The sequence below is a fragment of the Odontesthes bonariensis genome, chromosome 6 (genome assembly GCF_027942865.1).
Source record: "Odontesthes bonariensis isolate fOdoBon6 chromosome 6, fOdoBon6.hap1, whole genome shotgun sequence".
NCBI lineage: Eukaryota > Metazoa > Chordata > Actinopteri > Atheriniformes > Atherinopsidae > Odontesthes > Odontesthes bonariensis.
In genome coordinates this window covers 25,739,082-25,804,985 of record NC_134511.1, presented here as the reverse complement: position 1 = coordinate 25,804,985, position 65,904 = coordinate 25,739,082, and the positions used below count along the sequence as shown (strand labels likewise).

The window sequence follows — 65,904 nt, the reverse complement described above, 5'->3', positions numbered from 1 at the left end:
TGTTCTTACAGTCTCAAATAAACCTTACCTCGAATTTAGGGGCACCACCAACCTAGGTTTTGACTTAATTTTAAGTCACAGTCCGGTCGGAAAACTGTTCGAAATCTTACGATCCTGGTGTTAAATTAATATTCAATTAATATTCAGTCTCATATCTCGCTACTTTCGTGAAGTTCTCGTTTCCGGGGTCTCACTGGGTTCTGGAGGGTCTCCTCCGGTCGTCCGCTGCATCGTTATCCACACGTCCTTCCGCTCTCTCCTGAGATTATGGGAAAACTCCCAAACTCCGGCGAGCTCTTCTCTTCTGCTTAAACCATTTCTAAAAGTCTATGAGCAGCTGTTTTCTGCTCAAATTTCCTTCTGAAACTCTGGGTTGGAACTCTTCTGGAACAAGATACAGAGCACCAGAGGGCAAGCGCAGACGCCTGAAGCGAGCCAGAGCACACGAGCCGCAAAAAGGGGAGAAGGCAAGAGAGCAAAAAGAGACTGTGTTTTCCGCTGTTCCGGGTTTTGACTCTCGGAGGCGGGGCTTACACTACTTTTTCAGCCAATGACATGCTTGAACTGTGTGCATGTCTGTGTAAGGTGATCTGTGCTAGGGGGATTTCTGGATTTAGACAAAGAACTTTGTGTTTCTCCATTACTCCCATCTCATAGAACATTTGTCTCGGTGATTCTGAAAACACCACATCTTGTTAAGATATGCAGATTAAAGATATAACATAGACTTGTAATATAAAGACATCAAAATAACACACATGATAAAGACAATTATGACTTTCAAAATTCAGATGAATATCTATGAAATCGTGACAAATGAATAGTGAATTACACGATGCAAATTTCTGTGTTAACAATGGGGACACTAAACAAATACCAAATAGATACCGAAGGGACATCGTTAGAAGTTACTAGTTGCATATATTGTCCATTTTACTGAGTCCTCTCAACTAATCAACACTGCAGACCACTAGGGGGCAATGTGGTTCCATCAGGCAGGTTGGGCATTTTCCACCAAAATCAGTTCTTTGTCAATATTTAAGCCAGAATGTACAAATTGTCTCTATATGCGTCTTGTGATCAAGCGGGAAACCTGAAAGAAATTGTACACGGTTATCAAACACATTTAATATAGTTTTAAGATTTACTAAAAGTGAGTCTTCTCAGTTCGTATGTATAGCCATCTGGTCGGTCTGATGGTGAAGAGGGGTGTTAAAGTGTCAACTTTCGAGTTATGGTCTAGATAAGATAGTAAGTGTCCCACTTTTCCAAGAGTGAGTTCTTTGTTCATTCGAGTTTTCCAATTTTAATGGCAAGTGTCTGTTGGAGTTCGACTCCCCAAAAGCTCTTAAGGGTGTTGTAAATTAGGCAGTTTCTGTCTCTTTTTCCTATGTGGAAAGAAAATGAAGATCTGGTTTATATCCACATACGTAAACATCCCCCACAGGAATGTTGGTTTTGTCAAAGTTTGAAAAACTCTTAATCCACACGGCACTGTGACTGCTACAGTGTAATAAATTCCAATTTTTCCTGATTATGTTTTTGATGTGATTTGCTTCCGTGCTGAACCTTGTGGAAAAGACAACTCTCCCAGAACTTTGTTTGGATTTCCCACTTGTTAACAGAGATTGTCGGTCTAGGTTCTTAGCTCTGTCTTTGGCACTCTGAATGGTTTTCTTTTTGTAACCTCTTTTAATAAATCTATTTTCCATTTCATTTGCCTTTACCTCAAAAGAATACGTTTCATCACAAATTCTTTTCAATCTCTGGAATTGACCATAGGGTATGTTATCCTTTAAATGTCTGGGGTGGAAGCTTTTTGCATGTAAAATAGTGTTGCGAGAGGTAGGTTTTCTATAGATGGTGGAATGCAAGAAACTTTCCTTGTCTTTGTATATTTCCAAATCTAGAAAGCAAATGCTTTGTTTGTCAAACTCCAGAGACAGTTTGATGTTTTTGTTGATGCCATTGAGATAAGCATGGAAAGCCAATAATTCAGTTTCAGATCCATCCCACAGTAGAAGTATATCATCAATATATCTCCCATAATAGATTATTTTATTCAAATAAGAATTTTTAGTAGAGTTTAACACAAAATCGTGTTCCCATTTACCCATGTGTAACCCTGCATATGAGGGACTATAGCAAGCTCCCATAGCACATCCTTTAGCTTGCTTGAAAAGGCGATCTTGAAAAATAAAGATATTATTATTTAATGTCCATTTTGTTAAATTTATAAGAAAATGCGCAGGGGGAGTTTCTGTTTGTAGCTGCTCCTGTAGAAAAAACTCAAGCGCTGCTAGTCCTTCTTCATGTACAATTGAAGTGTAAAGTGACTCCACATCCATAGTTGCTAATAAAGTATCTTGTCCAATATTCCCTAGTTCCTGGATCTTATTAAGGACAGCTGTGGTGTCTTGTATATATGCTGGGAGCAGAGGTAAAATGGGCTTAATGAAATAATCTATGTATTTAGAAATAGGTTCAGTAAGGCTGTCATTCCCAGAAATGACTGGTCTTCCTGGGAGATTTTCTAAGTTTTTGTGTATCTTAGGGAGAAGGTAAAAAGATGCTAGTTTAGGATGCTCATTGAAAAGAAATTTACATTCACCATCAGAAATCCAGTCTTTTTCTTTAGCTTCAGTCAGTATGTTTTTCAATTCCATTTTCAAGACCTCTGTAGGGTTGTATTTCAAAACCTCATAGTATTCAGGATCATTCAGTTGTCTATTTGCCTCTTTTATGTATTTATCTTTTCCCCAAACAACCACAGCTCCTCCCTTATCAGCTCTTTTAATTATCAAATCATCATCTTTCATCATCTGTTCAAGTGCACAACGCTCCTGCTTTGTTAAATTATAGTACTTAGATATATTTTGTCTTTGTCGGTACATTTTATCTACTTCAAAATCCACTTTTTTAGTAAAAGTACTCAGAGTAGCATTTACAATGACAGGGCAAAAGGTAGATTTAGGTTTAAAGGAGAAAACTGAAATTGAATTGAAAATTAATCCAACTCAAGGTCACAGGGGGCTGGAGCCTATCCCAGCGGTCAATGAGCAAGAGGCGGGGTACACCCTGGACAGGCCGCCAGTCCATCACAGGGCCACACAGAGACAAACCAGACAAACAACCATGCACACGCTCACACTCACTCCTAAGGACAATTTTAGAGACATCAAGTAACCTAACATGCATGTTTTTGGACAGTGGGAGGAAGCCGGAGTATCGGAGAGAACCCACGCATACACGGGGAGAACATGCAAACTCCACACAGAAAGGCCCCGGCCGGGAGTCAAACCAGGAAGTGCTAACCACCACCCAGCAGCCCAAAGTTGAACGTGTTAACTGTAAAAATTTAGCATCTCAAACACAAAGCGATAACAGTGCTTTTCTCTTTTCCTTATAACCCCGACCACCTACGACTGCACACCTGTACATGGCTCTCTAACACCATTGTCAAGTTTGCAGACGACACAACAGTGATTGGCCTCATCAGCAACAACGATTAGTCGGCCTATAGGAAAAAGGTTCAGCACCTAGCTGACAACACTAAGAAGACAAAGGAGCTCATGGTCCACATCAGGAGAACCAAAGGGGACACACACACCCATCCGGAGGTTGAGCGTGTCGCCAGCTTTCAGTTCCTGGGTGTCCACATCTCTGAGGACCTCTCTTGGACCCTCAACACCTCAACCCTGATCAAGAAGGCTCATCAGTGCCTCTTCTTCCTGAGGAGACCGAAGAAGGGCCATCTGTCCCCTCAGATTCTGGTGAACTTCTCCCGCTGCACCATCCAGACGCATCGTCACCAGCTGCATCTCGGTGTGGTATGGTTGCTCCGCCGCTGACCGTAGACCACTCCAGAGGGTGGTGAAAAGTGCCCAACGCATCACTGGTTCCTCACTCCCCACCATCGAGGCTGTCCAGCACAGAAGATGTCTGTGGAAGGTGAGCAGCATCATGAAGGACAGCTCTCACCCCAGCCACAGACTGTTTGCCCTCCTCCCCTCTGGGAGGCGCTACAGGGCCCTCCGTTCCCGGACCAGTAGGTTTAGAAACAGCTTCTTCCCTGGGGCTGTCCCCCTGCTGAACTCTGCACCACCACGATAGCCCACCTGACCCCCCCCCGCACACCTACCTCCAGTGACTGTACTTCATCCCTCCACCCTGGCCTTGATGGTCACACACCACCAGCCACTGAACATTAGCACTACACTGTTTACTCTGTACTTTCATCTATAGTTTACTCATTTTGACATCCATTGTACATCCATTGTACTTATCACATCATGCCTCTTACCTAATTCTGCAACTTTTACTGTTATATGTTCAGAGAATATAAACCCAGCAGAGCTCTTAGATCCAAGGACTCAGGTCAGCTTGTCCAGTCCAGAGTCCAGACTAAACATGGAGAAGCAGCGTTTAGCTGTAATGCTACAAACAAGTGGAACAAACTGCCAGTGGAGATTAAACTTTCACCAAATGGAGACATTTTTAAATCCAGGTTAAAAACATTTCTTTTCTCATGTGTCTATGCATGAAATCTGCACGATATCTTTTAATTTATCTAGACTGTTGCTTCTTTTTAATCATTTTAATTATTTTATTTGTTTCTCTTTATATTCTTTTATGTATTTTTAATGCTTCTTCCACTCCCCGCTGCAATGCTTTTATTTTATGTGAAGCACTTTGAGCTGTTTTGTACATGACATGTGCTACAAATAAATTTGACTTTGATTTGATTATGTATATATTTACATATATATACTGTACATACTGTATATATTCATACTTGTGTTTATAGGTAGTCCCAGTTCATTACCATTCTACCCTTACTGCACAGGCACAAACTCAACACTTTCTGCTTCTTTGCACTAGTGGTTCGTTGTCTCAGTAGTTGTACTCTGTGCAATGACATTAAAGTTGAATCTAATCTAAAGAAGAGTATGTCTGTAGGGATGATGAGCTCTCACTAGCCCTGATGAATGAGTATTTGGGTTTTTCCTGTCTTGGCCTGTGACTGGCTCACAGTGCAGGGGATATGGTTGAAAACCTTTTTCAGAACCCTGATATTCAATGTTGATGTCAGTCAGTAATAATGGATTTGTTAACGGTGGGGTCCAAGCTAACAATGTAATTACTCCCAGCAAAGGTTTCAGAAAGAGTTAGAGGCCATGTGACAGTTTTTACAAAAGGAAAGACAGAAATGTTCCTGATGGTTCTCTATTTGATTTTAGAGACTAAGAGATTAGTCTTGTAACATCAGAATTAAGCATTTTTAGTAAGCACTGTAGACATTGTAGACAGCTACTATTGGGACTGGCCTGGACGGGCTGTGATCTCCTTGGAATTTTATGAACAATTCGCATCCATCTTTGTAGGGCTACTGTTAATGTATACTAGTTTGTTATCTCTGTTTATGAACTGGACTCTGCCAAACAAACCTGGTTAAGCGCCCATCTACAGGGCATGAGGCGCTTTGCCATTCCTGTGCAGTCTCTGTGCTCCATACTGTACTGCCCTGTTGTCTGACTTAAGTGTTACTTTGAAAGAGTTGGTGAACAAAAAAAATGACAAGTGTGACTAGGGAGTAGTGGGTAATTAAATCCAGGTGTGTCTGATTCCCAGGACACAGAATAGTAGGAGCTCTGCTGTACAGACAGCAAGGTGTGGGGTTGTCCTTTGTTCTCTGGTGAGCAGAAAAGCCACGAGCCGGGGTATGTACAGCAGGAACCTTCAATTTTTTTTAAATAACTTGTGCCCAGAGATTTAAACATTATCTTATGAATGCTCACACAGGTGACAGAGGCGTATTGTACCGTCGGACAGAGGCGACAGCAGGAGTTGGCCACAAACATTTGGGAGACGGGTGCATGGTGCCGTTGTTTTAGTAGTATTTTCTTTTGGTTTTATTGATTTTATTTAGCAACTGTAGCCCTGAGCCAAAGCACCTGGTAGCCGTGGTAGTAGTATCGGGAGAAAGAGGCTGGACTTTTATTTGCATGGTTTTGCTGACAGTGTTTTAATTGCATGAAGTGTGTCATCTAGTGTTTTTTATTGTCCTACTGCTCAGTAGTCTGCTTTAGGTTCTGCCAACCACCTACAGAACAGCCGGGGCTATTCAGAGACAACACGGGAAGCCGGACAGCCTCTCCCATTCTCTGGCGAAATTGCTACATCTTCAAGGTTAAATTGACGATAAAACAGTTATTCACAAAACACAAGATATGCCCAATACTGCATTTACTTTCATAACTACAACATGTTGTCCTGTAGCTTAATGAAGTGATTTGTTCTGAAATCACCGCCGTTCACTGAGGAAATCATGTTATGAAGCCGCCGCTAACAGCCAGGCTTCCGAGCCGAGGGCTGCCCGGCTTCGAGGAGGGGGCGGGAGAGTTTTCTACAATTCGAGGTCATCATTGGCTAAATCGACAAAAACTCATCACTTCCGAGGCTGCCCGGCTTCTCTGGGGGTAGATTAGACGTGGGTGTGTCAATATGAGGGGCTGCGTTGTGATGATTGGAGTCAGTGTTTGTCCATCATGAGAGATGTTGTGGCAGCCGAATTTTTAAGCGGGGAGAAGCACGCTGGAACTTCAGTCCCAAAGCGGATACGAAAGAGACTGGTTGTCTGTGAAAGTGCTGTCGGAGTTTCACTCATACTTTTAGTTGTTTCTTTCCAGAATTCATGCTGCCCATTCACAGATGTTACCTTTTTTAAGAATACTTACCACCACCATCAAACTCTAAGTATTCATTATGACAGGGAAAAATGCTCCACAGATTCTGATCCAGCCACAGATCCAGCCATTTACAGGCCTTAGATTCGATCATACTTGATTTTGGCCTTGCTGTGTGAATTTTCAAAGTCTATACCTTCTTTCTGTGTATTTGCTGGGCATACTAGACACAGCTATGTTACAACTAATTCTTTTTAACTTTGCTATCTTCTGCTTTGGGATGGCACGAGCCACTACAACCCTGAACGAGTAATATGGGCTTCCCCTGTTTTAAAAGTCAGCAGCCGCCACTGCTACAGAATGTTAATGCTGTTGTAAATAAAACAGAAACGTTTTACTCTCTAACTGTCGTCTTTATGGTTATGGGCCTTACCAGGGGGTTTAGCTATGCCTGGTTATTAATACATATTGACTGTAGCATAGACATAATATACGTAGACGTCTCATGGCGTGCTGGAACGTAACAGCGTCGCCGCCATATTGGCTGGGTCTCCCTTACTCTAGGCTAGCACCAGAATCAATTGGAGTCCACGGAGAGTGAGCAACTATGCCCGTATTTAGTGCAGTTTACGGTTGCAATAACCGGCGCAGTATTGATACCAGATCACGTGGGGTTTATTTTACCATATATAATATTGTGTCATCCTAACTAACATTACTTACGTGTAACATTATTACAGCGGGGACTGGTACTCTCTCTCATTGTCTCTTGCTGTTTTTTTTTTCTTATTCGTAATTTGAAGGTTTCCCAGTGATACAGGCTTGAGGAGGCAATGGGAAGTTGCGATAAGACGGGAGGGTTTTGTTGCGACTGAGTCGTCAAAGCTCTGTAGTGAGCACTTTAAGCCTGGCGATTTTGACAGGACGGGTGAGATTGTCAGGCTTAGAGATGATGCTTATGTCATTTCGTGGTGTCTGTATTTCACAAAGTAAGGCTGCACCACATCGCAAAATGAACTACCCTGGAGTTACAGAGTGCTAGCATATGTGAGAAGCTGTGCAAAACAGTTCTTTTTCAAGGGCTTCAGCTCCCCAGCCCCAGTTGCAAGCCTAACAGGGTAGAGTTACGCTGGAATGACCTGGAATTATAACACTTATTTTTCTAGGCCTTTAAAATATCTATCTATAATTTATATTACATATAGCCTACATATAGCGAAAATGGTTACTTCCACCATATTTATAATTCCACCATTTAGAACTGTATATATCTTTTCTAATATATTTATAACTGTTTTTACTACTCGACACTTTAAAAAATAAAAAAACGTTTTATTTTTCATTTTCTTCATTGTTGTTGTTTTGTCTGTTTTTCTTGAGTGCCAACAAAATTTTGTTGTAGGAATACAATGACAAAAAAAAAAGAATCCTATATGGGAGCTTGTATGTATATGTGTTACAGAAGGGTCGTCTGTGTGTGTGTGAGAGAGAGAAATAAATTGAAATGAACAATCAAACTTGTTTCTTTATTAAAATATAAAATTTATATTTAATTAATTTGTACATTTATCAACATGCCATAGCCTACCATATGTCTTTGTTAAAGAGCATAATACAAAGTCTTTCAGCATGAAAGCACGTATTTTTAATGTGTGACTGCGTCCTGTATCCTAACTAAATATCTTTCGTTTGTAACAAAGCAAACCGTGTGAAAATCCGGTAAACATTCGGGGAGGTCTGATTATTGTAGTTGGGGATATACACCTTCCTCAGTCGAAATAAATGCAATGTGGGGGCATTGGAGACCCATCCAAGATGGCGCCCGCGCTGATACGTCGGCTCCACTAGGCAACGTCAGTCTATGAGGCGTCCACGTATATTATGTCTCTGGACTGTAGACCAGAGCTGTAGAGAAATGATTACTATTATCTATTATACTATTATGATTAGTATTACTAGAGCTATTACTCTATAGCTCTGCTGTGGGCCAGACTGTGACCGAATGACCACGCCTTACCTTCTCATCGCACGCTTAAGCGCATGCGCCCAAACGGCATTTCCGAGTACGACATGTAATATACTCAGCTTAGCGTATTATTCAGGCATCGATACAACGTTAGAAACCAATGATTCCCATATGCCCAGTGGTCTCCTTCACCTATGGTGAGTATTATTAATGTCGCAGAGATGATTTAACTTTCAGTCGCTAAACCTTGAGTATATTTCAAAACGTAGATGCAACATCAGTACTTAAGCTAATGAGCAGTCCTTGACTCTCTCTTATGCGCTAACGGTTAGCTTAGCATTATCCTATGTGTCTGTCCTCCGCAGTGCCCAGCCGGCTTGGTGAAGATGCCAAAATGGCTACCGGCAATTACTTTGGATTTACCCATGGCGCCGCCGCTCAGTACAGGTAAAGGAACCCGAAATATCCTGGATGCTGCATTATAGTTTTGATCTTAAACGTATAAGTTTGTCATTTGTGGAGGGAAGTATAGGCCGTATGCTACCCAGGCTGGGGGGAGGGGGCTGTTATCCCTCTGCTTCTGCAGTGGGATCTGAGCCGAAGTTCTGTCTGAAATTTGCACTGCGTCAATAAACGCAAAAGGGGATACGGTGAGATGTAAGACAAGCGACAGTATCACCATTTTGGCTCTACGAATCTTTGGACTTCAAACACAACACAGCAATCTGTTGTAAAACAGGAATTGCAACGAGGTGTACCATAAGGTGCTATGTGACAGTGTGTGAAGCCATTATGTGTTCGGATTAAAGACAACATCCTTTTAAATTGGAGCTAAGTGGACGATGATTAGTCCTATCTGACAGATGTTGCTGTTGTGAGTTCCAGCTGTTAGTCAGCAGACCTGGTGGGGCTGAAAGATGCTCAGCTAGTCAAACTGTTTTTGTCATGCTAAACAGTTCTGTTTAGATACTGCACACCTGATGCCCAACTAACCGAATACTGAGGAAACACAACACCCATGTACAGATACTGGAGTAAGATATATACAGTTTGTTTTAGTCAGACTTTTAAAATGTATGTAAACATGTTAGTCTGACCCAAATTGTACGAAATGGAGCGTGTAAAAACTGAACTAACACACCCAGATATTTATGTGTAAATGTTCAAGACATTTAGCTGCCTCCAACTTTCTCTGTGGGATATCATCACATGTAAGTATAGTCAGGGTTGCCAACTCTCACGCATCTGCCGTGACACTCACTCTTTCAGACTTAGTGTCACGCTCTCACACTTAACAAAGAAATCTCACGCTAGATCATCTTTTCTTTCTGTGTTGATTTTTTTTCACTCTCGTTCTATAATTTCCGAATGCTTAAACTCATGATTGGACCACAGCAGAGTGTCTAATCCCTCTCTGATTGTTGATTCGCTGGAAACCAAGAGACCAATCAAGTTGTCATTGCGTGACGTCAGTCTGCCAAGGCGAAATCTGATTGGTAACGCAGCGCTGTCTCACTACAGTAATGTAGTGTTATTCGATTCAAGTGAATTTAGGATTTGCCATGTCTAACTAGTCACCCTAAAATCGACTAGAATGGAAGAAATTGCATTTAAGAAATGCAAGGCCCCACACTCTGCACTATTAGATATTCATAAAATGTATACATGTATCTACATCATATCTACACAGATATATATACATATACATCTGTACTGTGGAACAACTTCTGAGATGCGTGTCGCGAACTGACCCGCTGAAAGCTCAAGGTTTTTGGAAAAGTTGGCAACCCTGGTATAGTTGTATTAACTGCCCAGAAGTGACCTGAAGTTATCTGATTGGTGATTTTGTCTGATGATGCAGCAGATGCAATCAGGGTGGCATTCTGGAAATGCTTAAGTTGACTGCGAGTTGACACGAGCTGATTTTCCTTCACAATTTCTGAGTTCAAAAGAAAGAGCCAAGTATTTAGCAAGTTTATGCTTTACTGTTTTTATGAAGAGTGGCCAAAAGATGGAGGTGTACACAGTGCCTTAACTGTTTTGAGTCAAGTGCAGCTGATAAATAAATGGGTGAATGTAGTTACAACCATATTATCATCTGGTTTGGGGAGGTCCACTTATTAGTTGGCCAAACAATTTTTTTTTCCTCAAATGCCACATTATTGTGCTTAGTGTCATAAGTATGCGGGTAAGCACAATTAAAATTTATTAAAACGGTTGATATCCCAGAAGGTTTTTAATCAACATCGATGAGACATTTTTCACATGGCTATGATTTAGACACCAGCATAGATTCAGATATTCTGCCTAAGAATATCTTGTTAAAGGTTGTTTCAGTCTATTTTTGCTGTACGGGCTATAATCAGGCTATAATCGGGCTATAATCGGAATCAGTGAAAGGATAAAGATTATTACGGAAAAAGTAAAACTCAGACTAATCTGAAACTCTGAACATTAGCTGTACTGGAGTAGGTTATTATTTGGGCATCACTCACAGTTGTGATTTTTGCTTAAAATGGAGCCAAGTTGGTGCCACAGGACATTCCAACTCTTAGCCCAGCAGAGTTATGTAAGTCATAAAATCCTATAAATCATAGTCATGTAAGTCATTAATCTTTCACCTTTGTCGGTGAGTGATAAAAGAAGCTGAAAGTTGATATAATGCAATATTCTGGCGTTCAGTGTAGAACAGACTCGGCTCATGTGAAAGAGAAGCATGCATGTCTGTGTGTGACCACATGGCATACATCGTTTGCCAACCAAAAACTATCAACTCAACTGCTTGGCATCTACGGTCACAATTGGCAACAAAAAACACCTAAAAACATCTTTAGTTTTCTTAATGCACACGATGAAGAAAATAATGCAGCGTATGTGTATTCATCATGATGACCAAATGAGTTCAGCACTGCTTTGGATGCCGAGCCTACTTTTTCAGCGCGATCATCCGCCCTGTGTGCTTTTATTTTGAAAATGGAACAACCAAATGTTGAACTTATTCCCCCGGTTTGGTACGCACACTTTCACCAGTTTTTGAGCACAGTAAAGCCACCAGCAAAAAGATAATCTTTTAGTTTTTGATGAGAACGAGGAGACGAAGAAGAAACAAAAACAGCAAATATGATGTGGCCCGACATGCTGTTGGGTGCTCTGGTCTTCATTTAAACTGCAAGCAGCAGTAACTGCAGGTCATATTGGGGAGGGGGCAGACTCTGGCTCAGGAGCAACAGATCACATCCTGTGTCTACCCATGGTGCTTTGGAGAAGGCTCATTAAAACTCCAACTCGCTCCCTGTCATTGGTAAAGCAAACACTGTAACTCTAATGTAAACCGGATGATGTTTGTCTAATTTGGTGGCCTTGGTGTTACCACAGTTGAATATTGACCCTGAGATGTCTTCAGACTGGTATTTTTTTCTTATAATTTGTGAAGTCTGAGGAAAATTGCATTCATATCTTTGCGAATGTTCTTTGCAATGCTGACCGAACACTGACTAAAGTTTCTAAAGGCGAGAAAGTGAAGGATTTTCTACACACGTTTTTGTGTGCCATCTCCAAATGCCAGCCCGTGTTGTGAAAGAGAGAAAAACCTGACAATGCTCAGAAACAAAGTTGCAAACATTTCTTGTAAATGCAACTGAACACGGCGACTGTGACGGCTGCAAACACAATGAATAAAATAGAATACGAAACATATTTAAAAGGGCTCAATCTCCCCAAACTGTTTGTTCCACCACGTGGAAAAACGGGTCTAAAATGAAAGCTTTGTGGTCACAATCAGAACATTTCAAAACTGCCATCAGGCTCTGAAAAAAATCTGTTTCTCAGAATCATCCGGGAAAAAAAAGATCATTTAAATGAGTTCATTCCAGTTCAGATCTACTTTATCCCCAAAGGGGCAACTAAAAGGCACTGAGAGAAGTCGTGTAAAGCAAGGCAGAGAGGACGCAGCTCTGTGTGGAGCCAGTGGAGGTGAACAGCCAGCGAGTGGAGCTGAGCTGCTGCCATCAGCCTGCATGGGCCAGCTGGTTCGACTCCTGGCTTCCCTGGGCCACATGTCCAAGCGTCCTTAGGCAAGGCACTCAAGCCCACTCTGCATGAACATGTGTGAAAGTAGAAGGACTATATGGACTAGGACGTGCTGTGTGAGTGAATGCAGCATTAAAGCACTTTCAGAGGTCAACTAGACTGGAGAAGCCCCTGTATATCAGTGCAACAAACATATTTCTTTAGTATTAAACAGGTCCAAAAAATGAAACTTTCACAGCAGAATAATCCGAGGGACGAAGAAGAAAAGCTGGCTCATTGATTCTTCAGCTGGCTTGTTCACAACAAGCAGCATCCCCAGCCAGAAGCACCTGTGCCTCCTCACTACTCCCTTTTACTTCCAACTTTTGTTTACCTCTGCTCCTTGGCTTTCACGCTGTGGGCTTTGGTTTTCTTCTCTCCAGAACACACTGCGCTTTACGTCACTTCCTCTCTTTGGTTTGCTGGGGGTTCATTTGCAAGTGAAGCAGATTTTGGACTATCTGAGGAAACAAACTCTGGCCCAGACCAAGCAGCACTGGTGTGAAAGCACCCTCGCTGCCTAAAAATCAACTGGTCACACAAACTGTATTACAAAATGATGCTACTTTCAATGCTTCCATAAAAGTTGGAGCAAGAGATGGAAAGTTAATCAATGGAGGGAACTACTAAATAAAGCACATCTGTAATTAGTTTAGGAACTAATCTTGTGACATTCTCTCTTTGTGTTGCCCGAGCAGCCAGCAGCCAGCTGCCGGGCTGGCATACACGCATCCTACCACAGTGGCCAGTTATACAGTCCATCAGGCACCTGTGGCAGCGCACAGTGTGGCAGCAGCCTATGCACCCACTGCAGGCACAGTAGCTGTGGCTAGGCCCGCGCCTGTTTCTGTGGCGGCTGCCACTGCTGCAGCTTATGGAGGATACCAGCCAACCCATCCCACCACTGATTACGGATACCCGCAGCGCCAGGCAGAGATCCCTCCTCCACCACCTCCGGTCACCTCACAGAACTACCAGGTACTCCATTCCACTCACTCACTCACTCATTTCTTTGTATCATTAATGGATCAGAAATCTACCCTGATTTGCACTGAATGTCTGAAGATGTGGTGGAGAATGTCCCAAAGACATGTAAATAGGGATGTCCCGATCCGATCACGGTTTCAGACTCGATTGGAATCGGACGTTTCATCCCGATCAGGGATCGGATATGTAGCCTATCTATATATGTATATTTATTCTCATTGTTCTTTTTTTATCAGAACTATAATATTTCAAAACAAATGGGGAAAAATAACAGCTTAGTATTTACTGTGATGTGGTGGTACAGAGTCAGACCGTCTCAACCATAGACATAATATACGCAGACGCCTCATAGACTGACGTTGCCTATTTGAGCTGACGTATCAGCGCGGCCGCCATCTTGGATGGGTCTCCAATGCCCCCACATTGCATTTATTTCCACTGAGGAAGGTGTATATCCCCAACTACAATAATCAGAACTCCCCAAATTTTTATATCTACGGTCTTAACTCCACACAGAAACATGCGGCATGACGTCACTTTGCTGCCGTAAAGCGGAGCAGAACACGGCAGCAGCTTGAAGCTGGGGGCTGAATGTCCGCAGTGTGGAGGTATTTTAAAGGGGATGACAAAAACGTTGCGATTGCAGACTGTGAGATATGCAAACTTGGGATTTCAAGAGGTGGAAGGACATGGCTAACATCCTTGTTAGAGAACAGGATCAAACCTGACAAGGAAGAGATGTTGGTTTTTATCAAGAAAAACGTACATTTCCTTCTGTGAAGCCAGAGGAGGAGAGTAAGAATTAGGAGTGCAGCTCCCAAAAGCACATTACTGCCTTACTTTATAACACTGTGGCACTTTTATTTGCTTATTTGTTTACATGCCAACAGGTATTTCAAGTTGAGCTGCTGCTGGTTTTTATTTTAGACGTTGCACTAAGCTACAATGTGAAGAATTTGTTTATTACTTGATTACTTTTTTGTTCAAGCTACCTCACAGAAGTGCTCTGTTTATAAGTGTTAAATGATAAAATAAGGTGAATAAAATAAAGAATCGGGGACATCCTGGATCTGTTTCTTCCCCGTTCTTCATTTTTCTAATGGACTGTAGAAGTATCGGATCGGGACTCGGTATCGGCAGATTCTCAAAATCAAATCACTCGGACTCGGGGACAAAAAAACCTGATCGGGACATCCCTACATGTAAATGCTTTGACTTAGTCCATTTTTAACAAGGTGAGCCTAAAACTTATTACAAATTAGTTACTGAACCAAACTTATGAATAAAGAAATTTCCAAAATAACTTTTTTTTTTTTTTTAAGTTTCAAAGCAGAAATAATCCAATAATTCAGTTTTTAATTTCAGTTAAAGGTATCTGTGAATGTACTTGTAAAAAGTTCTGCCTTTAAAATTTGCAGCAATGTTCATTCAGAAGTGTTTGTCATTTTGCTCTCACTGGATGGACTCGATCACCATGATTGCAAAGATAACATTTTTATGGATATAACGATCATATTTGCACCTGCGTTGAAGCAGAGCAGTGAGGGACGGAGCTTTGGGCTGATGTCTGGTGTGTGCTATAATAGATGCATTTACAAGAGTATTTAGAGTTTTGAAGTGGGTTCCACCCACCCATCCAGGGGCCTCCTCCCAGTAGGATGTGGGGACTTCATTGCTTTTGTGTGGGAGGCGCAGTGATTGTGTTCAAAGTTTAATTCTAGTGCCAAATTTGAATTCCATTCTCTTGTCTTAAAATGGATTTTCCTATACGGAGTCTGAAAAATACATTAGTGATATGAAAAAGTATGCAATCGAAACCGATGAGGAGAGACCATCTTAAACTACATGGACAATTCTGTTTGTAGAGAAGCTGTAAAGCAAGGTCTCAGGTGTTAGGAAATGCACTAAATGCCCCAAAATAAACTGAAATGGTTCCAGTTACTGATTTCTGTAAATTTTCTTTTTCAATGCCTGAGTGCCTGTAAATGTATTTATATGAACAAAGAGAAGTGCATGTTATCATTCACTGTGTTCACACACAGAAATGCACATAATGGCATAAAAGAGGATGATAAATGAGTTGAAGTTACCATTTAGATGTCTTGTTAATTCCTCATTAGTTTAGGCTAATTACTCTGTGAAAATGACCACTAGATGGCAGTGTGGCTCCTTGGAAAAATTACCCATTTTCTTAACTTCAGGAATAGACATTGTACAATCATGTAAGTTATGTCTAAATGAAGCTCTAGAGCTCAATAAGGATCATAGGTGACTCCTATTACATTTAGTTAACTTAGTTTAAGAAACCAAGATGAAAATGGCACACACACACAACTCCTCAGTAGGTTTAGCAAGAGTCATTCAATCTGAAGACTCAGGCCAGGAATTTGGAGTCATATTTGATTCAGAACTAAAATTTGACAGACCCAAAAATCAGTTGGTTGAGAAGTGTTTTCCCCATTGAGAAACATTGCTGAAACTGAAATGAATCCTTTTCGGTAATGACTTGAAGACAGTTGTAACAGCGTGTTTGTCACTGCTTGTACCTGCTTTTCAGTTACCCGTTAAGCCAAAATCTCTCAGGACTATCAGAGAAAGTAAAGTGAGACAAAGCATTAACCCTGTTCTTGCACCTCTCCACTAGCCCCTGATTTAAATAATGAATGCTTTTTAAATTCTTTGTGTGGAGTGAGTTTAAAGCTCTTCATGGGTTGGGACCAGGGGTCTGTTTTTCAAAGCGGGTTTAGTGAAAACTCTGAGTTTATTAACCCTGATATGAGGGGAAACTCTGGGTTTTCCGTTTCACAAAGAGAGGTAACTCAAACCAGAGAAAGAGGGGTAACTCCAGCCTGTTTCAAAAGGTAAGAGTTGAGTGCAGCTCAACTTAAGCTCTGAGGAAGTCAAATCAGCGTTTCTGGAACCAAAAACTCAGAGTTTTCTATCTCAGAGTAGATCAACTCAGAGTTCAAGATTAGACTCAGAGTTTGTTGAACCTGCTTTGTGAAACGGACCCCTGATCGGAACTCCTCTGCCCTCACTCAGACATTTTTATTATTTTCATGCAGCGAAAATGTTTTTTTATTTTACGTGGTCCCTCTCGTTGGTTTGAAGTGCTTTTAATCTTTTTCTGCGTACCTCCTATAGTTTTCTATTGTTATTGTTCATTATGTTGTGTAAAGCACTTTGGTCAACTGCGGTTGTTTTAGATGTGTTTTAGAAATAACATTAGCTTGGATTTAATTGCTACGTACTTCCGAGTCAAACATGTCACCTCCCTCATTACCCGAGTACACACGTCCATGCTTTGTGCACGAGGTATTGAGGAAGACTGTCAAATTTTTCTCTTGAGGAAAACTTATCGCAGCAATTATCTTGAGAGTATCGACTTCTATTTATTGTAAGGCTAACTTGAAACAATCTGAATTTGCTGCCAACTTCCAGTTGGTTGATATTTAGATTGAGGAGAGACATGAAGACTGAAGCTGTGTTTCTTTGGTCTGCTCTGCAGGAGTCTTACTCCTATGTGCGGTCCACTGCTCCAGCTGTGGCGTATGACAGTAAACAGTACTACCAGCAGCCCACTGCTACAGCAGCTGTTGCTGCTGCACAGCCTCAACCCAGCGTCGCAGATTCCTACTACCAGACAGGTACGTTAAATGCACCCACAATTCATTTTCATTTACTGCAACACTAGGGGTGTAACGGTAGGAAAATTTAACCTCACGGTTATAGTGACCAAAATGATCACGGTTTTCGGTATTATCGCGGTATTTTTAAAAGTGTGTTCAATCTGTTCAGAAAGCACTGATAGGCCTACACAAGCTGAAAAAAGTGCAACAGTGTTTATTATATTGCAAAATCTCATCAAAAACATCGGCTTTTGAACTATTCCCGAATCTGATATTACTGTGGTCTGCCCCGAGTCTGCTATCATGCGTTTTGGCCGCGGCAAGTCTGCACAGTTTCAGACTGCGAATGTTGTTGTGTTTATTTTAAAACGAAATGCAGTGTTACAGAGCGAAATACAGGCTAACGGGGTGAAATTCAATCTTACAGGGCGAAACACAGGTGAATTCGGGCGATTTTGAATTATTTTTCCGTCTGAAAGTTACAATTCCGTTTCAAAGGGTACATTCCGCGATTTCCGTCCGTTTTCCGTTATCGCGGAAAATCATTGGCTCTACGCATGCAAAGAGATACTGTAGCCTACAACTGTATGATAAACGCAACTCAAATGTGCACCCGTCTAGCTCTGAGGCTAACGTTAAAGATGTGTCCCGATTAGCTCCACACTAACACCACTGAACGAACATGTGCACGTGCCGTAGGCATCTGTTTAGATGATTGACACGTTATTAAAAAGTTAGACTGACGGATCATTGCATTCTGCTTCAACCCGATGTCCCCACACCATGCATTTATTTATGCATTTGAGCTGAAACGTTAACTTACATTGCATTGGCTATACAGTTGTGGGTGATGATCACGGAGATGAGCAAGGAGATTTGACGTATTGCCACCTTTAGCGGAAACTTTTTTCCTGCATGTTCTGCAGACAGGATAACCATCTTCTATCAACTGTCCCCCGGCATTCTTATAAAAACCAAAATATGCCCATACTTCGGATTTAGTCCTCTTAGAGGGCTAATAAATGTCCTGACTCTGAGTGCTGTCATCTACACCTTCGGCCATGATTCCAACTTCAAGAAATGCACGTTGTAGGCTGCGCAGTGAGCATGCGCGTCAAATTAAGAACTCAGATGAGGCTGGGAAGGATTAAACTCACGGTTTTCATACCTTGTTATTAACCGTGATATTAATGATATTTGAAATGAACGCGGTAATTGTTATCGTCAACACTTTTTATCGTGGTTTACCGTTACATCCCTACACGACACTGACTCTTAATAGTTGGTTTTCTATGGTTCAAAAGCCTTACAAAGACCCATAACAATGGTTATGCTTATTGTTTAAAGCTTCTGCATAAACATTTCTTCCATTTAAGGCCACTGTAGTTGTACAGTGCGCTTCTCTAAAACCAGACCTAAAGTCTTAAAAAGTTTGGAGATGAGTTCTTTACAAGCTTTAGAGGAAAGAGTGCCAAATTTAGTTTGTGTCCAAACGATGTGTCAGTTACTCCAGATAAGGCAGCAGCTAGTTACAGAAAACAAGACTCCAAACGATACGGAGCCCCTGATTTTCTGCTGCTAAAGGTGTTGGAGCTTTATGCACCTCTGAGACTGTGACTGGTTAAAAACTCAAAGAATAATGTGTCACATGAAGGGAGTCCCCATCACAGAGCACTGATATATCCAGCTAAAGACTTTATGGTTGTCGATAATTTCAAAGGATTATTCAGTAATTTGAGTTTTTTAAAAGAAAATGATTGCTTTTAGCTGTTTTATATGTGCATCCGTGTGAAAAGAAGCCAGTCTGGGTCAGCTGACAGCAGATCGCACTCATGGATGAAGTTAGAAAGATCAGGGGTGAACCAGGCATTGGAACCACCGCAAACTTGATATTCTCTGTGGGAGAACATGCTTGAATTAATCTTTCATGGAATAATTTCACCACAGAGCTTCAATATATACAGCTAGAAACTACCAACCAGGACAGAAATCTGGGTGTAGTGATGGACTCAGACCTAAATTTGGAAAAACACATTAAGGCAGTAACAAAGTCAGCCTACTATCACCTTAAGAATATATCAAGGTTCAAAGATAATAATACATTTATTTGTATAGCACCTTTCACAGAAAATAAAATTCACAAAGTGCTTCACAATACGATGCAAGTCAACATTTCATACACACAGTAATTGCAGAAAAGCATGAGGCTACAGAGCATATGGGCACTTTAAGAACAGATAAAAGCTATTTTAAATAGGTGGGTCTTCAGGTTCTTTTTGATCTGTGTCAGCAGGACCTGGAAAAACTAGTCCATGCATTCATCTTTAGTAGGCTTGATTACTGTAACAGCATCTTTACAGGTCTACGTAAAAAGTCAGTTAGACAACTGCAGCTTATTCAGAACTCTGCTGCTCGAGTCCTCACTAAGACCAAAGAAGTGGACCACATCAGTCCAGCTCTGAGGTCTTTACGCTGGCTGCCTGTCCATCAGAGAATAAACTTTAAAGTTTTGATGCTGGTCTATAAAGCTCTGAATGGTCTAGGACCTCCTGACCCAGTATGAACCTTCCTGACCCCTCAGGTCATCTGGATCCGGTCTTTTATCAGTTCCCAGAGTCAGAACCAGACATGGAGAAGCTGCATTCAGCTTCTATGCTCCACATGTCTGGAACAAACTCCCAGAAAGCCTCAGATCAGCTGAAACACTCAGTGTGTTTAAGTCCAGGTTGAAGACACACCTATTTTCAGCTGCATTTGAATAAAGCTCCAAATCTGAAGCTTGAGTTTCAAAACTTAATCACATGTTAACTCCTGATTCTATCTATTGTTCTTATTTCTTTCTTTTTTGTTTAAAATTTAAATCGTGCTTTTTATTTCTACTGTCTTAAAGGATAAGACCGGTTTTTTGACATTGGGCCCTTGATTTCACATTATAGCATGATGTTCTACTCACCCCTGCTTGTTGTTTGTCATTTGGAGCTGTTCCGAAGATATTCGCGAGGCGTCTGGCTGCTCTCTTGAGATATTCGGCCATGAAACGGTTTCCTATGGGCAAGCTCATACAGGCACAAACTATGCTGTTTATAATTTATTAATTACTCTACACTAGCACTGATAACGTGGAGGTGCGTCGCTTACTTAAAAAAATCCGGGTTATTGTAATTTTGATTTTTTTGTCGTAAAGTGGGTGTTACTGACGTCATCGTCGTGCTACTGCCACAGGCAGCCCACAGACCTGCTGCCTATTTATTCATTCGGCTAAAATTCAAAATTAGTAACCCGGATTTTTTTAAGTAAGCGACGCACCTCCACGTTATCAGTGCTGGTGTAGAGTAATTAATAAATTATAAACAGCATAGTTTGTACCTGTATAAGCTTGCCCATAGGAAACCGTTTCATGGCCGAATATCTCAAGAGAGCAGCCGGACGCCTCGCGAATATCTTCGGAACAGCTCCAAATGACCAACAACAAGCAGGGGTGAGTAGAACATCATGTTATAATGTGAAATCAAGGGCCCAATGTCAAAAAACCGGTCTTATCCTTTAATGCATCTGTAAAGCACTTTGAATCACTTGTAGTTGAATTGTGCTATACAAATAAATAAACTTGCCTTGCCTTAAGTTTGCCAATTTTTTTTCGTGTCAGTAGAAGACACGGCAGTTTTTTTTCCTCAACATGTCTGTATGTGTGTGTTTTAGCTCCCAAAACAGGATATAGCCAGGGCATAACATCATACACAACGAGCCAACAGACTCGACAGGTGACTGTGATAAAGCCAGCTGCTGCCAGCCCTGCGTCATCCACTTTTTCCATCTATCCTGTGAGCTCAACTGTCCAGCCTGTGGCTGCTGCAGCCTCCGTTGTCCCATCTTACTCCCAAAGCCCAACATACAGCACAAATGCCGTCACCTACTCTGGTAAGCTTCCATTCTGAATTGGTTGATGTTTCCAATTTTATGAGAGGTTGTTTCTGAAAACTAAGAACTGTCTTTGTATCCGATTTTCATTCTTAAAGGGGATATTTTATTGAAAACAACAACTGTCTGCTTGAGACCATGTATTTATGTGTCTGAAGTCACTGCCAACTCAAAAACTCAAACCTGGGACTTTGTTTTCCCTCCTCAGGTTTGAAAAGATGTCATTCAGCGAGCAGTTAAGATTTTCTGGAGATTGGTACCCAACAAAACTACCTCTGAGTTGAATTATCCAGCTTCCCATAAAAACTGTTAAGCTCTTTTTTTTCTTGTTTCTTTCTGCACTGCTGGTAAACTCATCGGGTATATTCCTCTAAATCAGAAGCCTCAGCTCCTCCATGTGTCGTAGTGACGTTGAACAAGACACTGAACACCGAATTATCCCAGATGTGCTCATCTGTGGTGTCAGCTCGCTTTGCTTTGTTGGGATGGGAATTGTAAAGAATTGAGCAATTCTGGTTCCATTATCGATATCGCTTATCGATTCGGTTCCTTATCGGTTCTCTTATCAATTTTCATCCAGTTTTATAGTACAATATATAACTCTATACATCTAACTCGTGCAGTCCTCGTCAACTAAATGTTAACATCAGATGGAAATTATTCATACAGTATGTCGCTAACATTACTCAGACTGATGGGGGACGTGCTTGTTTCCTGACGTTCCCATAGCGATAGCAGCGCTACCAGAGAAATTTATATTATAATTTTTTTCTTAGCGTGGGAAATACAAAGCGTGGCATGAGCATGTGACAAAAGACCGAAAAGCGTGACTGTCACGCTCAGTGGGTGAGACTTAAGAGCCCTGCGTTACTTTTGATGCGGAAGACGCTGCGCCACAAGCTCCCCCGCAAGAGTCGCCGCCATCGCTTAGCAGCGTGTCAAAGACTTTCCATTCGTGCAAAGTAACTGCATGCTGTGTGGTCAGCATGTTGGAGGTATTTTCCCCCCTTTGATGTGATCAAAGCTCTGCACGTGTTGCAACTGGCCCTAGCATTGTCCTTTTTGCTGAAATATAACTAAACTTGTGAGCGCTTCTGCCTCGACACCATGTTGGTAACATTCTGAGCCAAAATACGAAGCGTGCACATGACGTCATCGCGCAAATGTGTCAGACGTTAGCAGAACCTATAAACGGAATCGTTAGGCAGGCGGATTAATGATTCCACGGAATCTAACTACTCTTCGAGAACCGGTTCTCGATTCCCATCCCTATGTGCAAGTGTAAACTCTTGGGCTCGGCACCAAGTCATTGTCATGAAGTCATTGTGGCGTCATCATTAAACTAACAATCATCAAAGCAGTTATTTGTTCCAGTTGTTCGCTGTCACACGAGTGTTTAGCTCCAACAAAAGCAGTCATTTTTCATTGTCTTTCCATCTGGTCTTTATCTTCCTGAAGCGCAACATTTTTGTGACAGTTTAGTGAGTTAGTTCTCATCACACTGGTAGAACAATGGTAAGCTAGTTTCATCCTGCATAATGTGCATTCTGCTCTGTTGTCCGTCTGCTCCGGTCTGTTGCTTGTGCTATAGGAGCACACTCCTTCTGCCCCGACCAAAAATTAGTCGATTCTTTGAAAAAGTAGTCAACCGTGTGCCGTTCCAACTAATCAAGTAAATTGATTAGTTGCGCACATCCCTAAAATTTACATTTACATTTGCATGAAAACTGAAAGCCTTAAGCAGATCTCAAATAAGGCCCATCCCTTGGAACACAGGGGTAGAGTGGAGTCAAGTGCCAAGTGGGCATTTTGACAGTGTTTGTGGAGAGCTCAATGCCATTGATATTTACAACGGAGTATTGTGGATTATGTAGTGGAGACAGTTTGCAGTATTGTCAATGTTCAGGTTTCTTTTCTTTTCCACTTAACCTTTTAAAAACAGTCGAGTGAGTAGTATTTGGTTTACTTTTCAGGACCTTCATACTCTGGCTATGAAGCAGCAGTGTACTCGGCAGCCTCCAGTTACTACCACCACCAGCAGCAGCAGCAGCAGCAGCAACAGCAGCAGCAGCAGCAGAAACAAGCTGTGGCAGCCGTTGCTGCAACAGCCGCCTGGGCAGGGAACACCTTCCCTAAGAAACCACCCTTCCAGAATAAGCCGCTTCGACCCAAGCAACCACCCAAACCTCCTCAGATACATTATTGTGATGTCTGTAAGATCAGCTGTGCTGGCCCACAGGTAAGCTAAGTTTAGTTCTCAGCCTCATAATATTTTACATCGAAAGTCCACCTACTTTTGATACTGACACATTACCAGCTATGGGCTCCCAGGCTAGCCCTTCGAATTGAGGATGCGGGATGATGAGGATGTTTTGTGATGGCTGATAAATCAAACCAAATTGGTCAAATGTTTTCTTCCAAACTGATTTCTGATCCTCACACAACATTAGGAATTTCATTTCATTAATTCAGATGACAGAGACCACTGCCCTGCGGTATTATTTTGTTAACTGGTGCAATTGATGCTTTTTAGACATCAGTGTAAGCAAAACTTAGGGATGATTATTGATTTCAGGAAAAAATTAAACACTGTCATAAATGTCAAAGCTGTTGAAGTTGTACATCGGTTGAGTTGGGTTTGGGGGTATGTTTGGGGGTACGGTTGGGTTTGGAGGTATGTTTGGGGGTACGGTTGGGTTTGGGTAATGGTTGGTTTGGGGTTATGGTTGGGTTCGGGGTTATGTTTGGGTTATGGTTATAGTTGGGTTTGTGGTATGGTTGGGTTCGGGTTATGGTTGGTTTGGGGTTATGGTTGGGTTTGGGTTATAGTTATGTTTGGGTTATGGTTGGGTTTGGGTTATGGTTATGGTTGGGTTTGGGTTATGGTTATAGTTGGGGTTGGGGTATGGTTGGGTTTAGGGTTATGGTTGGGTTTGGGTTATGGTTATGGTTGGGTTTGGGTTATGGTTATAGTTGGGTTTGGGGTATGGTTGGGTTTAGGGTTATGGTTGGGTTTGGGTTATGGTTATAGTTGGGTTTGGGGTATGGTTGGGTTTAGGGTTATGGTTGGGTTTGGGGTATGGTTGAGTTTAGGGTTATGGTTGGGTTTGGGTTATGGTTATAGTTGGGTTTGGGGTATGGTTGGGTTTAGGGTTTTGGTTGGGTTCGGGATTATGGTTGGGTTTGGGTTTGGGGGTACGGTTAGAGTTGTGTATTCAGTTGTGATGGTTAGGTAAGGGGCTAGGAGAATGCATTATTGCATAAAAATATCATGGTAACTAAATCTACTAAATCATGAAAAGAAAAAAAAAAAATTGTCAACAACTCCTTCTAATTATATATATATTTTTTCAAACATTGAATTCTTAAGACTTACAAAGAGCACCTGGAAGGTCAGAAGCACAAGAAGAAGGAAGCAGCACTCAAGGTTTCTCAGAGCAGCAGCAGCAACAGTGGTGGTGGAGGTGTGTTGGCCCGCAATGCCCAGAACCAACTCCGCTGTGAACTTTGTGATGTTTCATGCACTGGTGCTGATGCATATGCTGCCCATATCCGTGGAGCCAAGCACCAAAAGGTATGACTTTTAGAGGGACATTGTTAGGGGTTTGATAACGAGACAGTCCCCCGTTGTGTCTTAACATATTTTTGACTAGATGAACACAAATTTTAGATCTGTGAAAAAGGATGAAAGTTGCACCTACCTTAAATCAGATAAATGAGGGCAGGACTAAAGTAATTATAGTTACTTGTTCCTTTCTCAAGTAAGCATTCCATCACAGTTGAAACTGTACCATATGTGCCTGTTGTTTGTTTTCTTCTTTAGTTTTTGTACATCTTAGTTTACATTCTTAGCTTAGTCAGCTGGCGAGGTGTTGGACTGGACAGTTTATGTTGTGGAACTTGCACTATATTGAAATTGCTTTGTGAAAATGACAAGAACCACATTACAGCAAACTAAAATGATGCCTGAGTGATGAGTTTTGTGTCAGCTGCAAAGAACTTCATGCTTTTAATAAGCGCCTCCAGGCACAGCTCCTAAATACTGCTGCTGCTGGTGCTGGTTGAGTTTCAAATCAACAACAGCTAGCTTTTAGCTTGGCTGAAGCTTCTACTCTGCTATGTGGAGGATATTGATTAACATTGTTGATATTTCTAAGATTAGTAGCACCGGTTGTGCTATGTTTATATATATATATACATATATATATATATATATATATATATTCAGTTATGTAAAACCATAACTGAAATAAACATTTTAACAGGGGATGTTGCCTTCTTTTATTAGCCTGCAGACTTTCAGACCACTAAATACACAAACTCCTGAGGAAGAGTGTGTAGGTTTAAAGATGGATGTACTAGGAATTCTTATCTTGTAACGCTGAAGTCTTTTAAAGGGTCACTTTTCCAAATGGATAACTACCGTAGTTACTTTATAATGGCAATAATCGTGATCTCTGTGCTTGTAATGTTAGAATAATTGAATCATTAATGTGTTTGATTTTGAATCAGTCATCCTTTTTATATGTCGGATAGAAACTTAAGATACGTTAAAATGATTTTTCTCTGCACTGGATTCTTTTTCCAGGTTGTGAAGCTTCATACCAAACTTGGAAAGCCTATTCCCTCTACAGAACCTAGTATGATCACTCAGACATCGTCCTCCATCACATCTGCTCCCAGCAAGACCACCACAGCTACCCTGAGCAGCTCTGGCACCAACAGCTCTGTGTGTCTGTCAACCACCTCTTCTTCTACCACCAGCCTTAGCACCCCCTACCTGAAACCTGTCAACATAGTCAGCAGTGGCGTGACGGGTGTCAAGAACCCATTGGCCAACAACCTCTCTGCTGCCAGCTCTGCCTCCATTGGCAAGAAAGTCAACACCCCCAAGATTAATTTTGTTGGTAAGTAAGCCCACGTTGGCAGGTTTCAATGTTTCGTTTATTCCTACTTTGACATTCATGGAACTTTAGTGTCAGTAGTTTTGCAGAAGAGTTCTAATCCATCGCATTTATTCCTGAAGATGTGTCCTGCTGATTGGAAACATGCAGAAGGTTTGGTGAAGCTCTGCTTAGGTTGATCTAGTTCACAGGAAGTTGAATGAAAAGGTTGTTGAATGTTGAATCTTGGTTATAAAATTAACAATCTGTAAGTTTATTATAAGGAGAACAATACAAGCAGGGATATGTCAAACACATAAAGATTGTGCTTTGTGTAGTATATCAACTCTTAAAAACGAGTTGTCAAATCTTACCTGAACTCCTGTGTTTTTTAACTGTATTGAGCTCCAGACCATGGAGATAATTTGCATCATGCTTGTCATAGTGGATTTTGTCATAACATTTTTCAGAATTTGCCCTATCTTAACTGATATTTACATCTAAATGGGAATAGAATAGAATAGAAAAATACTTTATTCATCCCTCAATGGGGGAAATTCAAATTAGTCAAGTAGCTCAAAAAAAATTATAAATATTTACAATGATTGTATATTAACAACAAAAATAATAATACCAATTCTAGTAAAAATACTACTTCTAGCTAATAATAATAATAAATGACAAAATAAACAAATAAATAAAACAATCAATCAATCAATTTGAGAAGAACTCAGCAGTCACTGTTAAAAAGCCTTATGGCTGTGGGGACAAAGGACCTTCTGAACCTCTCAGTCCTGCAGCGCAGAGAGATGTGCCTCTCACTACAGCTGCCCCTCTGTCCTGCCAGGATGCTGTTGAGAGGATGTTTATTATTCTCCAAAACGGAATACAATTTCCTCCTCATCCGTTTCTCCACCACAGCACCGAGAGGGTCCAGCCTTCTGCCTACCACAGAACCAGCCTTTTTCACCAGTTTGTCCAGGCGCCAACAGTTTTTGTCTGTAGTGCAACTCCCCCAGCAGACAGCAGCATAGAACAGGACACTCTCAATGATAGTGTGATAAAACATGCACATCATATCACTGCAGACATTGAAGGACCTGAGCCGTCTCAGGAAGAAGAGACGGCGCCTCCAGTACCCTGCTTCTATGTTGGCAGACCACTCCAGTGTATTATCCCAGTTATTTTATATTATTATATAAAGAATGTATTTTTTCAAATCTAGGTGGAAATAAATTGCAGACATCAGCGAAGATGGACGAGACGAGAGCAGAGGCCAAAGTGGACGCTTCTAAACCCGCAACACCCGGGTCAGGTTCTCAGGACAAGACTGATATTTCAGATTCTCTGTCCACATCGGCCCTGGCTGCAATGCAGAGTGACGTCCAGCCAGTTGGTCATGACTACGTTGAAGAAGTAAGTTTTGATGAACTTGCATATGTGTTTGAGGCAACCCGCACTTATGGGTTAGAAATGCCGTTCAGTCTTGAGTGTAATGTGTCGATCTCTTTTCCAGGTCAGGAACGATGAAGGCAAAGTCATCCGCTTCCATTGCAAGTTATGTGAATGTAGTTTCAATGATCCCAATGCAAAGGAAATGCATCTAAAAGGTCGGCGGCATCGCTTGCAGTACAAGGTTTGTATATTTCCATTACATACACAGATCCGCCGTGACATTATGAGAACCGGCTTAATATCGAGTCGGGCCTCCCCATGCAGCGAAAAGAGCTCCTAACAGTCAGAGAATGGACAAGAACTACCTGGAGTGTCTGGTAATGGGACATTAGCAGTATAGCTGCCGTGGGCACTGTTGGGTGTGGGATGGGGGCTTTGTAGACTGGACTGGTTTCCCACAGGTGTCATCAGATCCCTTCATATTGGCATCTGTGGAGTTGGGAGGCTTGGTGAACACCTCACTCTTTGTTGTGTTGTATGAGCTTAGGAAGCTAAGCAATATTTGACGGGCCCATTGCAGTCCTACTGGGGTGTATGAAAGTGGTCCTGTTCTCTCTTTTAACCACATGCTTGGCTGGGGAAAGGAGAGCCAGCGTAGTCTTTTAACTGGTTTGGTTTTCATCAGTCAGAGCGCCACTTTGGAAGCACATTGTTATCTTACTTTGTTATTGTTATCTTATCTAATTTTCAATTTGTTCTTTGTGGTAAAAAAACAACTGAGAAAGCATTCTGTAACACCACTTTGTGAGTCAGATGTGAGTCACAGCAGTGTCCACCAAGGGAATGCACAGGCAGTTGAAAACAAACATCCAGCTAATGTAGCATAGAGAGGAGTGATGGTGTGTGTAGCTCCAACAGTAGCACAAGCACCCGGCAAGCCGGCATTCGCTCCACCTTCACCCCCTCCCACAAGGAAACTGCGTTGGGAAGCAAAGATAGGAAATGACAGAAAAAGAAGCAACAACAGGGTAAATGGGGTGTTACTTTTCTCTGCTGGAGACAGCTTTTGGACAGTAGAGGACTAAAATCTGATGGAGAACTCCCAACTTTTCTTCTCGACTGTTAAGTAAAAAGCTTGTTGTGCAGCTTGTATTGTAACTCTAACTTTCCTCAGCTGATTCCACAATGTCAGCCTGCTGAATGTATTAAAGTGGTACCGTGCTGCCCCTGTTTGGTATGTGTGAATTACCAAAGACGAACAGCAGGGGGCGCGTTGTTCGCCAATAAGCCAGAAACCAGAAGTGAAAAGGGCTCCAGTGCTTGTGCTAAAACTGAGCTTATAAACTGAGCTTATAAAGTACGCTCTCCATGTATAAGACAAGCTATTTGGATGAAAATGGCCATCTTATCCTATGCTTCGTCCGTGTAAGCCTGGAGAGGGACCCGTCAGCTGGCTAACAGTTCGCAGTCGCATTGCAAACTGCCTTGGAGCCATCTCTCATGCACTCACACACACCTGCCCACGCAGGACATGCCCAAAAAGCAGCACAGCGTCCTGTGTTCTGACATGAACAGGAAAGAGTAGTTGTGGCAAAACTTCCCACTTTTCTTTTTTGGGACAGTATCTATACAAAGTTCAACTTAGTGTCACCTGAACTTGAAAATAACCAGTGGCTGCCATATCAGACAGACCTTAATGTTCCATTTTCTTCCACATTTCTGACCTGCTTGTGGTTATTTTTGGCTTTTTGGACGATTTTATAGTGTAGTGGTTAGATTGCTGCCTTTCATGTGGGTGACCGGGGGTTCGAATCCTGACCCTAACTGTGACCTGCATGAAAGGTACTACCTCCAGTCAGGGTCTTAAGCAAGAACCCCTTACGCTACCTGCCTACCTGGGATATGAGTGTAAGTCGCTTTGGATAAAAGCCTCTGACAAATGCATAAAGACATATTACTACTATATAGAAATTGCTGTGTTTTCCATCTATCATTCTTTTGATTTGAAGAACACTTTGGGTTACCCTTGTGTTTGAAAAGTGCTTTATAGATAAAGTTGGGTTGAGTTGAATTTCAGTTACCAAAAGCCTTTGATTGGCAGATGGTCTTGCACACTAGCTTGTTGTGTGTCAGTTTGGCTTTGACTCTGTTGGACCAGAACCATTTGTTCAATTTCAAAATGTATCATTCATGGTCTCATACTCTGCTATCAATACATACTGTGCCCCCAAAGCCAACTCTGCACCCCCATCTTAATGTAACGGCAGTTTGTAATGGGACAGGTGTTACATTAGGGCAAAGACGGACACTATAAATCTGGTAATCATGAGACATTCTCTGAATGCAGGCTTTGATCGCTGCCTGTCACTTTGCTGCTGAAGTGGATTCAAGCCTAAAACTGCCAAACATTTTCTGAACCTTTTCTGACACTGTGGTACAGGTGGCTGCTGTCTTTTGGTGTGGTGGATGTACAGAGCAGTTTGGGAAAAGACTGAACAAGCTGGTCAGGAGCAAAGTTGAGAGAGCAGATGGAACCTTTTTTTTAGCACATTTACTTGAGGTTTGGGTAAGGCCGAGTTCAGACTAGATTTCAAGCCCAGTCTTCATGTTGCAATCAAATGTTGGCGGTTGTAGACAAATGGCCCAGATCTGAGGCAAATCCGAGGTTAATCAGCAGTCATCACTCTTGGGAATACTTCAAAGAAGTGATTGGTCAGGCTCAGCCTTAGACTGGTTGATGAGTGAGTAGCTGCAGCCAATGAGACCTCCAGGCATGGCGTCAGGGAGGCAGAATTTAGTTCAAGTTTGGCACGAGCAGCCATGCGTCTTTGATGGTTTCAGTATTTGATATCAGGAAACTCAGTGGGTAGCCATGAGTATAGCGTTAGAGGAAATGATGACACAGATGAGTTGGAGAGGTCAAGTCTGATGAGAAATCCTGCAGTTTGCTCCCCCGTGCCTCAGATCACTGGTGTGGTGTGAGTGTAGTAGGAAATCTCTCTTCCAGACTGTCTGACAGCTTTTCATGTGTCACTATTTGTCACCATTCAGCAACTGCATGAATGGACATGGTTTCCATTTCAGAAAGACATTTTAATTGTTTTTTTTTTTGTTTGGTGTTTTTGAGGCTTAGTGATGGTATAGATGATATTGGTAAATAGAAAAGCTTAAAGGTAGGGTAGGAGATCCTGGATTTTGAGTCCAGCGAAGCTGCATTTTGAAAAAACACAGGTAAAAAGTCCCAACCCTTTTCTTCACTTTCCCCCCGAAGGCACGCCTCTAGAGTACATGAACGAGCACGAAGGTGCACGAGCGCTGTTCTGACAGCAAGCATCGATCGTTGCCGTATTTAGTATTTAGTATATGATAACTATATGTTTAATAATGCTAGGTGCTAGCCAAGCTGGCTCTAGTTTAGCTTCCTGCCAAGCTTCTGGACGTTCACGGAGCAGGGTACGCGCACAGGGAGAAGGAGAAGGAGAAGGAGGGGGAGGGGGAGGGGGAGGGAGGAGCAGATTGCAGTTTGATAGACGGCATCAGTATCCAATCATTGTGAACGGTCCGTTCACAATGATTGGATACTGTTTTTCCTAGATTGTACGTTCTAGAGGCCACTAAAACTTTTCATTTTTGTGTCAAAACTTTTAATTAATTGGTTGCAATGGGGGTGTGAAGAGTATTTCAAGCAATATGTAAAAAAATGTTCCAGAAAAAGATCCCCTACCCCACCTTTAATCCTTTTTATATAATATTTTAGGATAATGATACGGTTTTAACAAATTCCCACTATAGACCTGTGTGCAATGGCACTGCATTCGGGAAGGATTTCACCATGTAGCCAGTTTTGTAAATATGAATTAACTTTTATTTTTCTAAATGTTTTTTTTTTCTTTAGAAAAAGGTGAATCCAGATTTGCAGGTGGAGGTCAAGCCCAGCATTCGAGCCAGAAAAATTCAGGAAGAGAAGATGAGAAAACAGATGCAAAAAGAAGAATACTGGAGAAGAAGGGAGGAGGAGGAGCGCTGGAGAATGGAGATGAGGTAAACCACACCGTTCGATGGCCTTTAGATATCAGCGCATCATAAGGATTGAATAATTTGGCCACATCATTGTGCCTATTCTTTGGAGGGAAGAGGCCATTAAACAGGAATTAGCTTTTAGGTTTCTTCTTTTGTGTGACGCTGACGTTCATCAAGATCTTTGGCCTCCAGTGTGACACTAAATACAAACCCAGGAGTTCCATGTAAGTTCAGGATCCATGACTGTCAGGTATGAGATATAGAAATCACCCGGGGTCTTGTTTGGTTCTGTCCAACTGCAGTTACTTTATCTTTGACACATGGATCTGTTTGTTTTTTTGTAAATAGTACATATATGTCGTTTTCATCTCATAGCACTTCCAAAGTTGCTTGCAGGGGTTTGATTGACCATCATAAAGCTTAGCAAAAGGATGCATTATCCACAATAACAAGCCTTGCTGCACTGCTAATAGGATCAGTTTTTTAAAAATGGGACTGTTGGTGGGCCAAACTCTGTATGGTCCTTAACATATGACTTGTAAATGTCACATGACTGAGCTGATTTGCAGAGCGGCAGCTCACCGGTGGCCAATAAGACATCACATACACATCTTTTCTTTGTGTGCAAGTGGCTGTACATGTGACGTACTATTGGAACGCTCAGAAGTGTCTTATTTGACTTCTGCAGTAGTATTTTACAATACACATTAATGTATACAGCAGAACGGTCAATGGGTACAATCAATGCTAAAAAATATAAACGAATAAACCAAAAGTTGTTATAATAGCTCACAAAAAAATTCAATTTGGAAAAAAAGTTCCATGTATTTTGCCGATTTAAACAAGGGAAGTTGAGCTCAGAGGGCAGAAATCATTCATGAAGAACCAGTTCAAGGCACACTGTTGGTGTGTTCAAGTGAATAGTTAAAGGTGCCCAAACATTCCCAAATAAATACTATAACTATGATGTTGTATAGAAACCATTTCTATGAACTATTCAGCTGAGCTAGCGTGTGGACAGCCTGCCGCACTGTAATACTGCCGCACTGTAATACTGCTGCACTGTAATACTGCCGCACTGTAAGACTGCTGCACTGTAATACTGCCGCAAGGCTGAAGCTTAGAGCAAGCAAACGTTACCATTGCAAAGATCAAGGTAAGCATTAAAGATATGAAAAAACCCCAGTAGATATTGGTGTATTCTCCTCTCTGGAGACTGCTATGTAAAAGGAAAGGGCTGAAATCTAATGCAGAATTTGCTACATCTTGTGGATGTAGGATGTAGCTTGTTGTAGCGATACCTTTTCTCACTGTGCTCATGTGTGGGATTCCATCTTTGTGCTGATATGGATCTTACTGTATTTTGTGAACTGTACACATGTAAGGTTGCTGTATTATCCTGACCTGATCACACAGTATCAGTAGTAGGATCCAAGTTAGGGTATGTTTGTCTTATTGGTTGTTAATTGGCTATTTTCTGACCCCACCCACACACACAATTGACCGATTGCACTTAAAGGGGAAGTTTTTTTTTTTTTTTTTTTTTTTTAAACCTGGACCTTATTTCTGGCATAAAATACCTTCATCTACTCACCGATGACAGTTTGGTGAAAGTCGCCGTCCTTCAGAAGATATTTAGATCCCTCAGATCGGCGTATATCCATATAACCGGAGACAACCGGGCAGAGACAATACAGCCTCTAAATAAGGCATTATCTGTCTTTATTTCACCAATACTTTAAGACCAATGAATGAATGAACGCGTACTATTGCGCTGTTAGTTCAGAGCTGCCCTGTTGTTATTGGGGGCTATCGGGGGCTTATGGGGGCTTTCTTCACACGAGTCCACTGGGATTGATGTCATCAACGCTCGCCGCTGCAGCACTGCTCATTCACTCCGTGCTCTGTGACAGTCGGGTATCTTCACACAGAGTTTGCTGCTGCTAGTTTGGTGCAACATGGCAGGATGTCCACCAGCTTGTTCTAAGGAAGTCTTTCGTGGTGTCCCAGACTGTTGTACTTTCTGTGGTTTTCTGTATACTGGTTGTTTAGAAGAGAAAACATTTGATCTTCTATGAATTTAACAAATTTGGGGTCTGAAAGAAGGGTCTGGTTGAAACACCAGTGCCTGTTGCTACGAGGATATTGGCGAGGGTCATGTTTAAGACGATAGGGGCACGATCTGACACAAGCATGCTTGATAATCACAAGAGTAAACCTGACGGGTTAATTTTTTGTCAATGAGGAAGTAGTCAATTCTTGACTCGGTATGGCACCAGATGTCATTAACCGTAGCTGGACATAAAAGATTGCTCATCGGGTTTGGTTTGGAAGAGGACCGGTCCAATGCTGGGTCCAACCAGCCGCTCTAAGAGAAAAAGAGCTGAGGTCGGGCATTGAAGGAAAAACATGTTCACAACAGCTCTCGTCTGTGTTGGGAGCATAAGATATTTTATCATTTCCCTGAGACAAACACACATCGGCTGTTGGTATCTGAAACATTTTGGTCGATAAGAATTTAGATGCCTTTAACTTGAACCTGATAGCAGTCAGGAGTTATCTGATCCACTTATGTGTGTTTCTTGCAAAAAGGCAGAACTGTATATTGTGAGTCAAAGTCGCATTTCTTTCAAAATTTCTCTGCGACACTTGGGCCCATGGGGATGTCAAGCGTTAGGGGGACCTCGTCCATGTTGGTGATATGATCCGGTGACTCGTTGTGTTCAGGTACCTGCTTTTCAATGAACTCACGGAAACCGTCGACCTTGGCTTGGAAGTCTGCCGGCAGCTTCTGACACACCGTTGTTCCAGCACCCACCTGTGGACTCTCCAGCTCTGCCATCTCGCTTTCAGTTTAGCTTAGTTTAGCTTAGCTTCCTTTGTTTTCTTCACTGCAGTCAGATTAACCTCTGCTTTTTCTCCAGTCCCTCACAAGTTTCTCACTCACTCCAAACTTGCTTTCTGCTGCTCGATGACAGTTTTCAGCTGCATGTTTTACTACCTGCAGTTTGTAATCTACAGAATAGGATTTTTTTCTTTCTCAGTTGTCTTTAAGTTGATGTTTCAGTGGTACAGGACCAGCACATAGTTGTCACAAGCCTACAGTGTCCTCTTGTGGCTGTAGACAGCAATGTTTACTCCTTGGTTCATGTCAGTCAGTATGAATTACCATTAAAAAAAATATTTTATACTCTATATATTTTGATATATAAGTCGCACCACCAGCCAAACAAAGTGTGACCTATAGTCGGGGGAATACGGTAGACGCTTTGTACTGTCTGATGTGCATGAAAACCTTACTTCTCTTCACAGGATGGTTAACATTCCAGCTCGTAAAATTTAAGTGAGTTCCCATCTACTTTAAATTGAACCATGAAAGTAGGTTGCGAAGCACTAACAGGAGGAAAATAAGTATATAGGGTCGATTTGGTCAAGGGTACTCAGATCAGTGTTTCTGATAGACAATACAATGGGTCATATACAGTTAAGGTCTTCTGAGGCTCTACTGGTAGTGGAGCAAACAACTCCTTTGGTCAAATTTGACAATGGGTGTCTCTTTGGTAACTCAACCAAAGAAACGCTTAAGGTGACTTCTGAACAACAGACGGCCCTCTGATTAATTCCCTCGCCTCCTCCGCAGAGCTCAGCATGTGTTCTTTGTTATTAGAAACATTTTAATATGGTATTACCTTTGTGCAAGCAACTGTTGACTGCCCAAACACTAAGCACTTCTTCTTTCTCTACGAGCTGTGATTTACTCTGGGTTTCCAGTTGTGAAACTACAAATCTTCTTTGCCTTTAAGATTTTACTTCATTACTAGGATTCTTCATTTAAAAAACCAAAGAAAAAGCAGCAGAACTGGAATACGTTGTCACTACTGTCATTGCTAAAGAAGACAAAACATGTTGAAGCTCCTTTTCTGAGCATTTGGAGTTTAAGACCAGTTGAACTGGTTTAACTCCTAATGAGAACTTCTGACTTTTAGGCTATATTCTTAATGTGGGTTTCTACCATTTCTACATTCATTAAGACAGTTTCATGTTGTTGAATTGCAGACGTTATGAAGAAGACATGTACTGGAGACGTATGGAGGAGGAGCAGCATCACTGGGATGAACGGCATCGTATGCCAGATGGAGGGTATCCACAGGGGCCTCCTGGCCCTCCCGGTCTACTTGGAGTCCGGCCTGGCATGCCGGGTCTGCAGCCACAAGGTCCCATGGTAGGGCTTAACCACTGTGTCTTTGCTATGCACCACACACAAGTCTGACAGAACGTACTGTACCATCTACTGCGGCTGCATAAATGATTCCAGGAGAAAGGGTTGGCCTCAAGGAGGGGAATTTGGTGTCTGAGAGAGGTCATTTTAAGAATGATGTCATGGTAGTTGTAAGGAGAGTGGGTCACTAGTTTTCTGACAGGTTAGCAAAAATGTGTGTATTAATACTTAACTAATACAGAAGGGCAATTATATTGTTGCAAAAAAAAATAAAAAATAGTATTTACTTCCAAAAAAGTAAAGCGAAAGGAACCCCAAGTAAAAAGACAGAGATTAATATGTGTAGTAGAGAACCTCTGGGAGGTGGATAAGGTCAGGAGGGGAAACAGCTCAGGAGGAAGAGCAGTCGCCCACCATTCGGAAGGTCGGTGGTTCGACTCCGGCTACTCTGGGCTACATGTCGAAGTGTCCTTGGGCAAGACACTGAACCCCACGTTGCCTCCAGATGCATCCATCGGTGTAAGAATGGTTAGAAAGCACGTAGTTATGCACAGACTGAGACGTGCTGTATGAGTGTGAGTGAATGGGTGAATGTGGCATGTAAAGCGCTTTGAGTACAAGTACAGTCCATTTACCATTTAACAGAGAATACAAGATGAGTTCTTCTTCTTCATCCATCACACTGTTCAATTCAGTTTTATTTATATAGCACCAAATTACATCAAATGTCATCTCAAGGCACTTCAATAATACAGTCCAATTCAAGCCAATTGGAGCTCAATTCATTGTAATCATAATAAATTTCAAAATAATCCAATTCATTCATATAGAGCCAATTCAAAAACATTTTCCGAGCTAAGGAAACCAACAGATTGCACCGAAACTTGTCTGCAGTCCAATCTCCCGTCCTGAGCGTGCCTGAGGCGACTGTGGAAAGGAACGACTCCCTTTTAAAGGGATAGTTCGCCTCTTTTGACATGAAGCTGTATGACATCCCATAGTAGCAATATCATTTATGAACATTTTCTTACCCCCTGCTGCGTCCTGGGAGCCGAGTTCCAGCCTCGTTTTGGTGTTGATGAAGGTAGTCCGGCTAGTTGGCTGGGGCTTAAAAAATAAAGCGTTTTCCTGCTCAAAACAATGTGTGTTCAAAAGAGTAATACATTTGCATCACAAAATCGTTCATCCAGAAAAAGTCAGACCTCACAATCGCTTGGCGCTATTTCTCTCTACCTTCGTACAGCACTGTACTGCTGGGTCATCAGACAGACTCTTAATTATCTTTGGATAACTTTCTGCACACTACTAACTTTCACACAATCCCCTTGTTTATGGTCAGTGTTTTTATCAGGATCACAGATACAATTTTTAGTTACAGCAAAAACTTAAAGAAATAATTGTATTCTGTCATTTATAGTTCTTTGAAGAAAAATCCGAATCAGCAGGTCCCTCATTTAGAAGAACTGGAAATATGAGTTGTTGTTACAGTCATGAGTCACAACATTTGAGAAGAACAATGTTTTATTTGTAATGCAGCGTATGTCTTTGGAACCAGTGTAAAACCAACCGTTTCACATTTGTGTGGTTTTCAGCCCCCACGCCGTCCTGATTCCTCGGACGATCGCTATGTCATGACCAAGCATGCAGCTATTTACCCCTCAGAAGATGAGCTCCAGTCTATCCAGAAAATTGTATCCATCACAGAACGTGCTCTCAAACTGGTCTCTGACATCATTACAGACCAGGAAAATGCCAAGGAGGAGGACAAAGAGAAGAAAGAATCGTCCAAAGACAGGTGCGGTAATAATAACAAGTTTGTTTTCCCATCATCAAACAAATGCTTTTCTTCGGGGCAGGGACTTGCACAGTTTATCAAGACTGTCTTAGCGACGCCTACTTATAGAATCAAATGGTTGCTATCAGTGGAGCATGGAACAGCTGTCTAATTAGTTTGGTCACCTGACAAAATAGGTTCCTTTTTATTAAAGAGCTACAAGGGATGCCATTTGAGTTGAATTAATAATAATTCTAATAATATATATATATATATATATATATATATATATTAATATTAGGGCTGGGCGAGTTAACTCGTTATTATCGCGTTAACTTGTTAATTATTTAACGCCGATAAATATTTTATTGCGCATTAACGCAGGTTTTATTATTGTAAAAGTCTGTTGAATGCATCACATTCACACAGTTACAGCAAATACCACGAAGCATGGAGTAATAAAATAAAAATAAACTAGCAGGTAACATCACCGTTACAGGTGTGAAGCTCACAGAGCTAACCGGCGCCAATTCCTGTTTTACTCGTTTCAACATAAAAGCACGTATTTCAAAATAAATTTAAAAAACCTCCTGCATTTACAGCCAAGTTGAATTGTCTTCTCACCGTAGTAGTTCCAGTCTAAAATATCAAAGGCAAAACACACAACTGATACCAGCAAGTCATTCAAGGAAACAGACAGTGGAGCGAGGCTTCTACATAAAAACTACATAAAGATGCTGATGTTAAAAGTGTGTTTGCACAACAAATGTTATGGCACTTTCATTCATATGGCAGCACATTTAAAATAAAACTAAATGCTAAAAGCTATACACTACTTTTGAATTCATTTTTGGATTTTGCGTACAAATGCGATTAATCGTGATCAGGCAAATCATGTGATTAATTAGATTAAAAATATTAATCGTTGCCCAGCCCTATAATATTATATATATATATATATATATATATGTTTGTATTGTATTATATGATTTTAGAATACTGTATCAAGTTTCTACTAGTAGAAACTTGATACAGTCATATTATGCTTATGTATTTTCCACTGAGCTTTGTTCTGTTAAATCCCTTCATTTTGAAGGGAGAGGGGTTGCTCTCTGGTTTGAGTGCTGTGCTCCTCAAATAACTCCTGCTGAGACTTTTTCAAGAGTCTTCAAAATACCAGCTAATGCCTGGAATAAGAACATGGATGTAGGGCTGGGGAAAAAAAAATGAGAGGATGAGGAGCAAGTTTAAAGCATGCGTCCCCTCGGTCATCATGGGAAACGTGAGATCACTTGGCAAATTAAATGGATGGAGATTAGAGCCCAACAAGGATGCGGTGGGAATATCAGGAAGACAGTTTATGTTTCACCTACACATTGCTGACTCACCCCTCTACTCAGCTTTTAGAGTGAACAGGAAAACAAAATGCAGACGGAGTGGCATCAGTGAAGGAAGAGATGCAGAAAAATGCTTGTCATCCAGGACAAATTATTATGGAGCAGATATGGCTTTGTTAGCTGAGTTTCCATCCGTTTTAAATGTTAGTTTGGTTATGTTGTATGTCATGATCATCACCGTTGATGCTGCATGTTACATTGTCGGCTCAGTTTTGCCTAACTACAAACTCAACACCCCAATGCTACAGATTTCAAATGCATGTAGCTGCTATTCTGGTGTGCCATGGTGAAGAGAGGGATGAGTCAAAAGGTGATTTATGTTCCAATCCCCTGCTATGGGCGAGAGCTGGAGCTAAGATATGTCCAGCATTTGCTATCCAGAGACTTCAGGAAGAAGATGCAAATAAAACTAGCTGCCGTGGCCAAATATCAGAGAAACATTGAATGTCTGCCAGAGATCAGGTGACCATTATCGTGATCTTTATTCTTTTGAGTTAGCCATCTGCTTCCTTGAGGAAAAAGACCTGATTACGATTAGCCAGGTGTGTAAAAATGGGTCCAGTTTTATCTGCTCAACTCTTGGAAGAGGCCCAAACCACCACAGGTGTTTTTCAGATGCTCTTAAGCCTCACTCTAAGTGCAGCTTGCACAATGAATGCTCTTGAATATGTTTGCAAATATTTAATTTCCAATTGAATGAGGTTCGCATCAAAGAGGGAGAAGCTGTGGAAATATTTGTGTTCCAGGCACAAATGAGTATCTGCATTGCATTTTTACAGGGCATCACCTGAACTGGTGCAGGGTTAATCTGTTATCAAATCTAAGCTTTTCTTTTTCTTTTTTGTTTTATTCTTGACTGTTAAAGATGTGGGGAAAACAAAGTACTATCTCTTGTTTTTCTTTTCATTTAGAGGTGCAAATACATAGTACAACTCTCAGTGCAATTGTGAAACTGTTTATGTGAGGATCTTTTACCTTTTCAGAATGACATGTTATGCATTATTCGCTTCTCATGTCCCTTGTTCAACTATTTAGAGCCCTTAAGGGGGTGATGAGGGTTGGAGTCCTGGCCAAAGGCTTGCTTCTTCGCGGGGACAAGAATGTCAGTCTGGTCCTCCTCTGCTCTGAGAAGCCCACAGAGAGCCTCCTTTCCTGCATTGTGGAGCACCTCCCCAAGCAGCTAACAGTATTGTCTTTACAAATTTCACGCAGAAATGTTGTTTTTTTGTTATTTAGGTTCAAGCAGGCTATTTTTTTCCATAACCGTAACTCATATTAAGCTATTAACTCTATACATGACGGTCACCTAAGCTGTAAAGTGGACTTTGAATCAACTTTGGCGCATTTACGTCTACACCTCTTCTTTTTTCCCCCCCCAGGTGGTAACGCCAGAAAAATACGAGGTCATGGGATCTACTCAGGAAGCAGCTATCATTCTGTCATCCTGCAGCGAGCCAAAGATGGAAGTGACAATCACACTTACTTCACCTGTCATCAGAGAGGAAAATGGCCGGGATGGAGGTTGGGAGACCCATCACAACCTATTCCTTTGCTCCTTCTTTCTTGTCTTTTTGCTATCTCTTGATAAAATCAGTTTCAGAATTTTGGTTGATACCCTAAAGAGCATCGTCCTGCTGGCACACCGCAACCAGTTTGTTTGGTTTTAATTGGGTCATCGGTGCAAATGCCTCTTAATGGATGAACCATTTCCAGAATAATAGGAAGTCAAGAGAGTCAAAGTTTCTCCTATGAAATAACTGTAGTTGTGGGCTTTTTCCCTCAGGGTTTGCACTGTCCATCATCTTAATTTAAACAACAGATTGTCATTAGTTTTTTGTTGTCTTTGTTTGTTTTTTTCAATTCAATCTTGGATTACTCAATTACTTTTTTTGGTCTAAAAAGCCCATGAGAGACCCCCAACTTAGTTATTTTTCCAATTAATACTCTTTCCTATTATCTAGGGCACATTAACTCTTGTGTGGGATGAAAAATATGAAAGAGAGCAGTGCCAGCAGTGTTGCTCTTACACCTTTTGTTCTATAACTCCTACCTCTCAAATGCTATATTTCATCCTTTGGACAAAGCATGATCAGTGTTTGCATTGTGTTAAGTCTAGTTATTCCCAGGCGAAACTCTATTTTGTTTCCTGTGTTCCAGGAGTCATTTATATTGTTGGCTATAGTTAATGAAATGATCTGCACTACATCTTTTTTCCAGATTTTCTTTTGAATTAGATTAAAAAAAAACTATTTCCTGCAGAATACAAATAAGTAGATAACAGGAGGCACATGTAAACCTCAAGTTTAATTTACAGTAATTTTACTGTAAAAATCCATTTTCAAATTAAGATTTGAAGGTAAAAGTTGTCATTTTCCCACAGGAAACAAATGTTTCTTTTGTGTGCTGGTGAACAGTTCACCATGCTTAAGCCCCCTGTATAAAGTGCTCCCCTGAGTTGACAGGCTTCTTCTTTTACACACATAGGACTCAAAATTTGGCTAACAATACAAGACTGATTAAGCTAAAGTCAAAGACTGACAAGCTTTTGTTTTTTGATGTCGCTGACATTGGAAAGATGACAAATGATTTAAATATGGGTCATTTTCTCTTGAATCAATTGATTTTAGAAAGATTGTGATTAATCAGGAGCCACATTGTTATGAAATTGAAACCGATTGTTCCAAGTTATTCTTAGGGGAGTATTGTTAAAAGTTCTGGAAAGACGTTTACCATCGAGGAATCTCTGGTTGCACCTGAGCACAGCCTTTTGGAAGCAATGACTGCTGGGGTCTTATTCCAACCTACTCATGTTAGGTGTGCATGCAGTGATATCTAACACTTTTTGTTCTATGATATTTGTCATATATTCAGTCTCTTCAGCAACCATCGCTTCCTCCTTTTTCATATTTGTAGCAATCTGTATCTATTTACACAGCGACACAACCCCCAAATTAGAAGTTGGATGGTATGGATGATGCTAATCTCCAAATAAGTCGGGGGCGGGGGGGCAGTGATTTCCTAATTTATTTTGCCCTTTATTTCAAAGACAGTGTGTGCCCAAAATATCTCTTTAAGTGTACAGTCCATCTGTCTGCATTTCAGGCCGGCAACACATTTCAGAAACGGTTGGGCCAGCAGAAGCAGAAGTGGCATAAGCCTCGTTTCCACTGTCGGTACGGGTCGAGTCAGAGCCATCAAGCTCTCGCTGCACAGCTTCCTCACCAACAACGGAGAGCAGAGCCTGGAACCGGTCCTGTGTGCTCGGTACCCCAAGCAGAAGGGTTACAGACATGGCAACGGGTTCCATGGGACCGGTACGCTTTGGTGGTAATGGAAACACTGAAATAAGCGAACCGCTCTGAACCGACCCGTACCGGACTGCGTAGTGGAAACGGGGCTACAGATCGAGGTTTAAACAAATGTAAGGGATGTTATTTAGAACAGGTGGTGATTCTAATCACACCTGGGAGAAAAGACTTTAACTAAGAGAAGATGCTCCGTGTGTGAACACATGTGTGAGGGGAAAAATCAGGGAAATATTTCAAACCAATGTTGGAAGGAATTCTCATTTCTCTCCCACTGCAGAGCGCATCATGAAACATTGTGGAGGAGTTTCAGTGCAATAAGATGCCGGCTTGAGTTAGACATCCATGGTTTCCAAACAATCTTTTAACACCTCGTGGGCGAGGGATGGGGTCAACCCTGTTCAGGGGTTTCCTCAAATTCTCTGGGATGGACTGTCCCCACTGTGGAAACGTGGATTGTGATCAGGTTTATCAATGTTCCAAATCTTTTTATTTTTCATTCGATTTTTGGGGGAAATGGACTCTGTATTCTAAAGCCCACCCAAAAGCCAGGCACTTTGATGCTATGCAACTGTGTTGGTGCCATGGCAACGCTCACTACGCTTCTCTGATGGTAGCCTTTATGCAGAAAAGTACACAGAGATTTTAGAAGATGCTGATGCAGCCTTCAAGCTATATTTTTCAGGAGCGCCTTTCCATTTTTAACAAGATAAGGCAACCCCCCCCCCCCATTCAGCACACATGAAAAAGCTGTGAGAGGAGAGAAGAGGGTACCAACACTGGAATGGCCTGCTTACAGTGCCCAGATAAGGTGTGATTCTGAAATAAAAAATAGGGCGGTAAGTAACCCTGTACTGCTGCACACCTTAAAACATGTTTGCAGTAAAAAAAAAAAAAAAATGGGGAAAACAGGTGTCCTCAAAGCCAGAACATCTGAAGTGTTGAAGAAGGATTGAAAACCTGCAAACTGGGGAAAAAGCGTTTGTGTTATGTGTTGCAGGCCTGAAAAGCAAAACTAGATGCATATTAACAAATACCGTAAGTGAGATGGTAACTGAAATATCTTGGGTCCATATTAACTGGGTTTCCATTTTCAGAAGATGTGGACAAGAAAAGGCGAAAAGAAACAGAAAAAAAGCTTGTGCACTCGCTTGAAATGATTTCCCAGCTTCTTCTGGTCTGAGCCAGCCTCACAGTTATAATATGTCCCACATTCCCAGAGATTAAACCTGTTCTTTAAGAGAGCTCTCCATTTTGATCCCATGGATGTCTACGGTCAACCACAACCGTTTTCCCTTTTTTCCCCTCCTTGTTTCTAGTTGGGACAACTCCATTTTTCTCTGGAATTACTATCACTAGTTCTGTAGCCTATGCTAGAGGACGACTAGTTTCTGCAAACACGTCAGGTTGATTTATTGGTTATCGAGTCTTCTTAGCTTGGCTTGCAAATGGAAACCTAGCTGCTCTCTGTCATGAGCAACTGCTGATTAAAAGAAATAAGGCGCTGCCCCCCATTATCATGGCGTCCCACGTTTTTCTGATTTGGGGTTGTATATCCATACAGCTGATCACAAAGACGTTGATATCCTTGAGGACATGCACAGGCATGCACATGTGCACACACACACACAAACTTGTAGATTGTTTCCCCCATCAGAGGATTGGTAGGGCCCAACAGTTCCGGAAGGATTTTTGACCAAGGTTTTCTCTCATCCCAAACGCTTTGCCACACCTACTATTGCCACGCCACTTTTTATCAGGTCCCTTACAGTTTACTTTAATAATAATTAAATAAGTAATGATAATTTGCTACGGAACCTCTCCTTTAACACATTGAACAAAGACAATCTTCAGTAAATCAAAGGCCCCTGATATCTCCCAAAGGTAATGATAATTACCTGATAAAATGGTGTTGGCTTATTTGTGACCTTAAACCCAAATCGGCGAACCCATCAGTCTATGCCTTCTTCAGTGTTGAGTCGGATTCATACCCATTAAGGAGTATGACTTCAGACGATGCACGCAGGCAACCTTTCTTCATTTACTGTAGCGTCAGGTTGATTTAATGTTCCAGAAAAAGGAACTAGTTTCAGAAAGAAAATGGTATGTGTGGCAATGTCTTTGTTCTTTGCCAGCCTCACTGACCTGGTCAAACACCCATTCCTCATCACAATTTTGACACTTGAAATCCATTTTTAGATGTAACCTCGGGTTTGGTGAAAGACCCAGCGGACGTCTTGGACAGGCAAAAATGCCTTGACGCTCTGGCTGCTCTGCGCCACGCTAAGTGGTTCCAGGTTCGGAACATCATTTTACTTTCTTATTGTAGCCTTATGAGATGCATCATTTGTTGAATAATTTATTTGTTTTTTGCACATTTGGTCTTTATTTTTTTCATTTAGAGGAAAACCTTTACTATTTGAAACAACATGTATATACACACACACACATACACATACATATGTGTATATATATATATATATATATATTATAGGCATTATAACTCTATTTCTAAGGATGCCACCCATTATAACAAGGATCTGATTGATATCAGTTTCATGTATTCATTGTAAATCTAATTTAATTATAATTTCTTTGGTAAAACAACACTATTAAAGAACTGGCATCCGTATATTTCTGATTGACATTTTGCAAGAACGACTTTATGCACATGAACTCCATAAGGCTGCACAATAACTAGCACAAAGTGCCTGTATTTCCAACGTTTATGTTGTTTTCAGTCTTTTTGTAGAATGGGGATTGAGAGAAAAGGGAGAATCTGAGTAGTTTCCTATGATCTTGCATGTTGAGCAAAATCTTGCGCAAAGTAGATCAGATTTCCTTGGCTCTTTCAGTCCCTACACTCTCCCCTCTGGTGGACTGTTACTTCTCAGTCCCTGTTTGTGAGATACCTTGATAAATACGGGGTCAGGGTTTAGAAGATGGCAAGAAAAGTCTATATTTCTTGTGCATCTTGCAAACTTTGAATCCCTTACTAACTGTGAGGTACAAGACTACTGGGAATGGCAGCTGATTGCAAAAGGTCATGGCTTTTTCACATCAAACTATACTTGAGCTTCCATTATGCACAGTAGTGTTTGGACCTCTATGATGAAAGTCATTCACTTGGTTGGTTCATCTCTTATCATTCCGGGTCAATCCATAAAACTAACTTTATTGCATCAAAAGGCTAGAGCCAATGGTCTTCAGTCCTGTGTGATCGTCATCCGAATCCTGAGAGACCTCTGTCAGCGAGTTCCTACGTGGTCATCTTTTCCTGGATGGGTAAGTATGCTGTTTGAACATGCTAATAACATGTTCAATATTCCTAACCTATACTAACTGGAGGGAATACAGTGCAATATTCAGATCTGTTTTCATTAGTGTAGAAAACTGAAAACAAGCAGTTTTAAAGGTGCATTTGGACCAACAGCATCCAGAACTTAGACGGCACCAGGCTTTTTTTCTTTCTTTTTTCCAAGGAACAGGGTAGATCAGGCAAAGTAAGACCTTTGAAATCTGTTTAACTCCTTATACCTTTGGTTAAAATGGTTGGGGACGAGGAAAGGAGCCACTAAAAACGATAGTTCCACTCTAACACTAGTTATTATGTGGCGGGGTATTGATAAGAATATATTGAGCCAACACCATGATCAATCTCTCTTATCATTCTAGTTCTTTAGCATGAAAGCAGGCCATTAAGACTGCTGCGTCGTCTGTAAGACCCACCATCCAGTCAAGTTAGAGACCATGTTTATGCTGGGATTTCAGCTATATCTACATATACTACCATATCCCAGAGAAGAGTTACCAGCAGCAAAAAGGCTCCACATGTTTCACACACTTCACGGCCTCCTACGTACTACAAGCTCAACCCTGCTGCAGCAACTTAGAGCGGGCGCTACCGTTCACAGAGCAGCAGCGCACAGGCAGATGCATTCCTGTCGCAAGGCACAGATCTTACTCTGATGGCTGTTTTGATTGCCAAGACAAGCAAAGTTTGTCTCTCGTCACAACTTGAGCTTTGAATGAGTTTTTCACTGTGAGCAAAAGGAATCTGTGGTATGTCGGTATGTGAAAGTGTGATTTTCTTTTCTTTTTTTCATGATGTTTTCTGGTTATTTTTTATGAGGAGAAAGCCAAATATCATTTTCAAATAGTTACTTAAAATCAATTCTAAGTGTGTACTAAGAAGTGATCTGTCTTTTTGAAGCGCAGAAGTAATCTTTCCTGTTCTCACTCTGTAGGCCATGGAGCTACTAGTTGAGAAGGCCATCAGTAGCGCCTCTGCTCCCCTCAGCCCTGGTGATGCACTGAGACGGGTCTTTGAATGTATATCTTCTGGGATTTTACTCTCTGGTAAGATAATGTGTTTTTTTGTTGTTTTTCCCTCATGTTGATTAGCTTCATAAACACTTAGCATTTTTGCTATCCTTCTTTCAAAGCAATTGCTTTATTATTAATGAGTTAAATGTGGCACAGTACTTAGCATTGAAACTCACTTTATTGTTCCCAACTAATCCTCTCTTTTGATAGTGCCCTCAAATCTTAGAATTTCTAATTCTTTCTATAGTTATCAGACAAGGACAGTAAGCTTAAAAACTAGGGCTGGGCAACAATTAAAATGTTTAGTCTGGGGCGGTCGGTGGCGTAGTGGGTTAAGCAGCCGCCCCATGTACAGAGGCTACAGTCCTCGCTGCAGCTGGCCCCGGTTCGACTCCCGCACCTAGCGGCCCTTTGCTGCGTGTCTTCCCCCTCTCTCTGCCCCCTGCTTCCTGTCTCTCTCACACTGTCCTATCATTAAAGGCATAAAAAGCCCCAAAAAATACTTAAAAAAAAAAAAAGTTTAATCTAATTAATCACATGATTTCCCTGATTAATCGCATTTGTACGCAAAATCCCAAAATGAATCCAAAAGTAGTGTGTAGCATTTAGTTTTATTTTAAATGTGCTGCCATATGAATGAACGTGCCATAACATTTGTTGTGCAAACACACTTTTAACATCAGCATTTTTATGTAGTTTTTATGTAGAGGCCTCGCTCCACTGTCTGTTTCCTTGCATGACTTGCTGGTATCAGTTGTGTGTTTTGCCTTTAAGTGATATTTTAGACTGGAACTACTACGGTGAAAAGACAATTCAACTTGGCAGTGTTTACAGATGACTTTGGTTCTGTCGACTCCACCGTCTGGAAGAACTTTAAAATGAAAATAGCCGAGTAAAAGTTCCATACCCTTCTCCATGTTTGGTGGATCCGCCGATTACTTTCTTTTCCGGTTACACAGCAGACAGCAACAGACTTTTACAAAATAAAAGCCTGAAAAAAATATTTAAAATAATAATAATTTAAAAAATAAATAAAAATAAAACCTGTGTCAATGCGCGATAAAATATTTATCGGCGTTAAATAATTAACGAGTTAAGTCGCCCAGCCCTATTACAAACATTTATGAAAGATGCTACCTGCACGGGGTGTAAAGTTTCACGGATACGAAGCAGAACCTGCTTTCACATTAAAGGTTGAATAATACTGATGTGCAAATCCCAGGCTTGATTTAAATGTATAAGTCAACATGGGCAACAAGAGCTAAATCTATGGGTAGCTGTCCATAGGTAAAAACATGTCAGATGACTGAGTCCAATTTAAATACTTCAAATTCTGGCATAACTAAACTGAAGGAGGAAGGCCTCTGCCTTGACAGGTTAGGCTTAAAGGAAAACTCCGGGGCATTTGAAGCGCAATCCCATTGCTAGAGGTTGTCAAATACTGATAGTAGGACACAAACAGGTGCAAATCTGCGCTCCCTGTGTGGAGATCGCGCTGTTCGCACAGCGTGTCATGCGAGGCTAATACGTGGTGGCTAAGGGGCAACTGCTAACCCTTCCACGTAAAACAACAACTTGCACACTGCAGAAACGTCACACCACTTTATAAACCATCCGACAATAAAGTCACAAGCCTTACCATCAAAACCAAATGCATGGTTCTCACATTACTGGCATGGGGACGTTACAAAACAACTTTATAAACAGCATGTAACTCACCGGTTAGTTGTACGCTCGCGCATGTGAAAGCCCAAAAGAGTCGATGGACGATAATCCCATATACAAAACAATTAATCTTCTCTAGAAAAACTGCGTTCAAGTATTTAAAACATTACAACAATATTACTGGGCATGTATTGTAATGTTTTAAATAAATTTAAGTTTGCGGCTGTTTGCAGCTACCATTTAAATCCAGTGAAACATCCAAATCTGAGGTGCTTTGGATTCTCCACTCAATTTAAAAAACATCTGTCATATATCAGTAGTAGTGATGTTAGCAGCATCCTGCAGGCCTTTTCTGTCAACAAGGAGGTGGAGGCCCAGAACATGCAAGAGGACACAACTGTCACACACAGGCTCATATGTGTGTTGCCATGCATGGGGGTGTCCCACAGGTTCCCCTCACCATGGCATCTGTAGGTGCTGCCGGGTCAGATCCTGCCAGATCCTTTCTGGATCAAGAGCGCAGGAATCCCAGAGCCAGAAAAGAAAGCTGGCTGAGCAGTCTCTAGAGGACCTAAAGAAAAGGAAGACGAGCTTGGAAGAGGTGTCCGTCTGTCTTGCCAGAGAGGCAGATACACTTGCAGAAGAAGCTGAGGGCAAGGCTGGCTCCAAGATGGCTCAGCTCCTCTCCAGGTCAAATGTACTGAGAAGGGCATCCAAAGGAAAACTGAGATTGGTGCTAAAAGGGATGAGCTCAGACATATGTAGGGTGAGGTTGTATATCCACATATATTAGTTTTCTGTTGGGAAGGTTGCTTGGGTTAAGAAAGTAACTGTTTTGATTATTTGTTTGAATACTGATTTAATTTAATATATATATTATTTAATAAAATGTATCTTCAATAACTAAACGGATAGAAATAAAAGGTTTTGAATTTCTGGGATCATTTGAATGTTTCTGGTCATGAGTCGTGTTGGTCTAAAATTTCATTCATAATGGCCTTAAAAGGTCTTTTTAAAATGTCTTAAATTGAACTTCCTGAAACCTGCAAGAACCCTGAGTGTCCCTGTTCCTTGGGATGGAGGTGCACTGCTGAGTCTGGACCTGAAGAGGTGGCTCTCCCATGCTGTGCCATGCACTTGAGGAGCTGTTGTTTGGTCTCTCCTACATGAGGTCTGCACACTCTTTGCTGCACTGCCCTGCATACATGACAGCACTCAGTTTGTGTTTGGGTGTTCTGTCCTTTGGGTGGAGCGGTCTCTGTCTGAGGGTGTTCTTGGGTTTGAAGTGCACTGGAATGGACATATGGAACATATGGACATATGGAACTACAGTATGTTTGCAGCTGTTCTTAGCTTCTCTAACGCTGTGGTTTGGTCCAGTTGTTTTTGCTGAGTTGACAAAGGCCCAGTTTGGATATCCACAGTTTTGAAGAGCTTTCTGAGTGCTGAAGTTCCTTTTGTTTTCCCTCGGCCTTGGTAGGTCCACTCTCAGCCCAGTGGTGTATAGTTCTGATGACAGCCAGTTTGTGTTCTAGTGGATGATGCGAGTCAAAAAGCCGGTACTGGTCAGTATGTGTGTGTTTCCTGTAAACTTGAGTGTTAAGACTTCCATCCTCTTCAATGTGCACAGCACACTCCAAAAAAGGCAGCTTGTGGTCTTTTGCGTCCTCCCTTGTGAACCTGATGTTGCTGTCCACCAAGTCGATGTGCTACGTGAAAGCCTCCACTCTTGAGTTTGGATTTTGACCCGGGTGACCTCCACATATCTGAACCAGTGGCTTGGTGCTGTTCCTTTGTATGTGCTCAGTGCTTTGCTTTCCACTTCGCCAATTTAAAGGTGAGACACAGTGGGGGACACTGGAGGTCTCCTGGCACAGCCGTGCTTCTGTCACATATGGACACATGGCCACAGGTATGGGGATGGAATCTAAATGGACAATGTTCATGACCTTCATTGAGGAGGTAGCTTTCAGGGGTTCAATTCAGTTTTTTTTATATGGCGCCAAATCACAACAAATGTCATCTCAAGGCACTTTCAATGATACAGTCCGATTCATTGTGCTCCTAATCAAGTCCAATTAATTAAATTCAAATTTGTCCAATTCATTCATACAGAGCCAATTCAAAAACAATGTCCTAGCTAAGGAAACCAACAGATTGCACTGAAACTTGTCTTCAGTCCAATCTCCCGTCCTGAGCGTGCCTGAGGCGACTGTGGAAAGGAACGACTCAGGAAGGGTGGCCATCCGCCTCCACCAGCTGGGTTTGAGAAGACAGAAAAGAGGGGGGGAAAAACACCGTAACACCATTCAAAGGATACCTGATTACAGTGTGTTCTGTAATCAATGAACTGCATGTTATTACTCTCTCTCTGCATCACTTGTCAGCTGTTCACTTAAGAAAATAAAACATTAGAATTATTCTCAGCAAGTGTTAAAGCTGCATATAGCTCATGTGCCCATCCTTCATTTGGAAAAGCTGATTGTACATCTGCCTGTTCTGTGGTAGCCTGCACAGAGCTGTGGAAGTATTCACAGGATTCTGAAGAAACTCTTGAATGCTTTAAGACCAAGGACTCCTCGTCTGTCCCCAGCCATGCACCTTCCACTTCCTTTTCATGTTTGCTCAATCTGAGTTGGGAAATAAAAGATTTTTTTTTTTGTTCAACAGGTGGACCAGGATTGTTGGATCCGTGTGAAAAGAAGCCTGTGGATACCCTAGCACATATGGGAGAGCAACAGAGAGAGGACATAACATCCAGTGCTCAGGTATGTGCTCTTGAATTCTATGTGAACGCACTCAGGCCTGATCACTTTTATTCAGCTTGACGTTTTCAGTGCAAAATCACAACAAATGTCATCTCAAGGCACTTGAAAGATGTCACGATTAGGTGCTGAGTCGACTCGCAAAAAGGACCCAAGAACTGTGGCTCAGCTTCTTCAGTCCAGCGTTGAACTGGACCAAGTTGTTCAAACAGTGGGATGAAAAGTGGCTGCTTTAGCTAACTCTGCTGGAACATTAGCCTCAGATAGTTTATCCACTGTCTTTAGCTAACTCTGCTGGAACATTAGCCTCAGAGTTTATTCACTGTCTTTAGCTAACTCTGCTGGAACATTAGCCTCAGAGTTTATTCACTGTCTTTAGCTAACTCTGCTGGAACATTAGCCTCAGAGTTTATCCACTGTATTTAGCTAACTGTGCTGGAACATTAGCCTCAGATAGAGTTTATCCACTGTCTTTAGCTAACTCTGCTGGAACATTAGCCTCAGATAGAGTTTATCCACTGTCTTTAGCTAACTGTGCTGGAACATTAGCCTCAGAGTTTATCCACTGTCTTTAGCTAACTCTGCTGGAACATTAGCCTCAGAGTTTATCCACTGTCTTTAGCTAACTGTGCTGGAACATTAGCCTCAGATAGAGTTTATCCTCTGAGGCTGCTGCTGGATGGAAGATGCTCCTCAGTGCAGCTGACAGCAGAACATTTCCACCTGAAGCTGGCTTCATCCGGCCAGCAGGGTGAATGGGAGTGGGCGGGGCTTAGCAGAGGAGGCGGAGTCAGTAGAGCTCACGTGTGAGCAGCACCTAGAAATGGCGGAGCGCCACCCACATGCCGCATTGTATTTTCATGACCTCCATGTTTGTTACTGTCTGAAATTCTACACAGCCCTGTGGTGGATGTATGACCTACCAATCATGCCAATGTAAAGCACGCATGGAGGTCTGTGGGCAGTCAGGCCTGACGTGTGAAATGGACGTACCTATTTAGGTCAAAACGGGAGTATAAATGAGCCTGAGGCTGAAGTCGTGTTCAGCGGCATAAGTGCACACAGGCACCTTATCGTCTCTCTTGAGGCTGCCTTTGCTTCCACTGAAAGTCTATTTAAATTGTGTTTTGCTCTTACAGTTTGCTCTGAGGCTCCTGGCATTCCGTCAGATCTTTAAGGTTCTGGGTATGGACCCCCTGCCGCAGATGAACCCTCGCTTCAACATCCGCAACAGCCGCAAACGTCGGCGTGACAACAGTGAAGGGACAGACAGCTTTGAAGGTGAAGGAAAAAAAGACAAGAAAGATTACGATAGTTTTTAAGATCTAATAATCTACATCCAAAATGTTCTAAAATGTTGTACGCCTGTGTACTGGCTCCTTTTTTCATTTTCTTTTGAAGCTAAAAACCAGTGTAGTTGCAGCCTAACTTGTTATGGTACAAACAGAGAAATGTTGGTTTTTGTGTTTTTAGTTGTAGACTTCCTAAAGCTGAGGCTGATGCTAGATGAAATAGTTCGCCCCTGGCATGTTTCCAGCAGAGAATCATTGAGGGTGGTGGTTCTCCTGTTCGTGCTGCACTCCTCTGAAGTGAGGCTTGCAGCATGTTAGATTGGATTCTGCCACCATCTCAGGTTGAGAGGGCATAAGATTAAAAAATGAAGCCAAGAATGTTTGTATTATTGATCAAAAGGAATAGCTTTGACAAGTGTCAATGCCTTCATTCACATGCATAGTTGCATCCCCGGTTATGTGTCGTACTTGTTACTGTTGTGAAGCAGTCAGGTGAACTGCAGTGTCTTTTTGTGAGCATGAATAGCTATGCTTATTGCAGGTGATGTTTATTGCTGTGGTCATGTTACGTTTTAGTGCTTAACGACACCTAAAAATAGCAACAGGGCATTGCACACTGGTTTAAAATCCTTTTAACTATTAATTCTTTGTAGATAGTTCAGTTTGAAGGGTCCACCCTGAATTGTGCTTTTGTCTTTCTTTTGCATACATACCTGAAAGTATTTGTCATCTATGAATAGAGAAAAATGCTTAAATTTAGATCTTTTTTTGTTGTCATTTCTTTTTAACTTTGTTTATAAATTTGTTTTTCTGGTGAAAATGGAACTTTCTTGGCTTGTTTTCCTTTTAATTTGTTAGATACTAAATTAAGTTCAATACTGGAAATAAGATCAGGAATGAGTATAGGAGGGTGGTAATGTTCTTGCCTTCAGCATAGGTCCTATTGTGAATGGTTGCTGTCTCTGCATTCTGCTCTCCACTTCCAGTAGTAAAATAAACACATTTTCAGATCAAAGAAATGTGCATCTTTTCGTCTGTCAGTCCCATTTTTTGTTCCAAAGCTGTGCACCCAAAACACCAGCAGACAGAATCCTCTTTTTCACAGGTTAACGTGTAATTTGACGACTAACTCAATTACTCTTCCATGGACAGGGGCGTGTCCTACAAAGCGGGACCTGTGACTTATTAAAGTAACTTCAGGTTACCACGGTCGCCTAGGTTTTCAGTGTCCTAAAGGTGGAGTCGCCCTGGCAACTGTTGCTGGAACCCTAAGCTGGTTCGGAACAAATCATGTTACACCTATTTTTAAAGCAAATTTAAAAAACACTTCCAGACAATTCCAAACCTTGGTCTTTCCTTCATCTCTTACAGCTCGTGACATTCTGAACCATTTTCCTTTCAATGAGAGAAATCCAAGTGAAAGAAAATGCTTATGTAAAATAGACTGCATGTTTAACAACTAAAATTCCTTTTTATTTAGTAAGAATAAGAAGAACAAAGAGTAATTATGAGGCATCAGGTGAGGTATTACCATGGACCAATATTACTTGTACCCATCTTAAGTGCCTGTGGTTGAACACATTTGATCACGATGATGTATAGATGGTGTGGTTATGTTGTAGAGCAGCATATGCGCCATTCTTCTTTTCAGAGCCAGACTTTACAAATGAGTTGCATAAAAATATCTGAATATGTAGCAACATGTATGTTTAATATAATAATCTGCATAGTTTCTGTGGTACTATATGACTACAGTAAACACGTTACACACTAAATTAGAATTCTCCACAGTAAAACATTGGGCAACATTCTTCTTTCCACTATTACCTCTTGGAGCTCCAGAGCAATCTGCAGCACACAACAAGCCTTCTTTATGAGTGTGTCCAGATTCTCTGAGTCACTGGCTGTGATGCTGTTGCCCCAGCGAAAGGCAAATTATGTTCCCTACCCAAAAACTACCAGCATATTACTCACGTGCCCTGTTGTGGACTGGCGTCCTGTCCAGGGTGTACCCTGCCTCTCGTCCAATCACAGCTGGGATGGGCTCCAGCCCCCCGCTACCCTGAGCTGGATTAAGCGGGTGTAGAAAATGGACGGATGGATTATCGACATCTGCTGCAATCAAAGGAGGACTTGGGCCTTCTCAAGAAGACGTGATTGTTGTCTTTCATACGCAATCAAAAAGAAAAGTTTTTTAAGCAAAAACAGATCTGAGAATAAAATGTTACGACTCCCAAGTAAAACAAATTTCTGATTAAACTTTGGATTGCAAAAGTTTTTTTGTCATTTTTTCTGTCAAATATCTTAATTGCAAAGAAGTTTTGCTGGCAATGTAAGCGTGCTGCTGAGAGGAATTGTCTTGGCGGGACCTAAGCTGAAGCAGGTGAGACGTGTCTGTTGGGCAGACTTGACTGAAGGCCGCATGGGAACAGCCACGGTGAGTTAGCGGAGGTCACAGAGACGAGTTAGCAAAAGGTCACAGAGACGAGTTAGCAGAGGTCACAGAGACGAGTTAGCGGAGGTCACAGGCGAGTTAGCGAAGGTCACAGAGACGAGTTAGCGGAGGTCACAAAGACGAGTTAGCGGAGGTCACGGAGGCGAGTTAGCGGAGGTCACAGAGACGAGTTAGCGGAGGTCACAGAGACGAGTTAGCGGAGGTCACAGGCGAGTTAGCGGAGGTCACAGAGACGAGTTAGCAAAAGGTCACAGAGACGAGTTAGCGGAGGTCACAGAGGCGAGTTAGCGGAGGTCACAGAGACGAGTTAGCGGAGGTCACAAAGACGAGTTAGCGGAGGTCACAGGCAAGTTAGCGGAGGTCACAGAGACGAGTTAGCAAAAGGTCACAGAGACGAGTTAGCAAAAGGTCACAGAGACGAGTTAAAGGAGGTCACAGAGACATCGCAGAGTGGGAGCGCAAGTATGTCTGTACAAATCCCTACCTTACTGCTGGAAAAAGTGTCTAACGTTGTTAAATATGTTAGCAAAACACAGATTTTGCCAGCCATAGCTGCTAACTCACTTCAGTTTCCTGGTCTTTTGCTCTTTACGAGGGCCATGAAATACATAACCGTACAAAAACAAGCCACCACATCCAGTCGAGCTGCGACAGACAGTTGGTTGCATATGCTGTCCAATGACAAACTATGGAGGACCAAAATATACAGAAATAAATAAATGTTTCAAACTGATGAATGTACCAACAAATGTTCTGTACTTTTATTTTGTTGTTTCCTTTATAATATTTCATATTTTGTTTTTCTTTGGTCACTTTTTTTTTTCTTTCATAGATTACACTATTACTTCCCCATTACATCTTGTCCCCTTGGTCCATTTGTTCCCATAGTTCTGTTTTTCTTTTTCCTGCTTGTCCATTCTTTTGTCGCCCACCACTTACATGATATATGTGGTGGTGAGAGTGGGAATCGAACTGCCAACCTTCCAGTTATTAGACAACCTACTCTAACCACTGAGCCAGGGTAGCCCCACCTTCTTATATTTTATTTTTTTATAAGACAAAGAGTGTGGTTTTGCAGTTGTGTTATTAAGTTTATGGTTGGCATCAATGTGCCAATGTTACAAATATTTATCTTATACCATAATAATTGTCAAAAGTAATCTTATTTTTTTCTGTGCATTTGTTGAGACATTTATTTATTTCTGTATTTATTGTACATTTTGGCAGTTTTTGGTCCTCCATACAGGGATGAATTTAAAGCGGTCCACTTCTGTCTATATAAATATATATATATATATATATGAGAGAGAGAGATGGAGACTTACATATAGATATATAGTATGTATGCAAATAATGGGTGTCGGGGTGTGTGGCATTTTCTAGCAGCATGTTTTCCTGAACAGATTATGACTTTGCAATTATGCAAATTTCCTGGGGGTGTGTGAAGAAAAACATTGTACAGCCAATGGTTTCGACTGTTCTACTGATCTGCAGGTGGGATTGATTCCAATGTCACAGCTGCCAACTCACACGGTTATCATGAGACTCACACAGATGACACTTTGCACACTCTGGGGAGGGTATTAGTTTTTTTGCTAAACAGTTCTATGACCTTTGCTTGTTGCTTATGGCTGTTTCTACGTTTTTGTTGATGAGCTTATGAAACACTTGAAGAATCATAAAAAAGCATCTTACATCATCAACCAGTAAAAGGATTTTGTCAACAAATCAGCGTATTTGCAGGTATACCAACTATTAATGTATATAATGTGTTGAAGTCTTGCATTATATAATAAACACGTTTTTTTTTAAACAAAAAACACTGTATCCTTTCTCCGTTTTAGGCAAAACATTTTTTTTTAGCAGTCACCTCTTTTGGTATCGATCCATTGACATTATATATCTTTTTTTGTATGTTTCTACTAGACTTTGATTTAGGATACTTATTTTTGAAAATGCAGTTCAAATTCAACACAGTATCTTAAAAAAATACTTTATTTCATCATTTTTATATATGTATATATATAATGTGTGTGTGTGTATACAATATACAGTTAAAAATATAGCTCTCAACACAGGATTTCTGGTGAATTTGGGGGAAACAAAAGTAAAAACTCATTAAAATTACATCACCAAACCATATAGAAGTAAAATGGAAAAAAAAGCATTAAAATCAAGAGGACAAATAAATTACTGAAATGCAGCACACTATAGAATTACAGAGATTGATAGCTAGCATCATTTCAGGATAGTAGCAACATTGAAAATACATCAACATGTGGGATGAACTGAAAATGTGCTGCAGTTTGGGATGGTACAGTGAGTTATCAGTTCAGATCTGAGATCAACCTGTTAAGGATCATCTTTAAATTGATTTTATTCTTTCATTGGTAGTGAGGACACCCCTTACAACAGTTTTTTTTTCCCAGTAAAGTCCAAATCATCTATAGCGAAGGCATCTGCCGAGTTAACAACTCAAAAAATAGCATGCCTTTGATCATATTCACCATTACTTGTTGTATAACAATAATTTTTGTTGAGTATTTATTTGTTAGCTCATTTTTGAGGATTTCACGTCGAATGCAGCCTCCTCTGTCCCGCAGGGCTTTAATATTATATGACAAGGTGACACTCTCCAGCGCCTGTGAAAGTAAAAAAAAAAAAAACTTTGCTTCATCACACATCACGTCAAGTTGTTGCCAGAGAGTACCACGTAAAGCCCAACACATCTTAAATCTCACCCTGCATCTGGGACGCTTTTATGTTGATTTCAGTAAGATCAGATTTTATTGTCATGTACATGCAGGGAAATACACAAAGTTTCCCCTCCGCTTTTAACCCATCCAGGTTGGCACCTGTTGAACGCACATGCACAGGGTCACACACTCATGGAGACAGATGCCGTACTCTGATGGGCGGTGGGCAGCCATTCTCAGCGCCCAGGGAGCATGGGGGTACGGTGCCTCGCACCTCGATGGTCTGACACCCCTCCAGCTGTCAGATCGCCAATCTTTTGAGTGGCGAGGGAGGGAATCAAACCACCAACCTTCTGGTTATTGGACGACCCACTCTCACCACTGAGCCACAGATTTCCCAGAGAAGTGTTTCCCTGAGAGAAGCATACAGATGTTCTGTCTGCCATCCACCAGGAAGGTCCGGTTCTCCTCACCTCCACCTAGCGCCACCTTGTGACCACACAGACTGGTGGTCAGAAGTGGTCTCAGCTGAAAAAAATCTTCCGCTTTGGGGCCACAGACTGGAATGCGTTCTGTGAGCCACAGGGAGAAGACATCGGTGCTATGCAGGAAAAGGGATCACATCACACAAGTTTTAGCCTCCCTGCGTTGGTTACCCCGTTCCTTTCCCAACTCATTTTCACATTCTTTTATTTGTTTGTAAGTGTCTGCTCCTTTTTATCTGTTTGACCTGCTGCCCCCGTATATTTCTTCCTGCCCACTAAGGTCTGCAGATCAGTTGCTTTGGTCCATTCCAAAACCTCACAAGGAGCTTGGAGGGGACGAGGCATTCTCAACTCTTGTTCCTTAACTTTGGAATGAGCTTCCATTACATGCCGGACAAGCTCCCTCTGTTGTTGCTTTTAAATCTCCTTTAAAGACGCATTTTTATGCCTTAGCTTTTACCCGAGTGACAAATTGGTGATTTTTATTTTTACCTTAAAATTCCTTTGTTTTATTTCTTTTATGTTTCATCAGTTTTGTCTAGTGTCCACTTCTGTGTCTATGTCTTGACTTTGAACATTTGAACGTTGAAATGAAGCCCTCTGGTTTTCCATGGGGATGTTCAACGTGCTATATAAATAAAGTTGCTTGCTTGCTATGGCTGAGTATGTGAAAGGCTTTATCAACCTCTGTGTGGAGGGCATTCACCCCAAAAAACAGTGACAGTGATGTGCTTCCCCAACAACAAACCCTGGATCACCAGTGAGCTGAAAAAGCTGCTGAACATGAAAAAGAACACTTTTTTTGTATATTTGTATCATTTTTAATATTTTATGAATCAAGATTTGATCTATCCACTTATTATTTGCACGTACCGTGAGAACAAAATCATGAAATATTTGTTGTGTTTATATGCCTTTAATGCAGTTTTCACGGTGCTGTAAGGATCTAAGGGAATAAAGTTGCTGTTCAACGTCATTCTGCTACCTGGTGGATTTTATTCTAAAGAAACCATACGCATCAGTCAAGACTCTCAATCATTTTTGTCCAAGGGCTGCTCCAAAAGTTGTTCGTGTGATATATAAATCAGTTAATAATGTCACAACTCAAAGGAGAGCTTGATGACTAAATTAAGATAATGAATAGATACAACTTTGGATATAATATTTTGCACTCACTGGGATATTTGTCTCCGCAAACCTAAGTAGGACAAAGCGGATGGATGAATGGATGGATGGAGTATGAATTAACTGAACATCCAGAGAAAGCTTGGTTGCCATATACTTTATTATTTACTGTAAGGATTTACAGGGCTGGAAATAGTCAAATACACATTGATATTTTGAGAAAACTTCAATTCTAAATCATTGATCTGGGACAGGGAATAACTCAGCTCATGAAACATTATATAAACTAAGCATTACACTATTAGAAATAAGAGCCAGGTTAAGAGAAGAGAGAATTCCGTGTGTAAAGAATACGGGTCAGATGCATGTATACAAGCTTACTGACTGCTGAGGGTGTAGGTGTAATGAAGGATGCCACCTTTCTTTAGAAAGCAGTCATGCTCATGGGTCCCTGACTTTATCTGACGTTGGCAGACTCCTAGAAGGTCATCGAATATGAGGTCACTGTCGTAAACCTCCAGCCTCAGCACTTCCTTCTCTTCAGCCTTGAAGTGTGTGAATTCCTCCTCCCACCAGGGGTTGCTGTTGTCATTACGAACTGAGGTTTTGCCAAGAGTGGCTGCACCACAGAAAACCTTCACATAACCGTCCGCGGTTGCAAACAAGTTAGAGGGAAGATCAGTGGCCCGCAAGTTAAAGAGTTTAAGCTGGGACCGAGCTACACTCAAGATGCACAGGAACATGAGAAGGAGGGGCAGTTTGGAAGCCATGCTTTCACAGGATGCTGAGAAGAAGAAAAAAAACAAGAAATCCTGAGAAAAGCTAGCAATTTTCACAATGGGAATTGAAATAATAAGCATGTGTTCAGGCAAACCAAATGCTCAGGCCCGGGGCTGCACATGTGGTAGAGCCAGAAACAAGCAAAAGTGCTTCATTTTTTAGCATGGCATGTCCATGTAGTATTCCATCAAACACGATTCAAACTTCAAACTATTTTTCTGTACTAATCTTCTGTGTTTTCAGCGTTTTTAGGCAGCAGGACAGAACATTTGGTCAAAAGTATAATCGTATTCCACCAATGTTAAGAGCAAAGTCTGAGCCATGCATTTTACATTAGACCTTTATGTAGTGCACTGCACCACTGTGTAATCTAACATTTTTTTTTTTTACTTGTTACTTGGCCCTTCTCTAAGCTTGCTACTCTAACCACCTTTCTCATTAAGGAACAGTCAAAACTATGCCTCAGTAAAGCAGTGCATCAAAAAACAGCTGCTATGGGATTCACGGGACAAGCATCAATCTGTGAGGTTTTTGTCGGCGTGTTCTGCTATATATAGATATCTGATCATTTACATCTGGAAGTATTTTCAGATCCATTCATTGGTGGGGCAATTTCTTTGATTATTTGCAATTCTGGGATAGTACACAATGGTCAATTATGGGATAGCATCAACCATCAAATGCTATATTTCAGAAGGTCATTTAGGCTAAAATATGAACATGGACATATGTCACTGTGGAAGAATATAAGTGCAGACATCCATCCATTCTTCTCATTCTCTATCTGCTTCGTCCTTTTTCAGGGTTATGAAGGGCTGCAGCATTTCCCAGTTGAGACAGAGAAACCCAGAAAAGTCCGTATTTCACAGGGCTACCACAGAGACAGGCAACCACGTATGCTTAACCCTCATGTCTAATCATACACTATTTAACCTAACAGTTATGCATTTGAACTGTTAGAGGAAACAACAGCATCTGGAGAAAACGCACTTATCGTTGAACAAAGTCGAGACAGTTCAGCCCTGATGTGCAGTTCTGTGCAGCATTAACACTGCTATCTAACATAACTGTAAATACAACACAACTGAAGAATTGCAAAGGCCACACGATGATGCTCTTTCCCAAATAACAGCTATTTTTCAAAAGATAAAACTAATAAACCTAAGTAGATATCTTCTCACACACAAATATGTTTTAGTCTTGAGCTAAAGAACATGGACCACTTTAGAGAAATTCAGTTCAATCAGTTAAAAAAAACCCCACTGGATGTAAAACTCTTACCTTTATTCTGGAAACCCTACTTCTAACCTCTCCAGGTGTTGCTCTCCGTATTTAAAGACCACCAGCGCTTGTCTCAGGTTGATAAGAACCCTCCCAATAACGCAGCCTGCTCTATTCACAGCATTACACAATATGCTTGGAAATGACCTTGTGTTTGTTAGAACTAATCTTGTGGTGGCCTAATGGAATTTCATGTGGCCTGATGTATGGTATTTATCAGAAGTAAGAAAGGAAAATACATTCAAAAAATGTGTTTGATAAGAATATACAAATTCCATGCAATAAAGGAATATGGCAGCGGCACACAGTTTTGAGAAACACGAGCCAGATGTGACAGGAAGACAGTAAGAGCAGAGACAGGAAATGTGAATGAGACGACCAACAGTGAGCAATGGACAGACCCTCACACTGTTAGCGCACCAACGCCTATCTTATTCTTTCATTTCTCCAAGAGAAGTGGTTGGTTGGGATTACGGTGCTTTTACTGATTAATCTCTTATCTCAAAACACAACCTGCTCTGGATTAGGTTTCCAGAATAAGTTGCCACGGTGATACAGTCGGGTAAAAAGTCAACCAACGTTGTAATATCGAATATCCCGAAGTGAACCTGATGTTACCTCGCTAAACCACTAATCCTGCTTTGTAGGACAGGCTGTCTGCATTCTAGCAGAAGTGCAGGTGTTCTGGAGAACTGCGTGTGGCACAGTTACAGTTACTGATTTCTGAGGTAGTTCATTCAAGCGTACTACAAGTATACTTATTTTATACTAAAACTGAGGCAGTATACTTGAAGTTTACTATTTTATATACTCAAGAATAGTATAGTGAAGTATACTTGGCTTATACTGAAAAGTATAAAGAAAAGTCTAAGACCAAGTACATAAATACTAAGACTTACATTCATACTTTAATACTAAAGCATATAGCTACTTCTACTTTAGTATACTTTTTACTTCTTTCTGCCACAAAGTAGGAATACTTAGTTTATCTTGATCCAAGTACAGAATGAGGTCAAGTCGTTGACTCAGCAAAGAAGCAAAGGTATACTGCCACAGTTTCAGTATCAAATAAGTATACTACTTTTTTCTAAGGGATGAGAAGGACAGGTCTCAAGACTTAAGGTGGGAGTAGGAGAGATGTTCATTCCAATCATCTCTCTTTTTTTTCCAACTTAATTGCACTGTAAGTATTTCGCATTACTGGCGTTTTTCCCTTCTTTTCAGTGTGACCCAACAAAAACCATTTCATTTGGTGATCCATGAGCCCAGCCACTTGATACTGGCAGCATTGGGAGCAAAATAAATTCCCGTTGACCTGTGAGGGGCTTGTTTTTGTTTGTTTATTGGAAGTGAAGTGTTAGCATTTTTAATTGCTAGGCCTAAACTATTCAGCTTGCAATATTCCCCCCTGAGAGAAATAGCTTTGTTGTGGACCCCTTGGGAAATTAGTTCTTGAAATTCAAAAAGTCCTCTGAGTCTACAGGGTAATGTTGAAACCATGACACAAAAGCACTCAATTTTACCGAAGCAACCTAAAATGAATGAAAATATGTTATTTTTTTCATCATTCACCAGAGAGTGAAGCTGTTAGGTATACAGATGGACAGCCAACACAGAGCCACACACATTGAAATGTGGAATATTCATCCTGAAAGTGAGTGTCGTGTCTGACACTTAGAGGTTCAAAAGGACATCAGGTTCAGATCGTCCAGACAGGAGATGAATAAGGGTAAACATAAACATCTGGAGAAACACCCCTTAACTCTCCATGCTTAACTCCCTCAGTTAAGCAATGTCCAGGACAGCCAAACCTGTGATATATAGATACACATATATCTTTTAGCCTGACTAGCGAGCCCACCCAGGGTCACCACATGGGGAAAGGTTTACCCTACATAAGGGGAGAAGCACCCTCAGTGGGGAGAGATGACACAGACTTTGGGGCTTCGAGGATCTCTCCAGATTTGATGCATCATTCTGTAATTCTGAGACGGACCTGGTGGCCATTAAAACCCTTCTGTGTTGGACCATGTCTGTGCCAGCAGAGTTCTTCCTGTACCATCTACACATCGGCCGTTTGAAGGCGACCATCCCTCATACACCACAAAAGTTTATGTATTTGTCTGTCATTTTAGGTCATATATATTTTATTTTATCTGGGAAATTTTTCAGAACACTGACGTTGATTCTTTCAAATCAAATCTATTGTTTTTGCTTCTGCTTTTCAAAGAACGCCTCAGCAGTGACTCTTTCCCTGGGAGAGGTTGCCATGACACTGCTAAACGAGACGGGCATATTCGGTACTCTTTGCTCTATAATAATTCAACATGTGCATGTGTTGACACACATTGATGGAATTATCACATCATTTTTGTTGTTACGGTTTTGGTAGATGTTGTTAGTGAGCTGTACCACCGCTGTGGAGGAGGAAGAAACAGAAGAAAACGTAACCATGACATTGCATCACTGGATTCTGAGAAAACCTCCACCACATTGTGCCATTTCTAACTGAATTGATCATCGTACTTGTAAATTGATCCGAACAAACTCTGTTTTTAACTTAAGTGGATGGTCGTTTTCCCAGATGATAATTTGCCTCTAAAATCCAGATTTCATTGTGCAGAATAAGCAGTTGGTGAGTTTGAAATTCCGCCTCCCGAACAGCAGGTGGCGGTAATGCGCCTTTAACCTGGAGGATAACCGCTGTAGAAGTTGTGCTGCCTGCGGCTTAATCATCTGAAACAAGTCCCCAGGAGTGGGCTTCTGTTTTACCCGCACGGGTCTACCTGGCTGTTGATCAGGGGTTTCATATTTGACGTCCCATGGAATTTATAGGCTGAAACAAAGTTATTCATGGCTGTGCAGCCAGAGCACCATCTCGGGTTGCGTGTTGCTCAGTAATCGGTCTGAAGTCATACTGGCAGCTTGTTCAGGGGCACCTGTGGGACCGTATAAAGCGACACGGCAGGATGTGTGAGCGAACGCTTCAATATTTCCTAAAGCAGAGACGGATAGACCGGATGGACGCAGCTGAGGTGTGCTGGTCCCACGCTGTGAACAGCAGGAGCAGACTTACTGAGGCCCTCACAGGTTGGTTCATGCCTGCACCTTCTCATTTCCACCGCACCTTCTCATTTCCACCACACACCTTCTCATTTCCACCACACCTTCTCATTTCCACCACACACAAATCAAATCAAATCAAATCAAATTTATTTATATAGCACATTTCATGTACAAACAGTTCAAAGTGCTTTACATAAAATAAAAGCATTGCAGCAGGGAGTGCAAGAAGCATTAAAAATACATAAAAGAATATAAAAAGAAACAAATAAAATCATTTAAATGAATTTAAGAACAGGCAACAGTCTAGATAAGTTAAAAGATATTTCATGCATAGACACATGAGAACAGAAATGTCTTTAACCTGGATTTAAAAATGTCTACATTTGCTGAAAGTTTAATCTCCACTGGCAGTTTGTTCCACTTGTTAGCAGCATAACAGCTAAATGCTGCTTCTCCATGTTTAGTCTGGACTCTGGACTGAACCAGCTGACCTGAGTCCTTGGATCTAAGAGCTCTGCTGGGTTTATATTCTCTGAACATATCACAGATGTATTTTGGGCCTAAACCGTTCTGGGATTTGTAAACCATCAGCAGGCTTTTAAAATCTATTCTGTGACTGACTGGAAGCCAGTGTAAAGATATTAAAACTGGTGTGATGTGTTCAGATCTCTTAGTCCGGGTTAAAACTCTAGCAGCAGCGTTCTGGATGAGCTGCAGATGTTTAATGCTCTTTTTGGGAAGTCCAGTTAAAAGAGCATTACAGTAATCGAGTCTACTGGAGATGAATGCATGGATGAGTTTCTCCTGGTCTTTTTGGGAGAGGAAACCTTTAATTCTGTTGATGTTTCTGAGGTGGTAAAAAGCTGCCTTGGTGACAGCTTTGATGTGGCTGCTGAAAGTCAGATCTGAGTCTATCAACACTCCGAGGTTACGAACCTGGTCAGTGATTGTAAGGTTCCGAGTCTCAAGATATTTACCAACGCTGACCCTCTTCTCTTTGCTACCAAACAGAATGATCTCAGTTTTGTCTTCATTTAATTGTAGAAAATTCTCTCTCATCCAGGTGTTTACTTCCTCCAGACACTGACACAGTACGTCTGCTGGGCTGCAGTCGTCCGGTGACAGAGACACATAAAGTTGTGTATCGTCTGCATAACTGTGATAATTGATGTTAAAGTTCTGCAATATCTGACCCAAAGGGAGCATATACAAGTTAAACAGAAGAGGTCCAAGAATTGACCCCTGGGGGACTCCACAAGTCATGGCCACTCGCTCAGATTCATAGCTGCCAATTGTAACAAAATAACTCCGGCCTTCTAAGTAGGACCTGAACCAGTTAAGGACCGCTCCAGAAAGTCCAACCCAGTTTTCCAGCCTGTGCAACAGGATTCTGTGATCTACAGTATCAAACGCAGCGCTGAGGTCCAACAGGACCAGGACTGAAACATTACCAGAATCAGTATTCAACCTGATGTCGTTTAACACTTTGACCAGAGCTGTTTCAGTGCTGTGATGACGTCTGAAGCCTGATTGAAAGTTATCAAGACTTCCACTTTCATTCAGAAAGTCGTTGAGCTGGTTAAATACAACTTTCTCAATAATCTTAGATATAAAAGAGAGATTAGAGACAGGTCTGTAGTTGTTCATCATAGAGGCGTCTAGAGTTCTCTTCTTTAGGAGTGGCTTAATGGCAGCTGTCTTTAGTGACTTGGGAAAAATGC

The 65,904-nt window shown here is 41.4% G+C and overlaps 2 protein-coding genes across 5 annotated transcripts in view; both read left to right on the top strand.

The window, feature by feature from the left end:
- The first annotated feature begins 8,603 nt into the window (after positions 1 to 8,603).
- On the top strand, positions 8,604 to 53,314 carry zfr (zinc finger RNA binding protein). Of its 2 annotated transcripts, XM_075468141.1 has the most exons (20): positions 8,606 to 8,849; positions 9,018 to 9,099; positions 13,419 to 13,698; positions 17,216 to 17,354; positions 21,036 to 21,254; positions 23,228 to 23,493; positions 24,625 to 24,828; positions 25,843 to 26,161; positions 27,363 to 27,553; positions 27,654 to 27,773; positions 31,428 to 31,573; positions 35,609 to 35,774; positions 37,364 to 37,566; positions 39,978 to 40,128; positions 40,322 to 40,463; positions 44,447 to 44,544; positions 45,437 to 45,532; positions 46,495 to 46,606; positions 50,909 to 51,006; positions 52,143 to 53,314. In XM_075468141.1, the coding sequence occupies exons 1-20, from the start codon at positions 8,813 to 8,815 to the stop codon at positions 52,323 to 52,325; spliced, it is 3,252 nt and encodes a 1,083-aa protein (XP_075324256.1). In that variant the 5' UTR covers positions 8,606 to 8,812; the 3' UTR covers positions 52,326 to 53,314. The 2 variants fall into 2 exon arrangements, with proteins under 2 accessions (XP_075324257.1, XP_075324256.1); XM_075468142.1 differs by lacking the exons at positions 44,447 to 44,544; positions 46,495 to 46,606; positions 50,909 to 51,006; positions 52,143 to 53,314 and having other exon boundaries at positions 8,604 to 8,849; positions 45,437 to 45,518.
- Positions 53,315 to 63,814: 10,500 nt separating this feature from the next.
- Positions 63,815 to 65,904, top strand: part of fam151b (family with sequence similarity 151 member B) — a 13,314-nt gene continuing 11,224 nt past the window's right edge. For all 3 annotated transcript variants that reach the window (XR_012769932.1, XM_075468139.1, XM_075468140.1), the window contains exon 1: positions 63,815 to 64,207. Coding sequence is in view for 2 of the 3 variants with exons in the window: in XM_075468139.1 (XP_075324254.1) it covers positions 64,087 to 64,207 (121 nt within the window). In the remaining variant the exon portion in view is untranslated. The remainder of the gene's footprint in view (positions 64,208 to 65,904) is intronic.

Bases quoted from the DNA above. Each gene is read 5' to 3' on its own strand.
- zfr (XM_075468141.1), top strand. From the start codon at position 8,813: ATGATTCCCATATGCCCAGTGGTCTCCTTCACCTATG. The intron at 8,850-9,017 runs GTGAGTATTATT...TGTCCTCCGCAG, and splicing joins AGTGGTCTCCTTCACCTATG to TGCCCAGCCGGCTTGGTGAA. The intron at 17,355-21,035 runs GTACGTTAAATG...TGTGTGTTTTAG, and splicing joins AGATTCCTACTACCAGACAG to CTCCCAAAACAGGATATAGC.